The sequence below is a fragment of the Neovison vison genome, chromosome 4 (genome assembly GCF_020171115.1).
Source record: "Neovison vison isolate M4711 chromosome 4, ASM_NN_V1, whole genome shotgun sequence".
Classification (NCBI taxonomy): domain Eukaryota; kingdom Metazoa; phylum Chordata; class Mammalia; order Carnivora; family Mustelidae; genus Neogale; species Neogale vison.
Window position 1 is genome coordinate 224917776 of NC_058094.1, and position 70136 is coordinate 224987911.

Sequence of the window (70136 nt, forward strand, 5' to 3'; positions counted from 1 at the left end):
TTTGGAGAAACAGACAAGGGGGTGCAGTGACGGGCTGTTAGGGCCAGACCCAGTGTGCCGGCGCCCAGGGAATGTCTGTGCTACAGCCCCGCACTGCCCGGCCCTTTGGGAAATTAGATGAAGGATGAACAATGGTAGCTTAGTCGTCTTTCTCTCTCAGATGGGAGCAGTGTCTTCAACATGCAGTTTTCAAAGGCCCCCCCCCCTTTTTTTAAGGCCAGGAACCCTTTATTTGAATGACAGCTGGAAACCTATAGCCCAGGGCAGAGCAGGACCACTCTGGAGCAGGGGACAGGTTCTGCCGAGACACTTGTCCTTGCTTTCTAGACTCAGACATTTTATTTGGGGAGAAAGGGTTACTTTTGAAGCAAGTTCTCTGAGCGCGCGAACACAGTCGCATTGACCTGGGCTGAAAGGAGGTGGGTGCTGACCCGGGCGCTGAGTGACGGATGCAAGACAACCAAGGGCAGGCCTCGTGTCGGGGCCCTGGGCAGCAGGCTGGGGCAGTAAGCAGGAGGGCCGGTGGCAGCCCAGCTCTCGACTGTGAGTGCTCGAAAGGCAGGAGCCTGGGCAGCCTTTGCGGGGTGACTGTTGTCCCCAGGCTGGGCCCCTGCGGCCGGGGTGGCCGGACGGGGCCGTTGGTTGGCCGACCTGCCCGCGGCCCCAGCTCAGCTCTGCTGCAGAGCCGGGGTTTGCTCCCGAGTCGGGCTTAGGCGGGCCGTGGGAGGCAGGGGAGTGAGGTCCTCAGGGGACGTGGGGTCTGTCCTGTGGCCTGAGACATCCCTGGTTTGTTCACGGTTACTTTCTTGCCTTCCACTCTCTCTGTAAGCTTTTCCAGACTCCGCAGGAGAGAGCTCTGGTTCCTCCCTGCCCCCCAGGACAGGCGTGACTCTGGTGCTGTTTCTGCACCCTCCGCTGCAAACACAGAGGCCCCAGTGACTGCTTTATTTACTGGCTGCTTCCACGGGCAGGCCTCTCCTCCTGGGCTCCTGGGGAGAGTGTCGATGTGGTTTCTCCTTCAGTAGGCCTTGGTGGGGTCTGGGCTTCAATCTGGGTGTCCCCCAGTATTCCTCAGGGGAGCCTAGGCAGGTCCACGTTTGAGAAGCACGGTTGGTGATTTCTCTGAAGGTGTTTGCGTTTGGACTCTGCAAATGTATTCTTACAAGGGTACATTCCCACCATGAAATGTAAAAGGTGTAGATGAAGTGGAAGGGCTGTCTCTGCCGGCTGCCCTCCTGACCTTAGCCCCTCCCCAGGGCCTCTGCCTTGTCACTGTGGCATGTGACATTTCAGGCTCCTCTCGTGCATTTTTGCGCACACGGGAGCTGGGAAAATACAGGGTTTGCAAAGACAAAATGTTGTTGTGAACGTATCACCCGGCAGCTTGTTGTCTTCTCTTAACAGTATGCCTTAAGAACCCTCAGGAAGGGGCGCCTGGGTGGCTCAGTGGGTTAAGCCACTGCCTTCGGCTCAGGTCATGATCTCAGGGTCCTGGGATCGAGCCCCGCATCGGGCTCTCTGCTCGGCAGGGAGCCTGCTTCCCTCTTTCTCTCTCTCCGCCTGCCTCTCCGTCTGCTTATGATTTCTCTCTGTCAAATAAATAAATAAAATCTTAAAAAAAAATACTTTAAAAAAAAAAAAAGAACCCTCATCTACTTCCCTTTCTGGGAGCTGGACTGGCTGCAGGATAGGAACTTGGTGTCCAGGACCCGGATTCACTGTGGAGCCAGTCTGGTGTGTGGGAACCGGGCACAGGGGACTGGTTGGCCGTCTCCCCAGCATGACTGTGTTACGGGTGCCTCCAGGGACCGCAGAAAGGGACACACTGAGCCCTTGTCATCCTAGGGACAGAATCTGGCTCACTGCTGCGCAGTGTGGGTAGCCATTAGATATTGGTAGTCTGGAATGTTCTCTGTTTCTTTTTTTTTTAGACAGTGAGAGAGAGCATGAACGAGGAGTAGGTCAGAGAGCGAAGCAGGCTCCCCGTGGAGCTGGGAGCCCGATGCAGGACTCGATCCTGGGACTCCAGGATCATGACCTGAGCCGAAGGCCGTCGTCCAACCAACTGAGCCACCCAGGCGTCCCTGTTTGTTTCTTGATTTAACAAGAATTGTGCCTACCCTGATGGCTGAGGCGGGAAGGAGGAGCAGTGATCATTCCCCATTTTTAACAGGGCACTTAGAGGTGCCTTTGGGGAGGTCACTTAGCCCTTGAGGGACACTGACTCACACTCTCCGTGTCATGTCGGATATGGGATTGGCCACCAGAACTGGGATGAAGAAACAAAACGAACAATGAACCAGTAGCTCCAAGATAGTGGTGAGTGCTTGCTCTGCCCTGTCAGGTTCTCGGTGTCACAGACCCAGGCCCCTTCCAGCTTGTTGCTCTACCTGTCCCAGGATGGGGCCGTGTTGCCATGGTGCCGTGGTTCTCGATGGCTCACTACCATCCGTAGTCTGTCAGAGGGAGGCAGGGAGGGGCACGGTGCTCTTTCAAGGACAGCACCTGTCTTTACTTTTTATTTAACTAACACCTATTTAGTGCCTATCATGTACTTTATCAGTATTGGCCCACGGAAGCCTCATTACAACCTTTTGTTTACTCATGTTCTAGACAAGAGACCGAGGCACGGAGTGGCTGAATAAATGCTCCCCTTTCACGTAGTGTAGAAGGCGGAGCCTCTCACACCCTGTGGAGGAGAACAACTACTCCTGCTTGCAGGGGAGGCCTGGAAACATGGTCCTATTTAGGTGGCCACGTGCTCAGCAAAAAACACCCCAAATGTTCTATGACTTGAAGGTGATCCGTGGTGTTGGGGACAGCCTGACAGCCTCTGTCCTAGCTCACAGCCTGTTACCTGTGGGCCGAGCTCTCCCGGCTTTCCTGACAACCTGCCCAGGACTCTTTCCACCGAGACATCTGTCTCTGTCCTCAGAAATTCCTAGTACGGGCGCATCTGGGAGATAACCACGGGCCGGGTTCCAGACCACTGCAGTGAAGCGGATATTGCCATAAAGTGGGTCCAAGGAGTGTTTTGGATTCCAGGACACGGACGTTCCACGCACCTGCTGTTGCAGTCTGTGAGCTAAAACAACAACGTGCATGCCTTCACCGAAAAAGACTTTATTGCTAAAGCATGCAACCCGCCGTCTGAGCTCTCAGCGGGATGGTCCTTCTGCGGGTTGCAAGTCTCGGCGGCACTGCCGGCTGCTGACCTGTCGGGGTGCTGGTTGCTGGAGGCCCGCTCGGCCCTGCGGTTTGTCGCACCGATGGCTCTTCCGTCCCGAACCGTTGCTCGGCGGCAGGCGGTGCCGCCCGATGGCGTGTTACCCACAGAACTGCCTTCGGAGCTGGAGTCCGTCCCCTCGAGCCCTGCCGCTGCTCCGTCCGCGCGGCTCCGTCCGGTTCTGATCCGTCCGTCGTGGCTCCCAGCGGCCGCTCAGGAAGCCCCTCGCTCTGCTCCTCCCGAGGAAGCGCCGCCACGTGCGGTCCCGCCCGACCCTGAGCTTCCCGCAGCCGCGTCCCCTCCTCGGGCTCCGCTCCCGCTTCTGGTCTCTTGCTGTTTCTACCCCAAGTGCAGGGACTTCCTCTGTGAACGTCCTGAACTTTGAATTTGTATAAAACCAGAATCTGGGAAGCACAATAAAACAAAGTGCAATAAAATGAGATGTGCCTATACAGAAAATAAAAATTATGATGAATATAGGCTTTCCCAGAGTCTGGAGCTTCTAGCGGTCTTGGTGCCCACTGCCCTAGCCCTCTGGGACCCCGTGAGAACAGCCAAGGAAGCCAAGCACAGTGGCAGAGCATGGCGTCTGTGTCGGGCAGGACGGTGAGAGGAGGCAGGAAAGAGCTGAACAGTCGGGGGCAAGGCAAAGAGAAGGATGTGGTGGAGGGGAGGGTAGAGATTACCAGGAGGATGGGGAACTTCAGAGTTCAAACTTCTGGAGTGGGGCAGTTTCTAGTGACAACCAGGTCCCAGTCGTGTCCTCTGGCCAAAGAGGAGCCAAGGTCAAAGCACTGAGGGACCAGGGTTGGGAGAGGCTCATGGACATGGATGCAGAGATCACCAGGCACAACCAGAGCGTGGAGGAAGCATCCTGGAGGCTGCCGCTGCTGCAGCCCCGAGGCTAGGAGGCAGGTTCACAGGAGCAGAGCTCCCTGTTTAGAGAGGAGGAGCCGTGAACAGACAGCGGGATGGCAGGAAGGGAAACCCCAGGTGGGGCTCATGTCCTGTGCAGATTGACAAGGAGCTTGACAGGCCGCTTAGAGCACTCCCAAGAGGCTCCGGGAGATGGGGGGCGGGGGGCTGGGTCACAGAACCACCTCTGGATGGTGATGCATTCTTCAGTTTTGCCGATGGACGAGAGGATGAGTGGTCCAGGAGCAGCGAACATCCCTGCTAGATGTGAAAGCAAATGATGTCTGCTGGTGCTCCTGGGAGAGAGCCGGGGTGGGGGGGCGCCCATGGTGGGCTGGGGGGCTGCAGAGCTTTGGGAAGGGAGCGGCTGGTGGGACAGGGATGAAACACCATGTGTCAAGCCGGAATCGCCCAGCCCTCGGCCTCTAGTCCTTGAAAATCCTGCCAGAGCTCCAGGCAACCTCGGACTTGCTTTGTGTGTTCACAGACCAGGTTTCATTTTGTAGAATTTTCTAGAAGTGGAATCAGAGCATATGTACTCCGCCCTTCCTTTCTTTGCTTATTCGGTTTGGGTCTGGCTTCTTTGATTCTATCCCTGCGTTTCCATGTATTAACAGTCCCTTCGTTTTTATCCATGCCTTCTCACCTGTTGGTAAATGTTTGAGTTGTTCTCAGCTTTTGGCTTTTTTTTTTTTTTTAAAGATTAATTTGACAGAGAGAGATCATAAGTAGACAGAGAGGCAGGCAGAGAGAGAGGAGGAAGCAGGTTCCCTGCTGAGCAGAGAGCCTGATTCGGGGCTTGATCCCAGGACCCTGAGATCATGACCTGAGCCGAAGGCAGAGGCTTAACCCACTGAGCCACCCAGGTGCCCCTAGCTTTTGGCTTTTGAAATAAAGTTGCTGTGGACACTTGTGCACCCGTGCCTGGCTGTGTGCCTTCATTCCGCTCAGGGAAATCCTTGGGAGTATAGTATCTGGGTCCTATGCAAGGGGTACGCCTCACCCTTTAAGGACCTGCTGAACTGTTCACGCCGGCCTCGCAGCGAATGCATGTTCCAGCTGCCCCCCATCCTCGCCAACACTGGTCACGGGCAGTCTTGCAGATTTACATTCTAGCACAAGGTGATCTCTCATCGTGGTTTTAATGTTTATTTCCCTCATCACTACTGATGTTGAGGTTATTTTTATGGGCTTATTGACATCATATGTTTTCTTTTCTTATTAAAGATTTTATTTATTTATTTGACAGGCGGAGATCACAAGTAGATAGAGAGGCAGGCAGAGAGAGAGGAGGAAGCAGGCTCCCCGCTGAGCAGAGAGCCGGATGCGGGGCTTGATCCCAGGACCCTGAGACCATGACCTGAGCTGAAGGCAGCGGCTTAACCCACTGAGCCACCCAGGTGCCCCATATGTTTTCTTTCGTCAAGTATCTGCTTGGATCCTTCGTCCATTTTTTCCTTTGGCTTGTTTGTTTTTTTATGATTGAGGTGTTTTGTTTTTTTTTTAAGATTTTACTTATTTATTTGACAGAGAGCACAAGCAGGCAGAGAGGCAGGCAGAGGAGAGAGAGGAGGAAGCAGGCTCCCTGCTGAGCAGCCCCGATGCAGGGGCTCAATCCCAGGACCATGGGAACATGACCTGAGCTGAAGGCAGAGGCTTTAACCCACTGAGCCACCCAGGCGCCCCATGATTGAGTTTTGAAGGTTCTTTCTGTCTGTGGGTGCCAGTCCTGTATCAGATACGCGGCTTGCAAATACTTCCTCTCCATTGCAATACTTGCCTTTTCATTGTCTTAACCGTGTCTTTCAAAGAGCACGAGTTTTTTATTTAATTAAAATTAACTCAAAGAGCACAGGTTCTTAATTAAAGTCCAGTTTATCAAGTGAGCTTTTGGTGTCACATTTAAGAAATGTTTGCCTCCCTCAAGTCACGCCACCGGCTCTCCGTCTCAGAAAGGAACCGATTTTCTTTGATGGCTGGCAGTATGACGTGTCAGTAAAAACTTCATGAAATTTTCTATGTAAAAGCCCCAATATTTCTGGTTTTCAGTACGACAGTGTCGAAGTTGCCCGCTTTCCCCCACCACGACGCAGCAGGAGCGGCGCCTTTGAACGTGGCGTGTAACAAGCGGGTCAGAGAGCCTCGCATCCTGTCGTCTGTGCTGCTGCTGCTGTGACCCGTTCTGCCAGAATTCACTTCATCACGGTGACAACAGCACAGCCCTGTGCTGCCTACAGCCCATATTTCTTGCTTTCCTGAGAAATTTAACATTTTGGCTGTTTTCACTTATGGTTTCCTTCTTAGTGACCGCAGGTCGCGAGAACAGTATTGGAGAACTGTCCCTTCCCGGCACCGGGGCCCAGCAGCTCTGCCTGTCCCACACACTGTCCCCCTACAGTCTTGCCTCTGGGTCTCCCTTCTTGGCCATCTCCCAAGGGGCCAAGCCCAACGAGATGCTTCTCTCCCCTGCCGACCCCAGGGCACACACCCTTGGTGGCTTCAGCCCCTCGGGCCTGTTTGCTCAAACAAGTCTCACCAGAGCTGCCTGCCTCTGCTGTGGCGTCCTGGAAGCCACCGTTCTCCGTGTCCCGGGACCGCAGGCAAGCTGTCCCAGGGTCCCGCCCCTCCTCAATCGGACTTCTCCTTGAGCAGGAATCTGGAACTGGTCCACCTGATTCCCGCCCAGTATTTAGCAGTTTAAGTGGCCGAGCGTAGGGTGGGCAGGGACAAAGGGGGTCCTCTGTGCCTCGGGGTGTGGTGTCAGGACCCAGTTCTCGTCCCAGAGCTGCTCCTGCATCCGTGCGGAGCAGTGCAGGGAGCGAGGAGAGGACCGAGGGTCTGCCCGGATGGGCAAGCCCGTGACTGCCCAGCACAGCAAAGACGGGGGCTGGGGGGTGGGGCGGTGGGCAGAGGTAAGTGAGCCAGAGAGGGAGGAAGAGGAAATGGAAGGAGAAGGAAGGACGAGCCTGGCACGGAGAAGCTGGTCAGTAGGCGTTTGTACGTGGATGAATGCGTGAGTGATGGCAGGGAGAGCCGGGCTGTCGCGGGGCGGGCGCCTGCCTCCAGGAACTTTGTAGCAGCTCAGGAACAAGGCAACTGCACAGTTCAAGAGGTGCAATTAAGGTTCAAAGGCAGGCCTGGGGGTATAGCTCAGGGGTAGAGCATTTGACTGCAGATCAAGAGGTCCCTGGTTCAAATCCGGGTGCCCCCTTGCCAAAGTCCCTTTTGGCTGTGAAGTGGTCAAACGAGGCCTCCTTCTGAAGCCTCAGTGCGTGGATTCTCTTCTGTCCTCATCTCTGGGATTGGACAGCAGGAAGGGTGGTTGTGAGGGTTCCTTGAGGTCACAGCTATGCCGTGTCGTGTCACAGGCTTTCCCAGCAGCAATGTCTGGGAGCACCCTCATTGCATTAGCAGGAACCCAGACTTCTGAGATGCTTCCTGGCGTGACGGGCACTCCTTCCCTTTTGATCTTAGTCTCACGGATCTCGAGACACACTTTTTTTTTTTAAAAGATTTTATTTATTTATTTGACAGAGATAACAAGTAGGCAGAGAGGCAGGTAGAGAGAAAGGAAGGGAAGCAGGTTCCCCACTCAGCAGAGAGCCCGATGCGGGGCTCGATCCCAGGACCCTGAGATCATGACCTGAGCCGAAGGCAGAGGCTTTAACCCACTGAGCCAGCCAGGCGCCCCTTGAGACGCACTTTTTAAAAACTTTTTTTTTTTTTAAATTCCTTCCATGGTCTTAGTCCTCCTTGGCCTTCCCAGCTCCTTCAATTTAGCAGGGTCGTCCTTGTCCATCTCCTCCAGAAAGCACCGCCCCCCCCACCCCGACTTCCAAGCTGCTGAGCCTCTCACTCCCTGTTCTCACAGCTCTCTGCTTGGGCTTGCGGCACTCTGTGGAAATACTTCGGTTCGTGGGTTTGTCTCCTGCTTGGACTAAGACTCTCTGAGGAAAAGGGATAATGCTTTAGTAGTCTGTGTCTTCAACACGGATGATGGAGCCTGCACCAGTCGGGCTCCAAGAGTGTTTGCTGAGTGAATGAGTGAATGAAACCCCCTCCCGAGGCTTGGAGAATGGAGGAGGCTGTCCCTGCACTGAGCGTGAGGTTCCCTTAGGACCCAGAAAGCAATTTATTTTATTTTATTTTTTCCGATTTATATTTTTCCGATAACTATGTGCCAGCTTAGGGAGAAAGACTACTATAGGCTTGAATGATCTTCAGTGTAAGTGTAAAGGTTGATGTCATTGCTACAGGCTGAGGAAGAGAGCAGGAGAGAGGAGGACTAGTTAAGGCTGAGAGGGGAAGAGAGGAAAGTGGACAACAGTGGAGGAGGCTTGCCACCTCCTGGGACATGCAGAAAAAAACCAGCCAAATATGGACACAGAGATCCTGAGTGCACTGCATGGGTGAAAAGGTGATACTGAGATGCCATCAACAGGTGGGGATATAGCTCAGGGGTAGAGCATTTGACTGCAGATCAAGAGGTCCCTGGTTCAAATCCAGGTGCCCCCTTTCTTACTTTCTAAATGATTGAAGCAGGTGCTGGCATTTCTGCCTCTTGCCCCCAACGTATAACCATCAAATTAATGCTCTTTGTCTTGGGATAAAAATTTAGGCTCTGCCCCAGGACCAGCTCCAAGATGCTCCATCTTTCCTTGAGCATCATTCAGACAATAGCCTCTGGGATCACATTTCAGTGAAGGGGCTGATGAAGTTGGCTCAGTCCACTCCTACCTACCTGGAGACTCTGGCTTTTCATGGTGTGTGGGGAGACTTTCATTCTCTCGGTGTCTCATTTTCTCAACCTTGTTATAATCTCCAGGGAGAAATTTATCTCTTGTGAAGAGAAAGAGAGAGTGAAAGCCACTTGTGAAGTGTGGATATGTACCTTCCTACTTCCCAGAAGTGACTTTAAGAGTTAGAGAGCATATCTGGGGCGCCTGGGGGGCTCAGTGGGTTAAGCCTCTGCCTTCGGCTCAGGTCATGATCTCGGGGTCCTGGGAATGATCCCCAAATCGGGCTCTCTGCTTGGTGGGAGCCTGCTTCCTCCTCTCTCTCTGCCTGCCTCTCTGCCTACTTGTGATCTCTCTCAGTCAAATAAATAAATAAAACCTTAAAAAAAAACAAAGAGTAAGCATATCAAAACAGAGCCCCTGTCTTCTCCCTGGGAATCTGTCAGAGGGCAGACTTAGATCACTTGATTTTCCGTTCTCCTTCTTTTCTCTCTTACCACTCTTTCTTTCTTTCTTTTTTTAAAAGCCTGAGCCACCCAGGCGCAGGCTGCAGGTTTAAAAAAAAAAAAGAGTGGGGGGCACCTGGATGGCTCAGTGGATTAAGCCGCTGCCTTTGGCTCAGATCATGATCTCAGGGTCCTGGGATCAAGCCCCGCATCGGGCTCTCTGCTCAGCCTGTTTCCTCCTCTCTCTCTCTGCCTGACTCTCTGCCTACTTGTGATCTCTCTCTCTCTGTCAAATAAATAAATAAAATCTTTTAAAAAAAAAACCTGCATCCATATTTCCTTGGTGAGAATGCCAGCCCTAATTTATATAATAATTATTAAAAATGTAGTCAAAAGATTTAAAACACATATAATGGTATCAAGAATCCTGCAGAGGAATTTCCATGTTCCTTGATGAAGAGATAATTTGAACCAATCTTTCCTATGACAACAAATAAAAAAGCTGGGAAAGTATTACAAACAACTTAACAAAATCCTCAAAGAGCTAACTAGCTAAATATGAAGTACAAGATGGAGATTCAGAACAAATGGGAAACAGAAGGATAAAGCTCCGCAGGAGAGGCTGCTTTCACCCTGGTCCTGGTTTTCTGTCCAAGAGAGGCTAAGTGAATTTCTGGAAGTCTCTCAGGGCCAGGGGGATAGAAGTCAGAGTTCTGGGCCCACCGAGAGTAGGGACACGGGTAAACCATCTCTGGCTTTGGGCTGGGACCCTAAGGAGGAAAGGCAAACTGAACCAAAACAGTCCTTGCAAGAATTTGTCGCTGGTCTTTGTGACATCGGGATGACCCAGAAACTCAATCCTTGAAATTATATTAAGGTATCCTGACCACTAGAGCCCCACAGATCTCTGGAAGAAACAAATGAAGGATACCATCATCTCCACCTGCTTCAAATTAGTCCTACAAATACATTTTCGAATACAGTGTTCAGTATGTAGTCAAGAATAGCTACGTACACAAGGAGGCAAAAATCCTCAATGAAAATCAATAGAAAAAACAGACCACAGAACTAAACACAAGGAAGAGACTTTTTTTATATTAGAACAGCCAGAAACACACTGTAAAAAAAAGTGCTTGCTCCTTTCAAGAAGATAAGAGACAAACTTGAAAATTTCAGTAGGAACCTGGAAAACAAAAGAAGTAACTAAGAAGATATGAGAACAACATAAAAAATGTGTATCTAAAAATCAATAACTAAAATTAAAAGTTCAATGAGCTGCCCATGTTACAGTCAGTGAATGGTTTCAGCCAAAGAGAAAATTGGTGAATTAGAACATTGGGATGAAACACATCCATTATAAAGCATGCAAGGAAAAATATGGCAAACACAGAATAGAGAGTAACAAATTTAGAGGCTACAACGAGGAGGTCTAATGTACATTTAAATGGACTCCTGGAAGAGAAAATGAGAGAATGAAGTAAAGACAATATTTGAGGACACAAAGGCTAAGACTATTTTGCAACTTAGGAAAGACATCAATGCTGACATTCAAGAACCCCAGTGAATCTCAAACATAGGAAACAAAATTAAATCCATACCCAGAGTTACTGTAATAAAATTGCAGGAAATCACAGACAAGAAACTCAAAAGCATAGTAAAAAGAAAACACATTATTTTCAATGAGTTCCAATGAGATTGACAACTGAGTACTCTAGAGTGACAATGAAAACCAGAAGGCAGTGGAATTACATCTACTGAAATACTGTTAACATAAAATTCTGTACTCAGGTAAAAAATCCTTCAGGAGTGAAGGTAAAATAAAGACAATTTCGGACTAATAAAAACTGAAATAACTCATCCATCACATGCAGGCACGCAAAGAAATTCTAAAAGGTATATTCTAAGCAGCAGGGAAATGATTTGTATGGAAGGACAGATGTAGTAAGGAAGATAGAGGCAAAGAAATAGTAAATATATGAATAAATCTAAGTGAACATTGACTGTAAAAAAGTAACAATAATGAGGTTAACACAACTTATGGGGTAAGATAAAAATTGCATATAAGTTGGGAGGAAAGTAAGTTCAGTTAAAAGTATTCTAAGATGCTGGGGCGCCTGGGTGGCTCAGTCAGTTAAGCAGCTGCCTTCAGCTCAGGTCATGATCACAAGGTCCTGAGGTCCAGCCCCACGTCGGACTCCTTGCCCAGTGGGGAATCTGTGTCTCCCTCTACCTGCCCCACGCCCCCTGCTTGTGCTTGCTCTCCACCCCTCACCCCACCACTGTGTCAAATAAAATATTTTTAAAAAATAGTAAACAACAACAAAAAAATTTTTTTTAAGTTTTCTAAAATGCTTGTATTACCTGTGCAGAGGGTAAAGCCATTGGTTAGGCACAGACTCTGAGAAGTAACTATGCACATGAAATTTCTAGCATAATCACTAAAAAAAGAAGAAATAGCATTTATATTTTTCAAACCAGGAGGGGAAAATAATAGCGTTAGAAAAATCTCAAACAAAAAAAAAATGAAGAAAGAGAGAAAAACATAAAGTGTAAGTACTATAAGCAGCACAAGCACTGTAAATTGAAAGTATAAAATGAGGTGGACTTGAACGCAAATACATCAGCAGTTACATCAGAAGTACATAAAGCAAGTGTCCCAGGTAGAAAGACAGAGAGTATCATACTGGGGTTAAAACAACCCGCCAACTGTATTCTATTTACAAAAGACATCATCTAAAATCTGGGATTCAGAAAGATTGAAAAGTAAAAGGAAGAAAAATATCTGACTGATGGAACACTAACAAAAAGAAAGCAGGTATATCTTACTATCAGACAAAATAGCCTTTTTATTTATTTATTTATTTATTTATTTATTTATTTATTTATTTGACAGGGAGAGATACAGCAAAGGAGGGAACACCAGCAGAGGGAGTGAGAGAGGGAAAAGCAGGCTTCCCGTTGAGCAGGGAGCCTGATGTGGGAAACGATCCCAGGACCCTGGGATCATGCCCTGAGCTGAAGGCAGACGCTTTAACGACTGAGCCACCCAGGCACCCCCAGACAAAATATTCTTTAAATAATAAAATATTACTAGGGATAAAAGATAAATTATTAATAACCAAAGGCTGAATTTAACAGGAAGATGTAAGAATTCCCGATTTTTATGCTTCTAGTAATAAAGCTTCAAAATATGTAAGGCAAAAACTTGACAGAATAACCAAGAGAGGGTGCCTGGGTGGCTCAGTGGGTTAAGTCTCTGTCTTCCACTCAGGTCATGCTCTCAGGGTCCTGAGATCGAGCCCCACATCTGGCTTCTACTCAGCTGGGAGCCTGCTTCCCCTCCTCTCTCTGCCTACTTGTGATCTCTCTCTGTCAAATAAATAAATAAATAAAATCTTAAAAAAACAATGAGTGTGGGGTGCCTGGGTGGCTCAGTCATTGAGCATCTGCCTTCAGCTTGGGTCATGATCCCGCAGTCCTGGGATCGAGCCCCACATTGGGTCCCTGATTGACAGGAGGCCTGCCTTTAGCACCACTATTTGCTAAAATGCTCCCTCTTCCTCTCGCCTGGCGTGTGTTCCCTTTCTTGGGGTCTCTCTCTCTCTCTGTCAAATAAATAAAATTTTTTTTAAAAAAGCAATGAGTACAATTCACCATGTAAATAGACTAAAAGAGGGAAATCATATGATTATCCTTTTTAAATTTTTTTTATAAAGTAAATACTTTTTTTTAAAGATTTTATTTATTTATTTGACAGAGAGAGATCACAAGTAGGCAGAGAGGCAGGTAGAGAAGGTAGAGAGAGAGAGAAGGAAGCAGGCTCCCAGCTGAGCAGAGAGCCAGATGGAGGGCTCAATCCCAGGACCCTGCGATCATGACCTGAGCCGAAGGCAGGGGCTTAACCCACTGAGCCACCTAGGTGCCCCAATTATCCTTTTTTAAAAAAAGATTTTATTTATTTGACAGACAGAGATCACAAGTAGGCTGAGAAGCAGGCAGAAGGAGAGGGAGAAGCAGGCTCCCCACTGAGCAGAGAACCTGATGTGGGGCTGGATCCCAGGACCCCGGGATCATGACCTGAGTTGAAGGCAGGGGCTTAACCCACTGAGCCACCCAGGCACCCCTCATATGATTATCTTAACAGATGCAAAAGGGGGTTTTGATAAAATCTCTCATCAATCCATGACAATTATTTTTGCAAACTAGAAATTGAAGAAAAATTCTTTAATTTGATAAAGACTGCTTAGAAAAAGTATAGTTCATGAGATGTACTTAACGGCAAAATGTTGAGAGCTTTCATTTGAAATCAGAATGAGTCAAGATATCTACTGTCAATACCTTTATTCAACATTACACTGGAGGTTCTAGTCAGTGCAACAAGGTAAGGAAAAAGTCTTTAAGGACTGGAACATCGGAAACAAAACTTGCAAACTACTTAGCTGATATGAGCATATACATTGAAAATCAAAACGAATCAACAAAGAAATTATTTGAGTTAATGAATGTTTAGCAAGACTGTCAGCATATACCCTGCCTTCTTTTATCCCTTTTTGCCTGGCAAAATCACAACTTTTGAAATGATACACTAGAAATTTCTGCTTTCAAATCTTAAAATTCTAATGGTGATCAATATTTTTATCTTCCTCGCCAATTACATAAGGATTTTAGCTCTTATCACTCTGCTCCTTAGATGTTACTGCTAACCAGTATTTTTATTTTAGTTATATCTTTTAAAAAACTTTATAAATTAGACATTAATATTGTGTTACATGGTAAATGATTATTTAGATTTATTTATATATCTTATAATTTCTTTGTTCAACATTCCTTTTTGTGTCTCAAACCTCCCATTCTGGGATCACTTTTCTTTTCTCTAAAGTATATATTTAGGGTTAAGCCTCTGCCTTCGGCTCAGGTCATGATCTCAGGGTCCTGGGATCGAGCCCTGCATTGGACTCTCTGCTCAGCGGAGAGCCTGCTCCCCCTGCCCCAGCTCGCCTTTCTGCCTACTTGTGATCTCTGTCTGTCAAATAAATAAATAAAATTTTTAAAAATAAATAAATAAATAAAGTATATATTTAAAATTTGCTTTAGTGAGAGTCTGTTGGCAGTAAACTCATTCAGCTTTTGTCTGTTCTTGAAGAATAGTTTGGCTGGGAATAGAATTCAGAGCCGCCTGTGATTTCCTCGCAGCATATGGAATGTGTTATAGCATTCCTTTCTGGCTTCCTTTGCAACGGCTGATAAGTCATACAGCAGTTGCAATACTGTCCTTTTTTTTTTTTTTTTTTTTTTTGGTAAAGAATTTATTTATTTATTTATTTGAGAGAGAGAGCATGAAAAGGGGAGGGTCAGAGTGAAAAGCAGACTCCCCGCTGAGCAGAGAGCCTGATGCAGGACTCAATCCCAGGACTCCGGGATCATGAACCGAGCCGAAGGCAGTCACCAACCAACTGAGCCACACAGGCACCCGAAACACAGTCCTTTTATAGATGATTTCGGATTTCCTTCTGGCTACCTTCAAGGACAGAGTCCTCACCCTCAGCCAGGGGACCAAGTACACACTGGCATGTGCAGGACCAAGTGAGGGGAGGTCAGTGAGGGGACAAACACGTCATCAGAGCAGAGCTGCCTGCTTGGGTGTGATCTCTGCTTCTTCACTCTTTGCAGGAAAGCTCAGAAACCAGATTCAGCAAGATGAGAGGAAACTGCAACTTCTTTAGCACCACTCTTTGCTAAAATACTAGGGGGCACCCAGATTTGAACTGGGGACCTCTTGATCTGCAGTCAAATGCTCTACCCCTGAGCTATACCCCCTGCTCTACCAGGAGATCCAGTTAATACCCTTTCCCTGTGCAGCCACGCCCAGAACTCCAGCCCTAGATGCCCCTGCAGCTCGGTCGGCTGAGTTGCAGGACCTGCTTTACTGCCAACTCCTGTTTCTGCTTAGAAGCAGCAGCAGCAGCAGGTTGCTTTCTCCCCCAGCTCTGCAGCTTCTCCATCTGCAGATCCTCGGCGAGCAGCAACTTGGGAAGTCTTCCCCGACGGCTGGAAGGATCTACCGTAACATCTGTATTGTGGTTCCTGTGCTGCGCATCTGAAAACAGAGACTCAGAATGCCCAGTGGTTGGCTAAGCCTGCACCACTGAAAAGGTAGAAGACACACGGGCTGGCGCTGGGTCAGAGCTCCCCGCACGATGCTTCTCCCTCGGATGCAGGCAGAGCCCTGTCTCATGGCCTCAGATCTCCATGTGGTCAGCCCTTACGCTGCTGGCTGAGACGAGCCACCTGAGGAAATGACTGTCCCTAGGCTCCAAGTCCCCCTTTCTGTGCTCGGCCCTGCCGTGCTGGGACTCTGTAAACCACCCTTATCCTTTGCCGGGTGGCTTCCTGGTTGGTCCCCAGCAGGGCTCTCGGAGGGACGCAGGAGGGTCGGAGCCGGCCGGAGCCCTGTTGTGCCTGCTGTGGCTCCTGCCGGCGTCACCTAGCAGCGGCAGTTCGTCCCAGGAGCAACCATGACTGCCGCCTGCAGTCTGATGCTCACAGGACCCACCTCGCCAAAACTCTTCGGGGACACCAGTGCCTCCTTAGGGATCTGACGCCAGGATCCACAGAGAAACTCCCCAAGCCCGTGAGATTTCCCAAGTTCTCCTCCTCTGTTTGTTTCCTGGGCCCCAGAGCGGGAGACGTTCCTTCCAGGCACTAACTCCGTGACACTCAGTCTCTCCTTGTCATCCTTCAGTTCTCTAGAGCCGGTTGGTAGGGGTTGGACCTCCAAAAAGATCTCCTGATACCTTTCCCTCGGTACCACAGGATGCGACCTTACTTGGATGGGGTCTTGGGAGAGACAGTTGGCTCTGATGAGGTCACGGTGGAGAGGGGCGGGGCACAGTAGGACCGGGTCCTTGTAGGAAGAGGAGAGACGTAGAGGGTGACAGCAACCATGGGCAGACGGAATGGCCCCCGGACACGAGAAGCTAGAAAGATGCAGGGAGGACCCTCTGCCCACACCTTGATTTCCCACCCTGGGCCCCCGAGCAGTGGGCCGGTAAATTTCTGTTGTTTTAAGCAGCCAGTTTTGTTATAGCGGCTTTAGGAAACTGATACACTCGTTAACAATTATTTATATTAAATTCTCCGTCAAAATGACAGAGGTAACTTTTGCCTCCAGACTAGACCCTGGATGATACTGAAATTGGGACCACGGCGGCTCTGGGGAAGCAGACTCTTGACGAGGACATTCAGGATGGATTTGGTCTTGACCTTAGTCTTCAGTGTGGTGCTGAGTCTCTGGAATGACCTTAGGGGTGCTGGGCCACAGACTCAACCCAGCCTCATCCTGTTTGGGGAACTAGGAGACGGTGTCTATACCACTCAATTTTGTCATTTTAGGTGAAGGAGGAAAAACTCAGGCTCTCAAAGGGGGCACCTGGACTTGAACCAGGGACCTCTTGATCTGCAGTCAAATGCTCTACCACTGAGCTATACCCCCTTCTGTCAGAAGTTGTGTGTAATTAATAAACTCAGACTTCCACACACAAGCTGCTCATTCAGGCTCCGTACAGAACTGCTGGGTCTGGGCAACTCCACCCACACCGTGTTATGCCATAACTACCCCCCTTTTCCAAAAAGGCACCATCCCTTCTTGGCTTCAGCGTGGAAGATCCCTGAACTTTCCATCTGAGACCACGAAGTGTGTACCTGGCTTGCTTTCCAAAGGCAGAAAGTGAATCCCAGGGGTAAGGCGCCGCTCACTGAACAATGTCTAGAATGTTCATCGCCAGCTTTTCAATGTTATCCTATTTCTTCTATCACATTTACATTTTGATAGAAGAGAATTGATTGGGGGCTGCGGCAGCCTGTGTCAGGATGGTGCCTTGAGTGTTGGAGGTAGAGGTGGAACATGTGCTGGTTTCGGGTGGAAACAGACTGGCCCCGGGTGATGGGGGTGGGGTGGGGGTGGGGGTGTCTCCTCAGCACGCAGGGTCTGCAGCTTGGCTCTGGCCGTTGTTCTAGAAGGCCAGTCTGGAGACGCCTTTCCCCCTCCTCTTCCCTGGTGAGACAGATATTTGCAATACACATCTGAGGCTCCATCTGGCTTCCGTTGCTGGACCGAAGGGCCCTGACGGCCACAGCGGGCTACACCCAGACGGGCCTTATGCTCCACGCTGCTGACAGACGCATCTCCGAGCGGGCATGAAGTCGAGCAAAGCTTTTCCAACTTTCTGCAGTGAAGGACCCGCTTTATCTTTATTTTCCTGAAACCTCTCATGGCTCCATAGCGGCGCATCAGACCAGCGGACTTTGAGACCCCCGCCCCCCAGCACCCGAGCTGGCCGGCGTCAGATTGTTGTAGAATTTCTAAGCATTGCCAGAAAGCTCCTGGACGACACTTCGAATGGCCCCAGGCTCCTGCTCGCTTCGGCGAAGTGGGTGCTGAAGGGCCCCGGGCTCGAGGACATGCTGACCATGAACTCCACTGGAGTGGGGGGTTGACTTTACTACTCTGTTAAGATAGTCACGCAAGCCCTCTGTAGAACCCCCTTTTCCAGCCAGCAGGTGGATCATGCCCTACCGGGGTTCTACCCATAAAGACCTGTCGTATGGGTGCCTGCTCTGTTTCGGAGCTCACGGACTATTTCACTCTGTTGATAAATGGGCATGTTTCTACTCCTGTTTGGTTACCAGGAAGCTCAGAGATGGGATTTATATTCAGGAAAAGTAGCTTCTCCTCACCTGGGCTCTCGGGCATAATTATTCACCTCCTCTCCTAAACGTTCAGTCCTTGCCTTTTCTCCCCCCTGCAATTTTAAAAATTGTTGTAAAAGACACATGACATAAAATGCGCTGCCTTCACCATGTTTAGCGTACCGTTCAGGGGCATTAAGTACACTCACATGGTCGTGCAAACCATCCCCACCGTCCGCCTCCTGACCTTTTCATCTTCCCGAACTGAAGCCCTGTCCCCGTCCATCAGTAACTGCCCAGCCCCCAGCCCCTGACATCCCCCCTTCTGCTTCCTGTCGCCAGGATTTGGACAACCTCGTATAAGTCAGTCCGGTGTATACTTGTTTGATCGGTTGGACTTTTATGTATCTTTTATTGCAAGCTGCCTCAGATTCCATTTTTTTTTTGAAGCAAGCTTGGTATAAACAAATAAAATCAGGATGGTAATAATTAGGCACAAGGGAAACACTGAGAAAGCCTAGGGCAGATTTTCTCTATCCCTTCAGGAAATGAGTGTGGCTGAGGAGATAAACATGACACACTTGAGTCTTTACTACTTGTCGGAATGCTTCCACTGGAGTGAAAGGCCCACCACCTAGAAATAGCCAGATTTTCTTTTTTTTTTTTTTTAAGATTATTTATTTATTTGACACAGAGAGATTACAATTAGGCAGAGGCAGGTAGAGAGAGAAGGAGGAGGAAGCAGGCTCCCCGCTGAGCAGAGAGCCCGATGCAGGACTCGATCCCAGGATCCCGAGATCATGACCTGAGCTAAAGGCAGTGGCTTATCCCACTGAGCCACCCAGGCGCCCTAGAAATAGCCAGATTTGAACCGGGGACCTACTGGTCTGCAGTTAAATGCTCTACTCCTGGGCTACACCTCCAGCTCCCTCTGTCCTTCTACTAAGAAACGTCCCTAATTCCAGTCTTTCCCAGCTGTGCTCCCACGGTGGGTCTCCCGGGGAGCTGCAGGAGGGCCTTCTCTGGGCACCCGCCCCCCACCTGTCAGAGCTGCTCTCTCTCCCGTCTGCGCACCTGTGTCCGCGTGAACGCCCCTCTTCCCAGGTGATGACGACGCCGGTAGTGATGACCGGGTGCCAACAGGATCCTACCGATCCCTCTACCTCTAAGATGCTTTATTTCTTTTTCTGCATGTGCCGCTGTTTTGCTTTCCTTTCCCAGGGACTAAGACTGGGACTAATCAGAGGTTCTCAGGGCTGGGTGTACCCCAGGGGAGGCACCGGGGTGGCTGGGGAGAAAGCTGCAGCCCCAGATTTTGCGGGAGGAGAGTGAGCGAAGACCAGCCCAGGTGCCCGCTGGCGGGAGGACCTGGCGGCTGGGCACAGGGTACTGGATCTCAAAGAGCCCCTGCTTGGCGGTGATCCATTTCCAATATTGAGCCTATGTTGCGTGTCTGTCTGCCTCTTTCTTGGTTCTGCTGTCCTGCACTACTGGACAGACTTTTCTGCTCTTGTACTGAGAGGACCCTGAAGTGAGGCCTTCCCCCGCAGAGGAGCTTGGTTCCTTGCTCGAGGGTCTCCTGGCAGCTGCTCCCTGTGCTAGAACCTTCCAACAAACTCTCGGGTCCGGCTGTGGGGCGATGGAGGCTCGTCAAGGCTAGTCATACTTCCCTACTCTGGACACACGCAGATGAGGTGCTGTACGCGGCAGTCTGCCTTTCTTAAAAAAAAAAAAAAAAAAAAAAAGGGTCGAGAGTGTTGCAAAGTGGATGATTTTTTCCAGGACTATGAGCAGCACTTTGTTGAACATAAGCGCACGTGTGGCCCGTTTCTCATGATTTCCCAGGATCGAGTCCTCCCCAGTGGCTGCTCCCACCCTCACGTCCCTCCCCTGCGCCCCCCTCCCCCCCACCCCCTGCCAGATCTGCACACTGACCCTGGCCCTCAGCATGGTGCAGCAATTGGCTTTGGAGCAGCGTCTGCTAATCCTGAATCAGTACAACCTCGGTGTGGTCGTCCGGGTATGAAGTTGGGCTCCCAGACCCCCCCAGCAGACCCCCAAATTCGCAGGCACCACCTGATTGGACCTGGCTCTCAACACCTCCCTAGTCGGCCTCACGGTACAGAGCCATAGGAAGCCAGGATGCCCTGCAGGTTCCCCGAGAAGCCAAGTTAGCTGTCAGAAGGCTGCTCAGAGAGGCTACCATCAGAACAAATGGAATGGAATGTTCCTGAAGGTTTTCTTCTCAGGCCACAGAACATTTTAGTGAATTATTCCCGTTCCAAAGTACTGTCCCTTCTCTAGAGGCCGGAATACTCACACCCACCAAAGTGGGCATCTCAGTGTGTCCTCGGCCGCCGCTACGAGGTGGCCGGGTCCCGTCACCCCATCTCTTGTGCGCACATACCCCTTCCCAGTCTCGTGTCTCCACTCTCTGACCTGCTAAGTGTGTATTAATCTTGGTCCGCAGAGGGAGGGCTAGAGGATATGTCACCTCATTTCTCTACAAAACAGCCTGATTCCTCCTTTGTGTCCCAACCTGCTGAAGGACAGAAATCGAACGACTTGACTCTGGGGTCCCGCACAACTTCCCCTGGGCTGTGCCTAAGTTCTGAAGGGGCTTTCAAAGTACCCCCACCTTTGGGGCAGGTGGGCGTCTGGTCTGACACCTGGTCTTGACCCCATTGTGAGCACCGGGACTTTCTGATCCCACGCTGGTCTTGTCTGCGTCTTCTGCTTGGTCCCCTGGTACTGGCCACCTTGCCCACGCGGCCCTTCCACGCTGGGACGGAGTTGGCTGCAGGCGTCCGTCTGTTGGCTCTGAACCCCCAGCGCCCGGATGGCAGGAATGGGAAAGCTGAGCACGAGCAGTTTGCATCTCCAGGCCTATCCCTTCCCTCTGGTATGAAGGACGCAAGCTCTCCCTGCCTAGCTGGGGTGTGGTGCACGGGGTTGGGGGTGGAGTAGGAGCCAAAGGGGCGGGAGATGTAGGATACCATCTCCATCGTGACCCGCCGCACCTGAGCTGTAGGGAGATTCAGCCGCTGTCTCCCCTCATTGAGCCCGGGACCCTCCCGGGACACAGCTCCTGCAGGGGCCTTCCTGCGACTCAGCGTTGAATGCTTTCTGTGAATTGTCACTTTGTGTCTTCACATCCACCCTGAGCTGGGCACAATTATTACCCCCAAGTTGCAGATGAAGAAACTAAGGCTTAGAGAAATTCAGGAGTCCAACCAGTCTAACTCTGGGACTAAAGCTTGGGGACCACATTGCAGGATGTTTTTCTAATGCATGAGTGATTCAGGTCCCTGTCTGCAGAGACGAAACCTCGGCCAGTTCCTTACTGGGTGATTTTTTTTTCTGAAATATTAGGGAGATAACGGTGTATCACCTGTTATTGTAGGCTGTTTAGGCTATGATGCAGTTAATGAGGTCAGAGCTGTCACTTCTGCTGATGGCCAGTCGCATCCGTTGCGTGCTGATTCTGGTTTCACTCCACGTTTTAGGGGTATCGCCAGCTCGCGTATAAACCAAAGTGGGTAGGTCCTAGGAGCTGGAGAGAAGCACTCCGTACCCCTCCACCCCCGCCCCCCCAATCTCTGGGCAAGGTGAGTCATTTCACCGATGCCTGAGGCAGGAGCCCGGTTGGCTGGAGGAGCACCGAGCAGCCAGCACTGAGCACCTCGTCCATCCAGTCGTGACCTTGCCCTGCGTTGCTAATGATACCCCTGATGCCGCTAATGAGCCCGAAACCATAGTGACTGGTTCTGTGAGCGTGCTTCCTTGTTTCTCCTTGCTTTTCAGAGACATTCCCTTTGAGAAGTCAACCTATCTCCATGGTGCTAAGGGGAATAAAGAAAGTGGTCCTCCTCACACACCGATGCGCGGCGGCTGATTCATGTAAGATACAAACCCTCATCAGAACCCAAGAACGAAAAATCACATTTTTTTTTAAACCGGGGAGCGTAATTTCCTTCTGTTATATTTAAAGGGATGGGAAAGGGATTTTTAATTTTTTATTATGGAAAATCTCAAATATACACAAGAGTAGTGGTGTCCATCACTTGGTGTACGGATCAGGGTTCTCCACAGACCCAGAGACACGGAAGCAGTGGGGGAGGGGGAGTGGAGGGAGAGAGAGGGAGGGGTTTATGGTAAGGAATGGGTTCCCGTGACTGTGGAGGCTGAGATGTCCCATGTTCGCACATCTGCCTACAGACCCAGGAAGGCTGGTGATGTGTTTCTAGCCCGAGCCTGCTGGTCTGAGAACCCGAGAGTTGCTGATCTAAGTTGTAGCCCGGGGCAGGAGAAGCCACTGTCCCAGCTCAAATAGGGAGACAACTACCTGCCCAGTCTCTGCCCTTTCCTTCCATTCAGGCCCTCAGCAGCTCGGACGATGCCTAGTAGCACCGGGGAGGGCAACTGCCTTCACTTAGGTTTTACTGATCCAAATGCTAATCTCATCTGGAAATGCCCCACAGGCAAACCCCAAAATAATGCTTATCTAAATATCTGTGTACCCCGTGACTCAGTCAGGTTGACATGTAAAAGTAACCATCATACTCAGCTTTAACAATTTTCAACATGGTCAAGCTGGTTACAGAAGGAGCCTTGATCAGAGTTCAGCCTTCTGGTGAGATGATGTCGCTGGAAGAGCGGTGTCAGGACGCTCATGGCTGCGGCTCTTTCTGTTGGCGGAACTGGGATTAAATGGTGTGTGGAGGTGTCATTAACCTGGTCATTTCCCCAACAAACCTTTATCTCATGGCTTCAGTGGCCTTGGTGATACTTGCTTACATCTCTATGTCGTTAAGAGCTGCAAATGATTTTATTCCAGTCCTCTCCCTCGTTAGCTCAAATTCTTTTATAAGGAAAGATATCCTTTACCAGCTACTTGGTTCTGCTGGTATAGAACAAATGCTTGATTCTTTCCTTCTGTTTGTGAACTTCCAGAATAATGAATCGATGCCTTAGCAACCTCCAGATTTGACCAGGGAGAGCTTTAATATATATATATATTTATATATATAAATATATATATTTAATTTAATATATATATTTAATATATATATATACACACACACTAATGAATTAATGGATTTTTAAATGCATATTTTATGTGTTTCTTTTTATTTAAGATCTTATTTATTTATTTGACAGACAGATCACAAGCAGGCAGAGAGGCAGGCAGAGAGAGAGAGGGAGAAGCAGGTTTCCTGCTGAGCAGAGACTCGATCCCAGGACCCTGAGATCATGACCTGAGCCGAAGGCAGAGGTTTAACCCACTGAGCCACCCAGGCACCCCTGTTTTATGTGTTTCAATCACTCACACTAATTTTTCTTTTTGATTCTCACATAATCCCACCTTTGGCCACTGGGCACTTGTTTAATTTGGCTCCTATGTCCATTTAACATGCTTCTTCCTACTAGTCTTTGAGAATTTCTGTGTGGGTGAGTGTGAGGGTGTGTGTTTTCACAAGCGAAAAGAGACTGCCAGGCTGGGTGGGCTGCCTGGAACGGGCCATGAGCCCCATCACTCAGACGGGCTTGTGGTCCGCAAGGTGGAGGGAGGTGGGCCTCACTGAGGGTGTCGGCTGCAGCCCCTGGGGCAAGGTGGGAAGGACATCCGGTTACGGTTACGGAGGAGACTGACTCCCAAGAGAACACAGAGTCTTGGGAGAACTCCAGCAGAACCGGGGAGCGCCGGGGCTCAGGCCTTGTCGGTGGGGGGGCACCCCCACAGAAGCTGCTTGCCCGAAAGGAAGAGGCCAGAGCAGACCTGGCTGAGGAGTGGGCCCCGGTGCAGATCGTCCACACTGTGGTTTTTTTTTTTTTTTTACTTATTTATCTGATGAGAGATCAAAAGTAGGCAGAGAGGCAGAGAGAGGGGGGCGCGGGGAAGCAGGTTCCCTGCCGATCAGAGAGCCCATGCAGAGCTCGATCCCAGAACCCTGAGATCATGACCTGAGCCCTAGGCAGACGCTTTAACCCACTGAGCCACCCAGATGCCCCCTACACACTGGGCATTCTTGCAAAACTCAGTGGAAAGGGTGAGGACGTTCAAACAGACCCGGGCTGGATTCCCCCACCAGTCTTGGTGGGTGAGACCTTAAATAATTTATTTTAAAATCGTATATTTTATTCTAAAAAGATAAATACTAGACTCATAGAATGCATATGATATAATGCTCAAAAGGCTCCAAATGCTATTGGAAGCAACTGTCAGGAGGTGAAGAGAGAAATAAACTGCGGCCGGTCCGGACAAGGGCACAGTGTTCCGCTCGGAAGGAAAGGAGCTCACGAGCGGGTGGCCGTGGAGGGAGCTTCAGGGCCCGGTACTGAGGGTCGCAGCCAACCTGAAAAGGCTGTGCCCTGTGTGGCTTCCTGAGAAAGGCAAAACTGTGGAGACGGTCAAAAGTCCAGTGGTCGCCAGGGGTTTTGGGGTGAGGAGACATCAGCAGGCTGAGCACGGAGGGTTTGGGGAGGGGGGTGGGGTGGAACGCAGGGGCTTGTGGGAAATTCCTAGACCTTCCTCTCAATTTTGAAGTGAACCTAAAGGTTAAAAAAAATATATATATATATATATATTATATATAATATATAAATATATATAATTATATATATATATAATATATAAATATATATAATTATATATTTTTATATATTATATATATATTTTTTTTTTAACAGATTTTATTTATTTGTTAGAGAGAGAGTGAGCACGATTGGAGTGAGGAGCAGAGGGGGAAGCAGGCCCTCTGTGGAGCCAGGAGCTGGATGCTTGGCTGGATCCCAGGACCCTGCGATGATGACCCGAGCTGAAGGCAGACGCTTAACCAAGTGAGCCACCCAGGTGCCCCTAAAAAAATAAAATGTTAAGAATAAATACATAAATACATAAATACATAAATAATAATAATAAATACATAAATAAATACATAGATTTATAGAATAAAATGTGAAAAAGGTTATGCAGTCAAAATTCTCCCAAGCCTCCCTCTTCTTTTTTTTTAATAGTCAAAAGAATTTTTTTTTCTTTCCCAGTGCGTGTAAAAGTTATGTTATGCTGTAATGCAGCCTACTAAATGTGCAATAGTATTGTCTAAAAATATATATATATTTAATTTAAAAACACCGATTGCTAACCATCACCCGAGTTTTCAGCGAGTTGCAATCTTTCTGCTGGTGGAGGTTCTTGCCTCAGTGTCGGTGGCCGCGGACCAAACGGAATGGCCGCTGCTCAAAGGGCCAGTGTGGCAATTTCTTAAAAGAAGACAACAGTGAAGTTTGCTGAATCAACCGAGTCTTCATTTCACAAACAATTTTGCTGTAGCAGGGGATGCTGTTTGATAGCATTTTACACACCGGAGAACTTCCTTCGCAATTCCAATCAGTCCTCTCAACCGAAGCCCTGAGTCATCAGCTCTGTTTACGCGCTCTTCTACATCTTCGGTTGTCATCTCAACAGCCTTCACAGTATCTTCACCAGGAGTAGATCCCATCTCAAGAAACCTTTCTTTGCTCATCCATGAGAAATAACGCCTCGTCCGCTGGAAGTTTTATCATGAGTTTGTAGCAACTCAAATCCTTTTTTTAAATTTTTTATTTTTTCAGCATTCCAAGATTCATTGTTTATGCACCACACCCAGTGCTCCGTGCAATCCGTACCCTCCACAATACCCACCGCCAGCCTCACCTTACCCCCCTCCCAACCCCCTCCTCTCCAAAACCCTCAGTTTGTTTCTCAGAGTCCACAGTCTCTCATGGTTTGTCTCCCCCTCCGATTTCCCCCAACTTCCTTCTCCTCTCCATGTCCGCATGTCCTCCGTGTTATTCCTTATGTTCCACAAGTAAGTGAAACCATACGATAATTGACTCTCTCTGCTTGACTTATTTCACTCAGCACAATCTCCTCCAGTCCCGTCCATGCTGATACAAAAGTTGGGCATTTGTCCTTTCTGATGGAGGCATCATACTCCATAGTGTATATGAACCACATCTTCTTTACCTATTTGTCTGTTGAAGGGCTTCTTGGCTCTTTCCACAGTATAAGCCTCCCTCTTCTTGTTCTTGGAGGAAAGCCAGATTAACAGCTTCTTTTACGACCTTCCACAGTCTGTGCATGGGAGGAATTACCACTAGGCTCTCTCGGACTTTATTAATAAACACAAATGTTAGCAGAGAGTACACACTGTACTGCACTTGCTTTTTCACATAATTTAATATAAATAATGACATTACTTGCCTTCAAACCTTTCTCTCAATAAGAGGAGAACTCAGCCCTAGTTCTTTGAGAAAGGCAACCCCAGCATCAGAGGCTCAGAGTCCTTGCACACCAGGTTGTGAGCAAGACAGCAGCAGACTGGGAGAGCTTTGCAGTAATCACAGGGGACTTCTGGACTTGAACCAGGGACTTTACAATCTGCAGATCAGTGTTCTGCCCCTGAGCTATGCTCCCTGCTTGAGCAGACAGACCTGCTTGGGACTTCTCACTTCGGTAGCTACACCCAAAACACCTGGGAGAACTAGACTTCATGTTTACTGAACACTTCTAATGAGCTAGAGAAACTGATCTTAGAGAGGCATCTATATATATGTGTGTGTGTATTTCTATATGACTTAAAACGCATTTCGGTGGTACCACCACTATCACCATCTTTACTGAGCACGACAGCGATATCCGGGATTAAAGCAGCTCGTCCCAGTTTATAGCGTAAGGGACAGAATGAGACTTAGCCACCACTTCCCTCATACGTCATACTCATCTGAAGAGCTTTGTCTTACAGGACTTTTTGGGAAAATATTTATTTGTCTTATAAATATTGCATGGAAGAAATGTCCTTTGAGTGAAAGCAAAAAGACAATGCTTATGAAAATCTTGTGGCCAAAATACTTATTATATATTGCAGTATCAAAAAAGTCAGCATTAAGAGTTCTCTTTAAGTAGCAAATTTGGCTCCGAGCTAGCAGTCCCCCCAGCACCTGTGTCAGAGCATTTTCATGAAATAGCCTATGTTCTGCAGAGCAAATCGAACGTGGCTCTCTAGGGACCTGGAAATCCATGGGTTTCCTACACCTTCCTAAGGGCCACCTTCCTCCCACGGTTTCTTTTCTGTAACTGGGGGAGCAGCCCAACACACTGCGGGGAGCAAGGGGAGCCCCCCCCCACGACCAGCACAGCCACACCCACCTATCCCCTGCAAACTGCCAGAAACCTACGAGGCTCCCCCCACTCAGGAGTGCGCACCATCTACAGGTGGCTGGTCCAGAGGCACAGGGGCTTTAGGAGGAACGCGCATACCGGATTTCAAAGAGTCCAAATATCCCACAAAACATAAGCTATCTCATTTATAAATGTTAATATTGATTACATGTTGAAATGATAATGTCTCAGATCTATTTCATCAAAATACAGAAATCCGTTTCACCCATTTCTTTTTACTTTATATTTTTAAGAGTGTCCCACCTTTGGGGCACCAGGGTGACTCTGCCGGATGAGCGGCTGCCTTCAGCTCAGGTCATGATCCCATTGACTCAGGTCAAGTCCCATTTCGGGCTCCTTGGTCAGCGGGGAGCCCGCTTCTGCCTCTCCCTCTGCCCCTGCTCATGTGCGTGTGCTGTCTCTCTCCCCCCTGTCAAATAAATAAATAAAATCTAAAAAAAAAAAAATCGTCCCACCTTTGCTGATATATAATTGACACTTAACATTGTATTAGTTTAACGTAATGATCTAATACCTCAGTATCTGTGTATACTGTGAAATGAGCACCACAAGAAGTCTAGTGAACATCCATCACCTCATAGAGTTAGACATTTGTCCCCTGGTGATGAGAACTTTTAAGAGGCTCTGGGAGAGGCCGCCGGGGCGCTGACCTGGTGGCGCACTGGGCCGTATCTTGGGTGGTGAGAGCTCCAGGGCCGAGTCCGCTGGGGATTCCTCTCTCCCTCTACCTCTTCCCCTGCTTTCTCTCTAAATAAATAAAATCTTTATAAAAACTCTACTTTCTTAGCAACTTCCAAACACACAACCCAGTATTGTTAGTGGTCGCCAGCATGCTGTACCTTACCTCCCGGGACTTAACTGTAATTAACTGAAAATTTGTACCTTTTGACACTCTTCACCCACCCTCCCCCCCCCTTTTTTTTTAAACTTTATTTAAAGCGCCTACTGGCAAATATAAACTTAGGTAAGTAGCTTGCGTACTATGTCTGGGCTGGCAAGGCTGACCTCACCTGTGACTCCTGAGCTGCCAGAAAGGGGGATAAAACAGTACACACAGGGGGCACCCGGATTTGAACCGGGGACCTCTTGATCTGCAGTCAAATGCTCTACCCCTGAGCTATACCCCCAGATGCACATGTCCTACCTCATACACACTCTTCTACCCCACCCAGCTGCAACCGGTCCTGCCAGCGTCCATGACTTCTGTGGCCTCCCCGGCCTCCAGTTTCCTTCCGAACTGGCCTTTCTGCTCTGAACGCCAGCTCGCTCTCTTCCCCAGGTTGGGTGGATGAATGGGTCAGGCACCCACGGCCGGAGGCAGCAGAAAATCGGGGACCTTCTCCTTATCTAGACTCAGAGTCCCAGGCCTCCAGAGATCCTCTCCACGCGCAGCACAGGGGCTGAGAGCAGGGGCCACCTGGTTTTTTCCTGTCTAACATCTTCTCTCGTCTGCCCCCCACAGTCCTTTCTCTCCTTTGCCCTCCTTCTGTGTCTCTTCCCCCTGTTCCCTGGTGTCACTCAGGGCCCTTTGCTCCGCTCTGCTCCCCTCTCCAAGCCGCCGAGACCTCATGGGCCCATTCCTAAATCAAGTATCGTCTTCCCCAAACTAACTCCGGGCCTGCGCTGTGAATGGGAGACCAGGCCCAGTAAATAAAACAGAATAGATGAGCCAAGTTGCCAGAACTGAAAAGAACACGAGCAAAACTGGAGGGCTTGTCTTGGCAAATAAGAGGCCGTCTCCTACAGCAGGCGACTGGAAACAGCCTAAGGCCAGACGGCACACCTGAGTCCCAGACCTGGGAATGGCCATGGCAGAGTCACAGCGTAATAAAATAATCACAAAGGTTGATCTCGCCATCATTAAGTTCGCAACAATCCCGGACCACAGGGGCTGTGATTATTACCTCCATTTTACAGATGAGGAAACTGAGGTTCCCGGATCTTACATAAGTAATCCGACGTGCAGTAATTAGCAAGTGGGGTTGCAAATCCAAGCCGTCTCGATCATCTGCACGCCTCACCCCTGGGCTGTAGACGGAGAGCCACCATGGTCCGAAATGCACACAGAAAGGAAAGGCTGTTTATGTAAATGACGTTGGGAGAATTCAGTCGGTCATTTGGGAAAAATTATTAAAGTAGCCACTAGGGGTGCCTGGGTGGCTCAGTTGTTAAGCGTCTGCCTTCAGCTCAGGTCACCATCCCAGGATCTTGGGATCGAGCCCCGCATCTGGCTCCCTGCTCAGTGGGGAGCCTGCTTCTCTCTTTCCCCCTGCTTGTGTTCTCTCTCTGGCTATGTCTCTCTCTGTCAAATAAATAAATAAAATCTTAAAAAAAAAAAATAAAGTAGCACCTAAGCTTCTCTTTGTGTACCCAAATGAAGTCCAAGTGAATTAAAGCATGATGTATAAATAAAAGTAAAAATGAGTATCTGACTGATTTAGGAACAGCAAAGAAAGCATTCCAGTAGAAGAAATCCCAATAGAAAATAGCAATAGATTTGGCTAATAAGCATTACAAGTTCAGTTAGGTAGACAAAATCAAAAGGTTAATAGCAACTTGGAAAATATCCTCATCATTTATGATAGGCAAAATATTACAGACTAATATCTTTCATAACTAAAGAGCCCACATATAATGACAAAGGCCATGGAGGATGTGTTCAATCTCAGTAAATCAGAATAAATCTTAGTAAAACCAATGAAATCCAAATTATGAGACTGATGCGCTACCTACTGTACTGAGGCACCTAAGAAATCCAAATTAAAACATTATAATATTTTATGTTTATCAAATCAGAAAAAAATTTTCTACAATAAAATGTATTATTTTCAGAATCAGAAAAACCAATAAATATTACAAATTTAGGAATATTCCCTTCTAGGGGCGCCCGGTCACTCAGTAGGTTAAGTATCCAACTCCTGGTTTTGGCTCAGGTCATGATCTCAGGGTCCTGGGATGGAGCCCCATGTCGGGCTCTGTGCTGGGCGAGGAGTTGGCTTAGGATTCTCTCTCTCCCTCAGGGCCCCAACCCTGCCCCCGCCTCCACTCACACGTGCTCTCTCTCTCAAAACAAAACACTATTCCCTTCTACTAATTGCAAGAAATACCATTTCCTATTGACATAATTAATAAGCAATTGCTTTAAGATCAAAAGAATCAATGGAATACTAATTTGGGAAATATACATTATAATTTACATATAACTCATTTAAGCTTTTGTAGGAATAGTTTCTTCCACCCTGAAGATGAGGACACAGGCTCCAAAAGTCTCCAAGAGACTCAATTTCAAGACCTCCCAGGTCCAGGTGTGTGGCTGTTTCCACGATACCACCCTCCATCTGTTGGCCGTGGGGGCGGGTACCGGGAGGAGCAGGAGGGTGGAATCCCCGGGGTAAGTCCTACCACCCCAGCACTAACGAGGCACCTAAGAAATCCAAATTAAAACATTATAATATTTTACGTTTATCAAATTAGAAAAAATGTTTCTAATTTCTAATCTTGGTCCCCTCCAGGGGAGGATGGGTGACAACCTAAGACATTGATGGTGGTTCGGGTAAGTTGAGTGTTCAGCATGTTGGAGGCCCTACTCGGGCCTCTTCCCATTTAATCCTCCCAAGGACCCTTGGAGGCCGTACAATGCTTATCTCCTGGGAAGTAGCTAAGAGGACGCCCATTTTGTAGATGAAGAAACAGAAACCAGAGGGTTTAAAATAATTTTCAGTCATGTGACAAAACCCACTCTGTCCCAGGTTCCGGCCTAGCACTGAGCAAGGGCCCAGCAGTGAACACTGCCCTCGAGGAACTTGTGTTCTGAGGGGTGTGGGGCGACACACAGGAACACAAAGGAAGCAGATCATTGCAGAGAAGGAAAGCACGATAGGAACACGGAGCAGGGTGATGGGACGGAGGGTGACGGGGGCGAAATGGGGTACTCAGGGAAGTGACAATTCGGGCGCAAGTCTTGATGATGAGCCAGTGGGTCAGATGCGGACGCAGAGCCTTCCCGGCTGTGGGCACCGCTCTGCTGGGGCTCGGACAGGGACAAGCCTGGCAGGATGGAGGAGTGTGACCTGCACCAGTGTGGCCACAGCAAAGGGACGGAGCAGGACAGGGGTCCACGTGGAGGGCAGCGAGGTGGGACAGGGTCAGCCAGTGGGTTTTATCTCCTGTGCCATGGAGGGAAGGGCGGAGCCCAGGCTGCATGGAGATTGTCTCGCCTGTGTCCCCGGGTCACCGCTTCTGAGACCCTCCTCATGGGCTCTCTGCAGTGGACTCAACCCAGGGCCTGCCGTGTCGGTCTGTAAATCCCTTTGGCCATGAATTTAGGTTTGTTATTGTTCATTCGGTCGACCTGGCTCCCGTCCACATGGAGGGAAATTTCTAGTGGAGGAGGCACGCCTGTCTCTCGGGAGACACACTGTCACTCAGGTCCTCCTTCAGTGGTGACTGTGATAATTGCCATGACCCCGGACATGGGGCGGGGTGACCCTAGACTGTGGGGCTCCGGAGGGCTTCTCTGAGGCAGTGTCATCTCCATCACACCTTGCAGGATAAAGGGAAGTTAGGTGGAGACGCATGGTCCAGGTGGAAGCCTGAGCTGAAGAGCAGAGAGAAGGGCAGGATGCCCCAGTCGGGGAGACAGCCCCTTGGGGGTTGAATGGGGTCCCCCCCCAATTCATGTGCTTCCAGGAACCTTAGAACGTGGCATTATTTGGAAATGGGGTCATTGAAGATATAATTAGTTAAATTAAGATGGGGTCATACTGGATTAGGGTGGGTCCTTAATCTAATCCGACTGTTGTCCTTATAAAAGGAGAGACACCCAGATAGGGACACACACATGCCAGAAAGATGCCATGGGATCACAGAGGTAGGCGCTGGACTTCAGCCTTCATAAGGCAAGGGACACCAGGATTGCTGGCAACCGCCAGGAGCTAGAAGCGAGGGACAAATTTCCCCTCAACTTCTGTGGCGACAAGCCACCCAGTCTGTGGTCCTTTGTTATGGCAACTCTGGGAAACTGATCCACAGCCCACGATAGGGCTGCAGAGCTAGGTAGGGCGTGGTGGGCCCCGTTGGGATTCTGGATTTTGCCCTCAGAGCAATGGGGAGCCCCGCTGAGGGTGACCAGCTAAAGAAGATCACGGTCAAATCCGCATTTTCACAGGATCCGTCCAGGTGCTCCGTGTCTCCAAGCATTCAGATCCACGGAGAGCCGAGGGTCGGGCCCCACAAGGACCCAGTCCCGGCTCCAAAGCCTCGCCGGGCCACACGGAACCCCACACGCTGTTCCTCAAACGCCCGGCGACTGTGCACCCCGGTGCCCTCCCCCGCAGAAGCCGCCTTGCCCGGCTCCCAGCCGCGGGGACGCGACCTGCGGCCGCAGACAAGCAGCAGCTGGCGGGCGCTCTGGGGAAAGGCCTGGCGGTGTGCATCAGAAGCCTGGGGGAGGGGGGAGTCCATACCCTTTGACAGGGCAATGCCACCTCTCGGCGACAGCGGGACCAGTACACTTAGGTGCAGGCGCACGCAGGCCCAGCCCGTCGTCAGGGCGCTCGTCCCGGTCCACCTCCGCGGGGGGCCGAGACGTCCGCCTCCTGCTCGGGCCAGCCGAGCCCGCGGGCAGCGGCCGAAGGAAGTGCGGCCCGCAGCGCCCCGCGACCCCCTTCCCGCTCTCCCCTCCGGCGGCTGCGGGAGTCCGGGGCGGTCTCTGCGCCCCCCCCCCCCACCGGCGCGCGGCCAACCCCGAGGCCTCGCCTTTGTGTTCGCGCCCGGATCCGCACAAAGAACGGGCCCCGCGAAGCTCGGGGGACGCGGCCGGGCCGGCGGGGCGCGCGAGGAGCCGAGGACGCCGGAAACGGTGGCCCCAGGCGGCGCAGGCGGCGCGGGCACGGCCCCGGGGCGCTCCGGAGGGAGAGACCCCCCGGCTTCTCGGGACGGCCCCCTGGTGGGCGCGAGGCAGCCGCCCGCGCCACCACCGAGAGGCCCGCGTTCCTAGAGCGGCCGCGGGCGGCCAGGTGCGCGCGGCGGCCTCCGGGCTCCGGGCTCCGGCCGGCAGGGGGCAGCACGGCCGCGGCCGCCCCACGTGGCGGGGGCACGGGCAGCGAGGCCGAGGGCCCGGGGGCGCCTCCTGCGGCGGGGCGGGAGGCCGCTAGGACCGAGGAATTCAAAAAATTCAAGCCGTTAAAGAGTAAATGTGCAAAACGCATATATACGTGTATTTAAAATAAATCTATAGAAATAACGTTCTGAAATTAAAAACTGTGGCTTTCCTGCCCCCCTCACCCCCGGCCCCCCTCCGTGAGCTCGCAGCACGGCTGGCCGCGCGGGTCCGCGTTACCCGGGAGCGCGCTCGGGGCCCGGCGGGCGGGGCGTGGAGGGCTCGGGCGGGAAGGGCCGGCGCGGCGGCCTGGGCGCGGGGACTGGGAGCGCGCGGCGCCGCGGGGCCCGGGGTGGGGGTGGGGGCCGCGCGGCGGGAGGTCGCGGCCCGGGTCGCCCGGGCCCTGCGGGGGCTGAGCGTGCGACGGCCGGGAGCGGGACGGCCTCGGCGGCGCCGCGGGCCGGTGCGAACCGACGGACGAGGGCGACGGCTCGCAGCTCGGGGAGGCCGCGGAGGGGAGGGAGGGCTCCCCGGCGGCCAGGGAGATGCCACCGGCTCCTTCTGCCCGCGGCCCGGCTCTGCTGCCTGCGGGCCCTTGCGTCACCGTCCTCCCGAGGCGGGGCAGCCCGGAGGCGTTCTGTCGTCGCCCTGGGCAGCCCGCGACTGCCGTAGGAGGATCCGGCAGTGACCCGGGGGCTCTACCTAATACTGGGGCTGAAATATCGGAGGGAATGATGAAACACGTATCTCGGAAAGGCTTTGGCTTGCCTCGAATGATGAAAATGGTCCGCATCCCCACGGGGCGGAGACGAGGCCGTTACCTGTATTCCGTCCCGCGCACTCACCTGTGGCTCCTTCACCCCATCGCTCAACGTGCACGGAGCCCCTCGCTTGGGTCAGCCTGGGGCGCTCGGGGGAGCCCAGGGGAGCCCGCAGGAGCCGGGTGACCCTCCAGGCTGCCCTCAGGCATGCTGTGTGGCCAAGGGTCCCGCAGGCGCCGCTTGGACCTGAATCTCCTCTCGCCTTCCCCGTGTAGGCGACTGCTGTAAAAATAACGTTGGGGATCCTTGCAGCTTCTGACAGGGCTTTTCTGGCCATCTGTGCTATTTCCCCCGCCTTCCAGGGATTCTTGGAGAGTGTCACCTCGCTGGATTTCACGGCGACTCGCCGCTGTCTGATGAGAACATCTGCCCAGTGATGGAGAGGTTGCCGAGAGTAGAAATGCACATACCCCCCCCCCAAAGAAGAAAGAAACTTAAGAACCCCCCCAGTCCTATCAGGGAACTAACTAAGCCCGCGATGTGGCGCTGGGTGCAAGCAACACACAGGATTGTGCGGATTGAACTGGGGGAAGCTGGAGTAAGGGACGAGGGTGGTCAGAGACCCCCCTGGGCAGCCCCGGGGGTCGGAGAGGGCGGAGCAGGTGGGCGTAGTCCCTCCCCCGAGGTGGCGGTGCTCCAACGTGGCACCGACCCCGTCACTTCACTTGTTCACGTTGCGAAGACGGGGGTGTTTAAACGGGATTCTAGGGCTAAAAACAAAAGCCTGAAAACACGGCCAGATGAAGCGCAGAGCCTTTGGCTGATCACTGTAAATTTAATGAAAATGTCGTGTCCTTAAGCTGAGATTCTAAAATATTGTAGATTTCGTTCCTACCGATTTCATTTCTTCCAAGGAATCGGCTTCATTTCACAGGTGTGGAGGTGGTTAAACGTCCTCATACTGGTGGTAAATAAAATTATTTCTTCTGTTACATTTTCGGAGGAGAATTGATACCTTCTCTTGAAGAAATAAAGGGTTCATTCAATAAAAAGATAAACTTTTATTGTTTGGGACTCAGAAATTCCTCTCACAGAAAGCAAATAACAATGCTATTTTCTTTTGGGAGAGAAGGGTTTTTAAATTAAATTCTGAAATTCTGTTATGCGATTATTACATACTAATGTGAGTTCGTCTTTTTGGTAAATGAACACCCTAGCACGTTTACACGCAGTTTCTGCTCATTCCAAGACTTGAAGGAGCTGGCACAGATTCCGGCAAGAAAAATGTGTCTTTCTTCTCAGTATGTCTACTGTTTAAATTAAATATACTGGAGATTGGTGTAATTTGGTCTGGATATTGACTTGGTTTTTTGGCATGTTCTGAAATGTTTGAAGTTTCATTTTTTTCCCCAAACCTATTTCAAAATGTATTACAAACCTTCGGCTAGTAAATCATCAGTGAAGTCAAGAGAAGTGAAGGGATCCACCGCATTAAATGGGAAGGGATAATCGTTATTTTGGTTGGATATATGTTATTAAATTGTTCAAAGCGGTAACTATACAAACCAATGTACTGCTTTTACTTTTGGACAAAATTAATGTGACTTTTAGGGATGACCATTAATCTAAGCAGGATAATACACTCAAAATCATTTCCTCCTAGATTTTAGAATTTGTATAAGTAATTTGCCTGCAGAAAATCTGACCATGGAACCATGTGGCTCTTGGGTCATATCTTCAGTGGGAGAATGATAAAAGTCATGTTTCATAACCTGCTTAATTTTCTGCTGAATTTACCTTAAATCCAATCAATTTCAATTTTTTGAGGGCACAGCCTTGGTATTTGTGTACCCTGTAAACAAAGAACTGATGGAATATAGTTCTTTTTTTAATCACATTTCAAAAAAAGATTTTTATTTATTCATTTGTCAGAGAGAGAAAACAGGCACAAGTAGGGAGAGCGGCAGGCAGAGGGAGCAGGCTCCCCACTAAGCAAGGAGCCTGATGTAGGACTTGATCCCAGGATCCTGGGGTCATGACCTGAGCCGAAGGCAGACACTTAACCTACTGAGCCACCCAGGCACCCCTGATTAAATATAGTTCTTAAAAAGGTTGTATACTTAGACGATACTGAATCTCAAAGGAGATGGCTATCCTGATATTCATTATTTAAATAAAAATTACTAATGAGCATAGACATTTTCATTGGTATATTTTGCCCTTAAAATTCAACTTTCCATGACTCTAGCTGATAGACAGTAGTGGTGCTCCTGTCTTATACTCGAGTTATTTTGAGAACCTGGGTATTATTTTACAAAGAGAAAGGGAGTTTCGTTCGAAGGGGACGGTGAGAACCAAGAGGTGGTTTAGGCCTGGAAGGCGAGAGTGTGATTTTATTAGCAGGTGCGTTTTCTTTGTAATAATCGTCACCCAGCTCCTTCTCTGTTAAGCAAATGGTTTGTTAGGTCCCCACTTCTGAAACAAACAGAAGGGGAGCCCTGACCCTAACACGTAGCTCTCTTCCCAAATGACTGAAGCAGGAGGGAGGCTCGTGTTTAAAAACAGGGGCGCCTGGGTGGCTCGGTGGGTTAAGCCGCTGCCTTCGGCTCAGGTCATGATCTCGGGGTCCTGGGATCGAGTCCCGCATCGGGCTCTCTGCTCAGCGGGGAGCCTGCTTCCCTCTCTCTCTCTCTCTATCTCTCTCTACCAGCCTCTCCATCTACTTGTGATTTCTCTCTGTCAAATAAATAAATAAAATCTTTAAAAAATAAATAAATAAAAAATAAAAACAGGGGCCGGGGCATCAGGGTGGCTCAATCAGTTATGCAGCAAACTCCTGATTTTGGCTCAGGTCACATCTCAGGGTCACAGGATCAGGCCCCGCATCCGTCTCTGTGCTCGGTATGGCGTCGACTTGAGGATCTCTCTCTCTCCCCCTTTCCCTCTGCCCCTTCCCTGGCTCTCCTTCTCTCAAGTTAATAAACAAATCTGTAAAAAATAAAAAAAAAACAGGGACTAGCTGGGCGGCCCCCCATGGGAGCCCCCAGTAACCTCTCTGCATGACCCCGACCAGCCCACAGGTGAGCCGGGCCTGCCCAGGATGGCTGCCTGCAGAACTTCCCAAGTGTCCATGGGACAGTCGGAGCTGCGAATCAGAGAGAAATAGTACTCTTTGCCATTTTCATTGAGGATCCACGTGGACGAAATTGGGGGACAGTATATAACAGCCCCTAATAACATCACCCACTTTGGTCCCACACACTGAGGTTTCAATTCTGGCCATGTGATCTTGGGCTCGTGGCTGAACCTCTCTGAACGTCATCTGGAAAAGTGGGACCGAATACCGATTTCACAGGTCGTCACAGGATGAGATGAAATGAAAGCATTGACTTGGCATAGTGCCTGGAACATGGCAAGACCCCGTGAATCCTGGTTATTGTTACTGTCCCTAATGAACTCCAGGCTGGGGCTCATCGCTGACCGGCAGTTCTCATGTAAGGCCACCGTTAGTGCTAGATTTAATGTTTCTCTTTCTTTCCTTTTCCTTTTCCTTCCTTTCTTCTCTCCCTTTCTTAAAAAAAGAAAAACAAAAACAAAAAAGAAAAAAACAAAAAACAAAAAAACAAAAAAGAAAATCCTCTTTGCCTGGAGTGACCTCTTGCAGGAAGTAAAATTAAAAGCATCAGATTCTATTATATTTGAACTAACAGTACTCACGTCAAGGAACCCAGCTAGAAGTGGTAAAGGCAGAATGGATTTTTTTAAAAATTGAAACCTAGACGTTCCCACCATGCCTGGGAAGCAGCAAGAGGCTTCAGTAGCCACACGGAGAGGCCTTGGCCTGACTCACCGTTGCCCTGGCAACAGTAGGGCCCGGAGGCCTCCGTCCCTGATCCCTTAATCCGAGGAGCCTCCATGACTGTGCCTCGGGGAAGGTCTCCCACAGACACCTGGCTGGTGTCTAAAGCTACCCTGACAGACAGGAGAGATGGAGGTGGGGTTCTTGCTGGAAAGACTGCTGCCTCAATGTGCCTGTGATGGTCCCAGCTTTCCAGACCCCCACAGGCTTGGTGGAGAGGACTAGGCCACAGTCTCCAGCGCTGTCAAGGTGGTAGATGGCTTCCTCTTCCCTCCCTGTTTGGCCTTGGAGCCCAGGACTCCCGCTTTGCACTTACTGGTGTTTCCTCAGCACTGGGAGCTGTAGGACAACGAGCATTCCCCAGGGCCCTGGACGCAGCCCGTGCTCCCTCCGCTGCCCCTCTGGCCCCTCCACCCAACACACACCCGAGAGAGGAGGCAGCACAGACAGTTAATTTCTCCAGCTGCAATGCCACAGACTTGACCCCGAGGCCTTTTTTGCCTCTAAAATTCTTTTTTAGTCTCTTGCTCTGGTTGTGATGTTGGCAAATATATGGCTCAGAGCCTGTCCGGCTCAGTAGATCTACCATTTCCTCAAAGTTATTGTCCTGAGGATAGAATGAAACAATCTGAAAGAAGGGCTGGCTTTCCTTTTCCAACGACTGTTCAGATCCCAGGGAAAGAACGTGGCGGTCAGGGTCATGGGTTTTGGGGGTGGAAAGGCTGGAGTTCGAATCCCGACTGTACCGTTTGGTTGCGTGCGACTTTGGGTCTATTTAACCTCTTGGAGCCTCAAGCTCTTCACCTATAAAATGCGTGTGAGGTCAAGTCTTCAAAAGAAGCGCTTGTTTCATGTTTCACCTCTTTCTGGTGCACAACTCCGTGGGGCCAATGGCTACTGACAAGACAGGAGTTTGAAAGTCTGACTTTCTAGTTCAATGAAGGGCCCCCTAAGAAAACCCTGGGAAAGGGCGCCCGATCCCCAGAAAGGTGGGGTGATGCCCACTGCAGGCTCTGGCTTGTGGCTGAGAGAGGAGTTTAAATCCCTGTCTGCTCTGGCTTCGAGACCAAGATGGAGTTGTCCGTGTGCTTTGAACGTCCTCGCGCGGAAATACCTTTCTGCTTCTGCCTGTGGAGGGTATTTCCTTTTCAGAGACTCATTCTTTCAGGTTCCAGCACTAGCCCACTACCTACCTGAACTTCCGTGTTTACTAAACCAAGCTGTCTTTAACCAAGAGCTAATAATGAGATTAGCAAACTTTAATCGAGAACTTACTATGCACCAAGGTCTTTGTTATCTATCTATTCTGCACGTTACTGATGCCTCAGAACAATGGAAGGCTTATTATCCCCACTGAAATGTCGAGGTGGACGTTCTGTTAATTAACTGGTTCAAGGCCATACAACGGTCAAGTGTAAACACACATCTGTCGGAGTCCGGAGTCCCTCCACGCTCTAGTGACCGTCCTCTGATAGCTGTTGGCGTCTGGCGCCGCAGAGATTATGGTGGATGGGAAGTGAGAATCACGATTGGGCCAGGGAGTTGGGACAGAGGAGGACACCTTGGAGTTCAGGGCCCCTCGGGGGCAGAGGCATGAAGAGGGGGTTAGAGCCAAGGGAGAGAAGGTAGAATCACAGAGAACCCCATGCAGCACAGTTCTGCACAAGAAGTACCAGTCTCTGACTGTATTTAACCCTCTACAACCAGATTTCCTAGGAAAAGAAAGGCTCACCATTCCTATGTGAGCCACGATGGCCCGAGGATGTCCTGGTAAACATGTATAACAACGAAGTCACTGTGACCTCCCCGGACCGCTGTGGTCTCCTTCTCGTCTAAACATCTCCTATCCTCTGGTCCTCAAATTCCTGGACTAGTAGAGGTTTGGGTGGCAGTGGCCATCCACCAAGTATCTCCAAATACCTCTGCTGACATCTCTTCCGGCCTTTCGATGTGCCGGTGTGGCCAAGGACCATTTCCTCTGTCATCCCTGCAACCTCCAGCCACCGGTTCCACGGTCTGTGGCCTGGCCATTGCACCGGCTCACCCAGACGGCAGACCACAGCCGGTTTCCGCTCGTCGGCCTCAGTCTCCTGGCCCCAACTGCCTCACGCCTCTTCCCTACTCCACAGTGGTTTCCCGCACACGCTCAAACCAAAGTCTATAGTCGTGGGAGATCCCAGATCCAAGACCCTCTGTGCACGCCAAGTCGGCCTCAAGCCAACCTCCTTGACCTTGGTTTTCTACATAAACCCTTTCTCCAGTTCTGCGGGTGTCATTAGTTACTGCTTCTTCACACAGGAGCCCATGGAGCCCACTTTCCACACGCCCCCCTTTAAGAATCCCTGCACGGACAAGGCCTGGCCCATCTTCCCCATCTTTGGAATCCTCCCCAGCCCGCAGGATCCACTCCCCCGAGAAGGGGTCCTGCCGTCTCCAGGCTCTTCCTCCGGTGGTGGGCAGAGCACCCATCCCGCTCTTGGCACCTCTGGTTTGCTGCGCACGGTGCCACCCTGGCCCTGGGCCAGGTTCTGCAGCCCGGGACCCAGACCAGCCTTGCCAGCCCTTGGTCCCGGCCCCGGCCCGCCCCTCCTCCCGCTGCTTGCTCTGCCTACCAGCCTTGCAGACAATTTTCGGGGGAACAGCGAAGTCCCATCCTGTCAAATGTGACACCTCGAGCATCACGTCACCTCTCTCTGCGTCTCTATAAAGGAGGTGGTTGGTGACCTCTTGGTCTCTTCCGAGTCAAAAATATGGCACCTTCGCTGGTGAATTCTTTTCTGAACTCCGTCCTTACACTGCCCGCTCCTCTCCGCCCTCTGACTCATGACTTACTGTTCCTCCCGCCAGTAGTCCTTGTCTCTCCGGCTCTTCTCTCTGTTTTCCGCCCAAGTCTGGCCTTCCCAGGCCGAGGAGGCTGACCCGGCCCCCCGTGGGCCTCCAGGAATTGTCCCTTCCGATGGCCCGAATTCTCTCTAGGTCACAGCGGAGCCCAGAAGCAGGGTGAGGGTGAGTCACTCTGCGGCCAGTGTCATGCGCCCTCGGTTTCTCTTTCCAGGCCTCACTGGAGGGCCACTGGACACGAACCGGTCCCTAGAGCCAGGGTGCATCTGCGCATTTGACAACTCCAAAGAGGGTAGCTTTGGTACAACATACACATAAAGAAAGGTCTCACTGGAGCCTTTTGTGGTTTCCCCGACGACTGGCACCAGGGGCCTCAGCACCCCTTCCCCACCCCGCTCCCACCCCTCCCTGTGCCCCCCTGCACTCCAGGCCATGCCACTGCGCCCTGAGCTGCATTCCGAGCTGTCAGGGAAGTCGGCCTGGCCCTGGGGGAGGCACGTAGCTTTTGCAGTTGAACCGTGTAACTGTCTCCCCAGCGCATTCCAAACCTCCCCGACCATGGACCATCATCAACTGCGCACCCTGCTCCCCCTTAAAACCACGTCCCCCCCACCAGTCCTCGCGGGGAGCCAGCAAGGGCTGCCCTTCCGTACACCCATTCTCTACCTCAAGCTCTGCAGCCCCGTCTTCTCCTTGACCTTATAATCTGTGGGATCTGCGCCCCCACCGCTGCCCAACACGGGGAAGAGCACAGAAGAGGGGCTCAAGGGAACCTGGCAAGTGACACTAGGCACAGGTCCCTCGGCCACCTTCTCAAGCCCTCCCCTTCAAAACCAAACAAAAACGGCAAACAGGAAACGCTCGTCTTTTAAAAATTACTCTATTATTATCAAATAGAACCACAGTATCCAAAAGGTAATTATAAAGTTCTAGTCCCCAACTAAGTGGCCCTGCACCGCCCCTCCGAGTGGCCGGCGGCCAAATCACTCCCCCCGTGCTGATTGGTTTCATCCATTTTATTGTCAAGGAAATTAACAGCCCGAAGGGGTTCCCCAGGTCCGCGCACTCCCCCCACCCGGGTAAACACGGCAGCAAGCGACCTGGTCTCACTACCCCGGTGTCCTTGGGAGGAGGGACGAAAGGAGGGGAGGGGGGCTCACAGCAAAGGGGCTGGGGGCGCCCCGGCCCCGCCCGCCCGGCTGGGGCCTCGCTGTCCGGGGCGGGCCGGGCGGCGGCGGCGGGGGCGGCGGGCGCGCTCACTCGCCCGTGTGGGTCCGCAGGTGGTACTTGAGCGACTGCTTGTAGCGGAAGCACTTGGCGCAGTGCGTGCAGGGGTAGGGCCGCTCGCCCGTGTGCGCGCGCTGGTGCTCCAGCAGGTGGTGCTTCTGCGTGAAGCGCTTGCCGCACTCGGCGCAGTGGTAGGGCCGCTCGCCCGTGTGGATGCGCCGGTGCTCGAGCAGGTGGTGCTTGCGGATGAAGCTCTTGCCGCACTCGGGGCAGGCGTGCGGGCGCTCGCGCGAGTGCACGCGGCAGTGGTTGGTGAGCTTGGACTTCTCGCTGAAGCTCTTCTCGCACTCGGGGCACTTGAAGGGCCGCTCGCCCGTGTGAGTCCGCTGGTGGCGCAGCAGGTGCGACGGGCGGCTGAAGCTCTTGCCGCACAGGCTGCAGATGAAGGAGACCTCGTGCTTGCCCGCGTGCACGCGCTGGTGGATCACCAGGCTGATGTGCAGGCGGAAGCTCTTCTTGCACTCGGGGCACGTGTAGGGCCGCTCCCCCGTGTGCGTGATCTGGTGCTTGGTCAGGCTCGACTTGTGGCTGAAGCTGCTGTCGCACTCGGGGCACTTGTAGGGCTTGGGGCCGCCGCCGCCGCTGCCCGAGCTGGGCGACTTGGGGCGCGGCTTGAGCGCGTGCTTGGGGGAGAAGCCGGGCGCGCGCTCGGGGGACGCGTAGCCGCCGCGGACGCGGTGGATGCGCTGGTGCAGCGTGAGCTGCTGCTTGTGGCGGAAGCTGATCTCGCACTCGGCGCACTCGTACGGCCCCTCCTTGATGTGGTTGCGCTGGTGGATGATGAGGTTGATCTTGAGGCGGAAGCTCTTGCCGCACTCCATGCACGTGAAGGGCCGCTCGCCGCGCCGGTTCCGCTGCTGCTGGCTCGACGGGCCGCGGCTGTCGCCCAGGTGCCGCTCCCCGTGCGCCGGCGGCGCCAGCCTCTTCCCCGCCGGCTTGCCCAGCTGCAGCGGCGGGGGGCTCTCCTCGCCCTCGGGGGACAGCTCCCCGGGCAGGGGCGTCTGGTACATGGCGGCCTCGTAGCGCCCGGACAGCGGCCCCAGGGCCTGCAGGTGCTGCGGCAGCTCGTCCTCCTCCTCCTCTTCTTCCTCCTCCTCCTGCTCCTCGGTTTTGATCACGATCCCCTCTGCTCCGGGGACAGGGAGAGAGAAGGACACACGTCAGCAGTGGCCCGGGGGCCTGCACCCAGGACGGAGGCAGGTGCCATGGCCTCGCCTTGGCGCCCCCGCACATTCCCGGCCCCTTGTGGGAAAATCCTCCCCTCCGCTCCCCGCTGCCTGCGGTCCCCACTTCCCCGGTGCTGGAGGTGTTACCCGCGCGGGCCTCGGGCTCGGTTCAGGAAGGAACCCTCTTGGGGAACCCTATGCAGCTCAGAAGGGGCAGGCGGCCCTGCCTGTCCTCATGTTCCAGATAGGGTGGCAGGTGAGCAGCTGCCCACAGGGGCCTCCGGGGGGGGGGGGCACTCGGGCCCAGGGTGCCTACCAGTTACCACCTGACACGGACCCTCCCTTTTCCACTGGAGCGACCGGAGGGCTGACTCCTCAGGCTCTAAGGCCTCCTCTACCCCAAATCCGGCAGCCTCACGGGTCTGTGGCTTTCCAGAAGGCACCTGCGGGTTTCTCCCCAGGTGTCTGTCCTCCCCCTCCTCCAGCGATCTCCCCCTCCTCTCCCTGCCTCCACATCACACAGGCCACATACCACCCAGCTCCAGTTCCGGCTCTGCCCTTAAATCTTCCGTGCCCGTCCCAAAGTGCAGCCCTCAACCACTCCCGGGCCATCAGCACTCACTGGGGTGCCTGCCCAGGGCTTAGGGCATTGGCCTCACCTGCAGCACGACACCCACACAGGTGCTCACCTGCTGTGACCCTACCAAGTCTGAGGCTAGGGCCAAGGTTTCTCCTGCCTTTCCCCCAGCCTCGGGTGTGTGGTCCCTCCCACCCAGGAAGGGTTCCCTGAACACAGCTGCAGGATGTCCTCCTCCTCCCCGGCTCTCTGTCCTCTGGGCTGGCCCTCAGGGCCCAAGATGTTAGCTGTTCTACATGGTGTTCTAGAGTGTTCCCCGAGAATGTTAGTCCTAGAGAAAAGAAGTGCCCTCTGACTTCTGTTTGCATTTTCTTAAATGCCTTGTACTTATGCACTCCCTAAACAGGGCTACTTCAAGAGCTCTGTTTTTAGCTACTGTGTGACACGAGAAAGGCACTCCCTTCTCTGAGCCCCTGTCAGATGGAAGCTGCTGTTACAGTCTGCTTTTGCAGAATTCTTAACAGCAAACGAACGAGAACTTTTCCAGGTCTTGCCTGAGAGCTTGTTGTTTTATTCACAATCTCTTATGGGATAAGCCAAGCAAGGATTAGCCCCATTTCACAGACACGGGGCCTCCAAGCCCAGAGATACCTAGTGATCATTCCAAATGAAGTAAGTAAAGCCAAACCTCTGCGAGCTTCTAACTTAGGGACCATCTAGTCTGTCCCCTCATTGCCAGGGAAACAAACTGGTGGTGTGCGTGAGCTGGCCCAGGTCTTACAAAGTAGCCGGTAGTGACCACTGGGCCTTGGGACTTCCTCTTGCTCCTCGGAACCCAAGAAACAGTAGGGTCACAATTAGGACACAGATGTGCCAGTCCCAGCTCAGATCTCTCGTCACGGCCAGCATTGCCTAGGCCCTGTTAGGATTCTCAGCAAGAGACGCAATCCAGGATGCAAAATCCCACCAAGTACCATGCGAACTTTCCTGAGGTCCCACTAGAATGAAGGCCCAGAGGGCAGGCTGACATTTCTACTTGAGGCCCCGCCGCAGCTCAGCCTCACGATGTGCCCTGCACCTTCCCCTGTTTTATAGAGACAGCCTGTGGATTAAAATGCTTTTGGGGGTATCATGAGGTTATTCAGAAGCAAGGGGTTAGATCCACATCTTTGACCAAGCAAGACATCTGCGATATCTTATGAAGTGCAGAAAGGCCACCTGCAAAGGGATTCTCTACAGGCAAAATGAAAAAATGTAAAAAGTCATCAGCACAGGGGCACCTGGGTAGCTCAGTCGCTTAAGCATCTGCCTTTGGCTCAGGTCATGATCCCAGGATCCTGGGATCGAGCCCCGCATCAGGCTCCCTGCTCAGCAGGAAGCCTGCTTCTCCCTCTCCCATTTCCCCCTGTTTGTGTTCCTCTGTGTTAAATAAAGTCTCAAAAAGAAACAAACAAAAAAACCCCAACAACCAATAATCAGCACCATACTTTTAAAAACTTAGTAAATAAAATGGGTGTGGATACATTTCTATGATCAATAGTATAGTATCAAAACTGCTATGATAATTAATGGCTCTTTGGCACGTAAAGAAGACATCTAAAAAAACCCCCTAAAACCTAAGTGAAGTATGTTCCTTAAAAATTTGGTAGAATTCACTTAATTCCTATCTTACACATTATTTTCAGAATATAGAAAAAAAGAGAAAAAGCTTCCCAGTTCACCTTCATATAAGTTGAGTATAATCTTATTTCCAAAACTAGATGGGGGTGAGTCAAGAAAGTGTCAGGCTGATTTCATGTATGACTATAGCCGAAAGCCCCTGAATGAACGGCAGCTCACTGAATTTCATTCTGTATATGAAAAATACGCTGTGATGGCCAGATTGGGCTTTTCTCAGGACGGAAAGGACTGTTCAGCGTCAATCAGCCACAAAAGATGTCCTGAGGTTAGGCCGCTGAGAGCTACTTCCTCACTGTTCTTGAACACAGACAGGGCCGAAAGTGTGCAGGAGGGTGACCCAGAGATTTTATAATTAAACATGAGTGATAGCCAGATCGTACCAGGAAGAGACCATACAGTGTGTTATTTTAAAACACATTCCTGACTAGGGCTGAGCTCTCTGGGTTACTGGGACTTCTAATGTGACCTAAGAACTATCAAGAATATAGCAGAGGGGCGCCTGGGTGGCTCAGTGGGTTAAGCCTCTGCCTTTGGCTTAGGTCATGATCTCAGGGTCCTAGGATCAAGCCCCGAATCAGGCTCTCTGCTCAGCAGGGAGCCTGCTTCCCCCTGCCCCACCCCCGCACCTGCCTCTCTGCCTACTTGTGATCTCTCTCTCTCAAATAAATAAATAAAAATCTTAAAAAAAAAAAAAAAGAACATAGCAAAAATGGAAGTTCTAGCCTCGGCATGACGGTATGACCTTGGGCAATTTGTCTGATCTTCTCTGCCTACAGAAGGGGGGAGCTGGAGAGGTGATCTCGGAGACCCCTTTGGGTCTGCATCTGACTTCGTCTTTGGCTGTAATACCTTCTTCCAAGCCCGGAGACAGACTCTTATAAATCTGGAGGCAGGAAACCCGCCCCCAAGGCCGTGCCCGGGGCTGTCATACCTGTGTACCCGTCAAGGTCAAACGACCCTGTCTGAAGGGAAGCCCAGCTTTCCCACAAGGCAGGGCCTGTCTGCAGGCCTCATGGTAGCAGCTCCCCCCACAGCCTGCACCCCGCCAACTGACCTGCGCAGTTTCTCTGCTGCACCAGCATCTGTTTGAGCTCGCTGAACTCACTGGAGCCTTCCGTGGACTCCTCCAGCGCGTTCTCCTGTTCCTGCATGTCCAGGTCCGGCTGCTCTCCGCACGGGTCGCCCAGCTCCGAGTCCTGGAAGCCGTGCTCTTCCACCTGCCCCATCAGGGGCTCCGGCGTCTCCAGACTCTCGGAGCCCTCATCATTGGTCTGCACCTCGATCTTGATCACGATCCCGTCGTGTGCTGCAGAGGCAGGGGGCGTGGGGAGGGGGAGAGGACAGAAAAACCCAGAACACGTTCATTGCACGAGGTTTCTGCAGCCTAGGATTTACATCTCAAAAATTCTCACTTTAGAGACCAGGAGGAACTGTAATGCGGGGTCGAGTGAGCAGACACAGGTTTCTTGAACATCAGTACAAACTGGAGTAAAGTGAAAATAGATGTGGAGTTTGTATTCCATGACCCCTACAACTTTAACAACAGTATTATCAGGGTTTTTTTGAACAAACGGATCTTAATTCCGTTTCCTGGGTCAGGCCAGTCAAAGTCAGCAGTTTTCCTCCCTCACGGTCAAGGTGAATAATGAAAAGGCTAGTCACCTCCTCACTCTGCACACCTTCCTAGCCCAGGCCCCTGGGGTCCGATTCAGACAGGCCGGACACCCCCGAACCCCTTCCCGGCTCACAGTTACAAGCACGCACACGCACACGTGCACACACACGCACACGCACACACACACACACACACGCACTTGGAGCTCTCAGCTTTGTTTTAGAACAGCCTCTGATTACACACATTGCCCTGACTTTCCATTTCAGAGCTGTGACCTGTCCAGGTCAGCCCTGTCAGCAACCTAGCATTTTCCTCTACACTTTTCTAGGGATTTATGGCAAACATTTATGTCTATCTGTTTTTCTTTTCTGGCCATTATTAGTTTTTAAAAAATGGGCATCTACACAGTTCTCTCCCTCCGCTTCCTCACTTAGCTGTCCTGTAGAAATCGCTGCAAAGCAATTCTGGAGCCCACCGCCTTCCTCCCCAGCGCTGTCCGCAGCCCGCGCTGAGGCCGGACGCGTGTCCCGCCGTCCCCTCCGGAGGAACCGGCGCTGTTTTGTTCCCGCCCTTCGCATGCTGAACGATCCCGCGGTCACAGGTGGATTTACATGTCTCACTATGAAACGGGTTTGATTTCCATGCGAGTCCCGGGTGTGGGGCCGTAGAGTCAAAGGTGTGGTTATTTTTAATCTGACAGATGTCACCAACCGCTCTTGAACAAGGCTGCGACAATACATGTTTCCACCAGCCCCGCGGGAGCCCGCCTCCTCCCCGCCTCCCTGCTGGAGACAGACGCCACTGCCCTTTCATATTTTCCTCAGTCAGACGGGCGTACGTTGGTAATTTTCCGATACTTTAATCCCACTTTCCTGACGAGGGTCATCGAATATTGTTTCTTTTCCTTGTTGGCCTTTTCAAGTCGATTCCGTATCAACTGTGTTCTGTTCTCATCAACTGGTGAGAGTTCTCTGGTTCCTGGGCTAAAGATAACCCGTTTTCTCTTATCAGCATTTCAAACAGTCCCCAAATCTAGCATCTGTCTGTTGCCTCTGAGCCATCTCTTATCAGACTGCTTTCTTCAAGTCTTCCCGTGGTCACACTTGTCTGTCTGTCTTTTATGGCTTCTGGGTTTTCTTCGTTAAGAGGGTCTCCCCTGCTCCTGGAAGGTTCACAGGGTCTCCTGGAGTGTGTCTCAAGCTTTTTATTGCTTTATTATATACATTAAGGTTTTTGCTCCATCCGAAATTTATTTTTATTTTGTGTGGAGTGTGAGGTAGGGGTTAAGCTTTACTTTCTTCCCCCTGGAGAGAGCTGTGCCAGCAGAAACTCCCTCACAGCTTGAAAATCACTTTTTTTTTTTTTTAAGATTTTATTTATTTATTTGATAGACAGAGATCACAAGTAGGCAGAGGCAGGCAGAGAGAGAGAAGGAAGCAGGCTCGCCACTGAGCAGAGAGCCCAATGCGGGGCTTGATCCCAGGACCCTGAGATCATGACCTGAGACAAAGGCAGAGGCTCAACCCACTGAGCCACCCAGGTGCCCTGAAAAATCACTTTGTTAACGAAGGAAATTATAAACGTGTAACGCATCAGCAGACGCATTTATTGCTTCACTGAATTCACTGAAACACCCGTTACTTACTGAGCACCAACTATGTGCCACGGGGTATTCTAATGACGTGGAGGACACCGGTGAACATAAGAGAGCTCCCCACCCTCACACACCTTACCCAAGGCAATAAACAGAATTAAGACATTGTATGGGGGTGTCCGAAGGTGGTAAGTGCAATGGAAAGAGGAAAGACACCAGGAACCTCGGAAACTAACCCAACCGTCCGTGCCCATGGAAAGCCTGCCCGCTCTCAACCACGCCCACTCGTGATCCCCAAGCTAAAAGCCGGGAAACCAGACCCACCCAGCAGGCGGGCAGCTGATGCCACAGGACCCGGACTGGGCTGTCCTTGGTGCCCAGCAATCCTTTCATTCTCCTCGGACCTGCCACCCAATCTCCTGCCGGCCACGGGAGCAGCAGAATATAAAGCAGCTGGACGGTCCCACAGCCTTAAACCCGGACCCTGCCTGCCTTCCCCTACAACCAAGTTTCCAAAACCTCTTCCTCCTATTCTCGGTCTCACAAAAAAGATGAGGTCACCCTCCCTCACATCCTTGCTCACTCCTGCTCCAGCTCCGAGTCACCCCGCTGACTCCCCTTCTCTCTCCCACCTGGGGAGGCACCATGGTGACGGTGACAGGGACGCCTCTGCTCACTGCCTTAGCCCGCCCCGTTCCTGGGGCCATCGCGCTCCCCCGGCAGTGCCCGCTTCTCGCTCTGCAATCCCTACAGCCCTACAGCCACCGGCACAACCGGGACCCCAGCATCATAAAAATGCCTTCCCTCGCTTCACAAACTCCTGAAGATATTTTGCTTGCCTCCCCCCTCTAAAGCGGTTTTCAGAACGAAGCACCCCTTGCACTTTTTTGAATAAACATATAAAACGCTTCAGTAACTGCAAAAGATGTCATTTCTGGCATACTGTAAATATTGAAGGTTTGAAATAAACTCTTCCATCACTCTTGAATGTCACCAGTGGGATCTGAGAACAGCGGCAATTTTCGACCCACTATTATTCACTTAAAACCTACACGAACAAGTTCTTCTTTGATAGTTGAAATTTTTATATCATTCCTTTTCACCTTGAACTTCTATTTCCATTCCCACTTTGCCCACAGAATTTTATCCCAATAGAACATCTTTTTATGCTGAGAAGCCTTTTACTGATCTCCTGGTCTACCACTCTGCTGCAAAAATGTGTATGTAAATTGAAAGATTAATTTTGCTTTCATTTCTAATAACCATGGGGCTCTGAGTGTTGACTGTTTTCCTGTCTTAAGTTATCCTTCGTTATTAGTAGTACATAATGATACACAGATACTCAAGATAGAAAACTAAAAACTTGTTGGAAACAGCTCTTATGAGGATGGAGAGGAATTTTTTGTCCCCTAATTAGTTTGCTTATCTGAGAATGGATATTCTTATCACATGATTGAGACAAGAGTTCAGAATCAAATCTGTTCCTATTTTTCATTTTCATGAACACAAGCATTGGCAAAGCTCATTTACATAGACATATAGATGGGCTGGCAGGGGCTCTGCTGTGGAATCGTCACTTGATTCTCTGAATTTGCTCTGAATTATAATGCTATGAAAGCACATGGTTAACACAGCATCAAAAATTGTTTCTAATGACCTATTAGCTGACAACTTAATTAGGTTCTCTTTCAATTTTGTTGAAAGCGAAGTATTGCAAGGGATCTAACTTGCAAAAGAATTCGCCATCCAGGGGCGCCTGGGTGGCTCAGTGGGTTAAACCTCTGCCTTCGGCATAGGTCATGATTTCAGGGTCCTGGGATCGAGCCCCACATCGGGCTCTCTGCTCAGCAGGTAGCCTGCTTCCCACCGTCCCCTCGCTGCCTACTTGTGATCTCTCTCTGTCAAATAAATAAAATCTTGGAAAAAAAAAAAAAGAACTTGCCATCCAGGCCCCAGGGCGCTACGTTTGTGGTCACGTGCCCCTACGGTCTGGACTGTCTCCATAACCCAGAGGGCTTTTTATACATCGGAGAACTACTCCCTCGTAAGATGGGGACCGGGGAGGGGTGCGGCTGATAAGGACGGGCTGCATGTGTTGTGTGCCCTCACTGATGAGTTTTATGAATGAGAACAGATCAACTAAGGACTTACTGAACCCTCAAAGCCATCTATGTCATGTCCCTCTTGGGAAGTCTCCGTGCGCCTGTAGGGGCACTGGTACTCCAGCTGGAGACCACTGCCTTCAGGACCCGCCCCGACTTCAAGACCTTATCCGGCCAAACCTCTTACGATGCTCTCAGGTGCATGGAACTGTGCCCCTCTCCATGGTGTTTACTTTTCCTTCCCCTTGCAAGGTGCTGCATTTACTCATCTGCAAGCCTCTCCTCCATTTGTTAGACAGCAGGGAAGCCGGTGGTCTCCCACCAAAAAGGTTTCCCCACCCCACACAACTTTTGAAAGAGTACTGACCCCCTGACTGCATTTCTAAGCAGCGATTTGTTCTCCCATTAAGAAAAAAATTAAAGACACATATTGCAGGACTATAGTTTATGATCAAAGGTAGAGCTTCAAGCCCCTGGGGAAAAGTTTTCAATAAATGGGGTGGGAATGAATGGACGGAGGGGCGACAACTGGCGTCACATCAAAGTAAATTACTGATGAAACAAAAATTTAGACGCAAATAATAAACTCATCCTAGTGTCAGGAAAAAACCAGTTTCTCTCCTTCTCTTTCTTTACGACCACAAACTGAGGAACGGGCTATTCCCAGCCCCCGGAACTCCAGATCCTCCTTCTGGAAGCTGTCTGGTTGGTCACAGCAGACGTCACATGTGCCCAACACATACCAACTCTCATTTTCAGGTGTACATTTTTTTGGGAAGAATTTCTGTAGCTTTGCCTTGACGTTGTTTGGTGATAAGGAACTGATCTAATTTGTGCTTGGTTTGTGATCTCTGTAACTACATTTATTCCTGAGAACTCTGGCAAGATGGGAAATAAAGAAAAAAATCAACCCTACGAATTGCTTCCAAATGTATCATGTGTGTGTGAGCACTACATTTAATAGTTAATGAAGCTGATATAATGTTATATTTCCAGACACTTAGTGAAAATACTTGACTATTTGCCTTTTGGAATTTTCTTTTTGTTTTCTGGAGCAAGAAATATTTTATTTCAGATTTCAAATATTTTTAGACTTTTTAAAAAGCTCATAGGCCCAAGACCTGTAATCATGTTTACTGAATAAAAAGGGCTAAGTTAAGTATTTCTATACTTAATATGAAACCCAGACGCCATAAAGTTAGTTATGGGTAAATTTGAATACATAGAAACTTAAAACTGATAAAATCTGAACATACAAAAATTCAAAATATCCATTCCACACACACACACACACAAATACTAAATACAAAGGTAAACCATATATTCAAAAACACAGGGGTACCTGAGTGGCTCAGTCGGTTAAGCGTCTGCCTTTTGCTCGGGTCGTGATCCCAGGGTCCGAGGATCGAGCCGGCATCAGAGCAGGGAGCCTGCTTCCCCCTCTCCACCCTGTTCACACGGTCTCTTTCTCAAATAAACTAATAAATAACTATATCTGCATGCATAGGATAACTTAACTTAAAAAAATTTTTTAAGACATTTTATTTCTGCACGAGAGTGAGCAAGTGCACACCCATTCATGTCCCAGGACCTGAGAGGAAGCCAGACGCTTAAGCAACTGAGCCACGCAGGTGCCCAATATGCTTAACTTTTAAAAAGCCTTTACAGATCGATGATAAAATGATGAATAATCCAAAAGGACCGTGATCAGAAGATAATTCCTAAGATAAGACATCCTTTTTATCAATAAAGGTATGAAAATAGGCTCAACATCATTACAGAAGTTGAGTGAAAGCATCAAAATACTATCTTTTCTACCCATCACCGTGGCAAATAATAACAAGATAAATAAAACCCACTATCAGCACGGGTATGGGGAGAGAGGCAGTCTCACGTTTGTGTACAAACCGGAGGTGTAGTAATTGGCACAACTGCTTTGAGGGACATTTAAAAAAAAAAAACCCCTTTTTTTTTAAGATTTTATTTATTTATTTGTCAGAGAGAGAGAGAGAGAGAGTGCACAAGCAGGCGAAGTGGTAGGGAGAGGCAGAGAGAGAAGCAGGCTCCCCAATGAGTAAGGAGCCCAATGTGGGACTCGATCCCAGGACACTGGGATCATGACCTGAGCATGAAGGCAGCGGCTTAACTCACTGAGCCACCCAGGCGCCCATGTTTTGAGGGACATTTTAAAATACATATCAAATTTTTGGGACTCCTGGGTGGCTCAGTTGGTTAAGCAGCTGCCTTCGGCTCAGGTCATGATCCCAGCGTCCTGGGATCGAGTCCCGTATCGGGCTCCTTGCTCGGCAGGGAGCCTGCTTCTGCCTCTGTCTGCCTGTGCTCACTCGCTCTCTCTCCCTCTCTGACAAATAAATAAATAAAATCTTTTAAAAAAATAAATAAAAAATAAAATACGTATCAAAATTTTAAATGGGTCTATCCTTGGACCCAGAAAGTTTATTTTTTTTTTTGTTTTTTTTTTTAAGATCTGATTTATTATTTGAGAGATGGAGAGAGCAGGGGAGTGAGCAGGGAGCCTGACTAGGGGCTCAAGTCCCAGGACTCTGGGATCATGACCTGAGCCAAAAGCAGATGCTTAACCAACAAGCCATGCAGGCGTCCCCACATATCTTTTTAAAAAACATTTTAAAAATCGGGGCACCGGGCTGGCTTAGTCCAAAGAGCGTGTGACTCTTGATCTCTGGGTCCTGAGTTCGAGCCCCAAGTTGGGTGCAGAGATTACTTAAATAAACGAACTTTAAAAAATAAAGAATAAAAAATTTTAAAAATGCATTAAGAAAGACTTTAAGGATATGCCAAAAACTTAAAAAATCTAACAAAGTGCAGCCATAAAGATGCTGGAAAGCCAATGTTGACCATCATTTCTCTGTTTTGAGCTGGTGAAGAAGGTTAATGTGGCAACACGGTTTTTACTTTCCAGTAAGTCTCTGAAGTTTCATCAGCATAATTCGGAAGGAATCAATGCAGAGAGGGAAAGCACCGCATTATTCTCTTCACTGAGTTCCTTCCAATTATGGGCTTGAGACTTTTGCTCTGTCCCTCCCCCCGCTCGTGATCTCTCTCTCTCTCTGAAATAAACAAATAAAATCTTTAAAAAGTTATACATGCACACAGGCTGAGGGTTAGTTTCTCAAAACTTGTTTTGATTTTTATTTTTAAAAAATTTTTAAAATAAACATTTATTTTGAAATATTTTCAGATTTTTTTTTTTGAAATATTTTCAGATTTACAGAAGAACTGTGACATTAGTACAGAGGAACTGTTTTTGTGACATCACTTTAAGCCTGCTGTGGTCTCCTTGGATTTATTTTATCATTTTCAGGTTTAGGTCACAAAGCTAATCCTCCTCTTAGGGATAAATCTGAAAGCGAACCATGACACAGAAACTTTACTCTGTCGTTAACATCCACGATACTGTTTTTACATGAAGTTTTAAAAAATTCTTTAAGATTTTATTTATTTGAGAGAGACAGAGGGAGCTCACAGAAGGAGAAGCAGACTCCCCACAGAGCAGGGAGCCCAACAGGGGGCTTGATCCCAGGACCTGCGATCACGACCTGAGCTGAAGCAGACGCTTAACCAACTGAGCCACCCAGACTCCCCACATGAAGTTTTTTTAACGTTACCAAAGCTTTAACAATTTTCAACACTTGTTTTTAAAAAGTTCTCCTCCGCGCCCAGCCGCACTTCCCCAGAGCAACACTTCCAATTCCTCCGGCTGACTCTTCTGTTCTCCCCTTCGTAACTCTAAGGAACACTCCTCTTGCTACTCCTTGAATTATCTTTCTTTTCTTTTTCAAAGATTTTACTTGTCAGAGTACGCGCGAGAGCAGACATGTGCGCGTGCACAGGCGGAGGGGCAGAGGGAGAAGCAGGCTCTCCGCTGAGCAGGGAGCCTGAAGTGGGGACTCGATCCCAGGACCCAGAATCATGACCTGAGCCCAAGGCAGATGCTTAACCCACTGAGCCACCCAGGCGCCCCCGGAAGCATCATACTTTTGTGTCGTGGATGTATTCGAGAAGTCCCTCGAATTTTCAGCGTAAACATCACCCGTCGGCTTCCAAGAGCTGGACAGGAGGCCCTCTCTCCCCGTCTAGGCGAATCTCTTCCAAATCCCTGAGCCTTCCATTTTAGTTTGCAAGTCCACTTGGAGGAATTTCGGGCATTTACATTATTAGATCACATAAATGTTACATAACATTGGACCATGGAGTATACCATAGCTATTTTCTACGTGTCTGTTGCTTTCCCTGGAGCTCACAATTCTTTCCTTGGCTCAGCTTACGAATTTCATTAAGTCAGCTTCAAACTCCCCGATCTCTTCTGCCTCTCCTCAAAGCATTCGGACATAATGGGTATTTCTCAGTTTCATCGACTTGGGAGAACAATTTTCTACAACCTCCTGATGTGCCCCAGCGTGGACCGGTTGCCTCCAGGTGCACAGCTGTCTTCTTAGGATCCCCCTTGGGACCACCCCCCTCCCCTCACTTCTGCTAAAACTCCCCACACCTCTTTCTTTGTGTAAGCAACTTGCCTCCCCCAGTTGGAGGAAGGGCGCACAGGAGACGACCTTGAAAATGTCTTGATTTCACCTCTCACATTTAATTCGAATCATCTGGCCGATATAAAACTCTAGAATGGTTGGAAAATATTTTCCAATTTTGAAATTTTAGAGAATTTTAAAGGTATTGCTCTACTGTCCTTTTCCGATATCACTGAAAAGTCCAAAGCCATTTTAATTCTTGTTCCTGTGTATGAGCTTTTTTTTTTTTTTTTCCTCTCTGAAGACTTGTAGGATCATTTTGACCTCAGCTGCCCAGAAATTTCTTTTTTTTTTTTTTTTTTTTTTTAAGATTTTATTTATTTATTTGACAGAGAGAAATCACAAGTAGATGGAGAGGCAGGCAGAGAGAGAGAAGCAGGCTTCCTGCTGAGCAGAGAGCCCGATGCGGGCCTCGATCCCAGGACCCTGAGATCATGACCTGAGCCGAAGGCAGCGGCTTAACCCACTGAGCCACCCAGGCGCCCTGCCCAGAAATTTCTTGCTGAGGTATCGAAGGCATGAGTCTGTTTTCATCCACTGTTCTGGATATTTGCTGGGCTCTTTCAGTCTAGAAAACCATGTCTTTCAGTGCTGAGAACTTTCCTTGAATTACTGCATTGCTAATTCCTTCTTCCCTATTTTTGCTTTTTTTCCCCTTTCCTTTCCTGTTCTTTTCTTTTCTCTTCTCCCTTCTTCCTTTGGTGGTTGTTGATATTCTTATTATCTGGATGTTGGACTTCCTTCCTTTACTTTTAAAAATCCTGTCACTACTTTCTTTTTTTGTCTTGTGCTCTATTTTCTGGGACATGTGCTCAACTTTATCTTATCAGCAGGGAACTGATGCAGGACTCAATCCCAGGACCCTGGGATCATGACCTGAGCCAAAAGCAGATGCTTAACCCACTGAGCCACCCAGGTGCCCCAATAAGCATTATACTGTCGTGTCATGGATGTATTCACTTCTTTTATCTCCTGAATGTGAAATACATATGTTATATATATTACATAAACAAATATATATATATGTGTTTAAACCCAGTTTTAAAAATCTCTCTGCATAGTCTCTGTTTCCTTGAAATTTATTTTTTCTGCTTTCTTTTCCTTTGCTCTTTCTATATTAGAGGCTTTCCCCAAATGTCTGCGGTAATGGTTACCTACTTATATTTACTTTACTTCTATTTAAAAGTAGAACACCCAAAAGAGATTGAAAAGTTTGGTGCCTTTAAGTAGGGCTTACTGGTGATGGACTTCCCACCGGGATGGCTTGTCTGAGTCATTTCCTGGGAAGATGCCAAGGGCTGGTCCCCGAAGTCTCCAGGCAAAACGCATCCAGTATGCTGCCTGGGGGTTTCATCCTGGATGTCTGCTTCGACTTGGGAGCCAGGTTGGGAGGAAGGCTGGAGATCTCAGTACCTGCATGTCCCGCTTCACTGCCAACCTTGCAGCCAGTGTGGTGTCCTGTCCTCCACGGGGCCCGGTGCCGCCTTCAGACATGGTCTTGTTCACCTTCTCCAGAGAAGTAGGCCCGGGTGTCCACCAGGGTTGGGAGAGGCAGATGCTGGCTGAGGGACCAAGGGAGGCCGTAGAGGGGAGGTGAAAGACGTCTGACCCATCTTCTGTTTTTAAGCCCACCTTTGCCCCATTTCCAGAGGTACCTACGGTCTCCGGTACTGCTCCTTTCCGAGTCTGGAGTAGGGGATGGGGGTGCGTTGCACGTGGAGTTTCTCTTCTGCATTCCCCAATCCCAATTTTGGATGTAGCTTTCTAAATCAGTGATCACCCAGCCATCTGCTCGCAGGGCTTCCAGAATGTGCTTGCTGTTGTCTCCCTGCTCACTCCTTCTAAAAGCCCTTCGCTCTTGCTTTAGAAGGATTCTGGGAGGTAGGAGTAAACACATGTTCAACCTGCCATCTTTAACTCGAAGTCTTTCTTCATGTGGTTTGTTTTTTTTTTTTAAATTATTTTTACTGAATAAGTAATACATACTTACTCGAGAACATTCTACAAAGCATAAAGAAATACGATTTTGTTACATTTCCATTCAATTTTTTCCCCCTATTTTTTGTTTACATCCCGGACTTCAAGTTACATTTCCATTTCTACTTCAGTCACTTCCCCTATCGACGGCTACTTCAGTCACTTCCCCTATCGACGGGATCCCGGCCATCAGCGTCAGGTGAGCAAAGCCCACCTGAAGCAAACAAGGTCGGCCCCCAGCTAAGGCCCCATATGTGCACTCCCCGCTCACGGCTACCCTTGAAACAGCGAGGATGCGTGCTGGCTCCTCCCTCCCCCGCCCGCTCAGCCCGCTCCGCTCCTACGGCCTTCCGCCCCATCACACCACCAGGTCACTGTCGCTGCCCACCTGCACGTCCCGCGGACGTGTCAGTCTTGCCTTACTAAGCCACACCGCGGAATTCAGCACGGCTGACCACACGCCCTCCTTCTGGAAACCCTCTCTTGAAAGACCCCACGACGCACTACCCTAACTTCCCGCGCTCTACCGCCTGAGCCAGCCAGGGCCCCAACTATCCTCCTGTCTTGCTACCTTTCTGACCAGTCCTTCCATTTCCTCCGGTTCCTCTGCCTCCTCCTTCCTTCTCCAACTCCTTCAACAGCGGTTCTCGGCGTTGGTTGTGTGTGAGAATTATCCTGGAACTGTTTTAAAGAACATTAATGCCTGGGCCCCTACCCAGACCAGTATATTCCAAATCTGCTCTAAAAGTCAGGGCTCCCAAGGGGATGGCCTGTGCTCTCTCCCGTCTCCCTTTGCAGACCGGCTCTATGCTACCAACGCCCAGATGTCTGTCTCTAGCTCAGATCTCGGCTTTTCACGCTTCCAGACTTTCTTCCATCCAGTGAATTCTCCTCCAGGCAACTGGAACTCCTACTCGCCCTTTAGGTTCCCACTAGAAAGTCGTCCATGCTGTGTGTCTCACGGGCCTGGATGCTTGCCTTCACAGCACCACTGCCTCCTTAATGTGTGGTTGGCGGGGGATGGGGTTAGTTATTGCTGTTGGTCTCCTGACATACTGCTTGGTCCAGAAAAACCCCTGAAGGGGCGCCTGGGTGGCTCCATTGATAAGCATCTGCCTTCAGCTTAGGTCATGATCTCTGGGTCCTGGGATCGAGCCCCCCGAGTCGGGGCTCCTAGCTCAGCGGGGAGTCTGCTTCTTCCTCTGCCACTCCCCCTGCTTGTGCTTGCTAATAAATGAAATCTTAAAAGCAAAAACAAGAACTAAAGAATAAACATGCAAATGAAACGTGCTATAAAAACTTCATTGATGATTTCAGTGGCCATATGAGAGTCTGCATAATGTAATATAGTATCTGTCCATCTTAATCCACAGTTTGGATTCTTTTTTTTTTTTTTAAGATTTTGTTTATTTATTTGATAGAGAGAGACACAGCAAGAAAGGGAACTCAAGCAGGGGGTGTGGGAGAAGGAGAATCAGGCTTCCCGCTGAGCAGGGAGCCCGATGAGGGGCTCAATCCCAGGATCCTGGGATCATGACCTGAGCCAAAGGCAGCCGCTTAACAACTGAGCCACCCAGGCGCCCCCACGGTTTGGATTATTTTCCGTGCTAGAGACTCTCAGAAAGCAAAGGAAATTCTTAGGTCAAGTATATGAACATTTTAAATATTTAAAACATATTTTAAGACTAAAAAAATATCAAATTGCTTTTCACAAAGACTGAGACCTTGGATTTCAGCCATGCCTTCTGGTTTGATTTTACTCTCCACTAATTTGTTAGGTAAAAATGGAACCTGGCTTCCCCAGACCTTCGTTACCCCCCTTCGAGGGCCATGTATGGGAGCCCCTGCTTGAGTGTTTTGAGAGCAGGGTCGATATCAGAAGCATTTTTGCCCTCAGGGATCCAAACCATAAAAAAATGGTTTATTGAATACATTCACTTTGCCAGTTCATAAAATTGTCATGTTCAGTGTACTTGGAACTCTGGAAAAATCTCAGGTTTCTAGGCTTTTCCCCACCAGTATCGCACCAGAGCCAGTTCTGCAGCCCCCCCCTTCTAAGGGGTGAGATGTGGGAGCTCTGGTAACAGGCTCTGCTAAGGGCAGGATCACAGAACAATCCTGCTCTCCAGCAGCCAGGGCCCTGGTCACACACGGGGGTGCGAGCCCCCAGCTGGCCCTGTGTGGCGGGGGTTCCCACGCCCTCCCCTGTGCTCCCTCCTGTCTGGGCTCCAAGCATCTGGGGATGGTCCATGGAACAAATGGCACATTCCAGCCACAGAAGGCAGCGTCTGTGATGCTCGGGCCGCGGACGCACGTGTACCACAACAAACCCGGCCTGGGGCCCAGTGGGCTGAGGTTTTTTGCTTTCGATTCTGGCCCTGCTCTGTGGGAGGCCCGTCTGTGACGAGGGTGTGAACAAGCAGACAGGGGCAGGGGACAGAGGCTGTCGTCCCAGCGCGTGTGAGAGAATGCGCGCGGAGCAGTGCCTAGACCACAGAACCCCACCGGGACATCAGATTTTAGGGATCTACCCTGACCCACTCGCCCAGATTCTCATTCTCTGCCTCCCAGGCCTGGTTCTTAATTCTTCTGCTTTGAATTTCTCTCTTCTTCCCATGTGATCCTTGCTTTTGTCTGTGGCCACTCAAATTTGTGGACACAGACTTATTTTTTTCTAAACCAAAGGACCTTCTGGCACACGCCATGCTTTGTTCCCAAGTCCCCAGTCTCACTTGCTTATATTGTATTTTTTATTTTTATAAAGATTATTTATTTATTTATTTGACAGAGAGATCACAAGTAGGCATAGAGGCAGGCAGAGAGAGAGGAAGGGAAGCAGGTTCCCCACCAAGCAGAGAGCCTGATGCGGGGCTTGATCCCAGGACCCTGGGATCACGACCTGAGCCAAAGGCAGAGGCTTAACCCAATGAGCCACCCAGGCGCCCCTCACCTGCTTCTAAATCATGATTTTTGTCTGCCAGAATGAACCGAGACTGGCCTCTACTCTCAACTTAAATCTCTCGCAAATCTCCAGGAAGGAAGGGTACTGGACTGCTCTGAGGGATGCCGGCACTTATTCTTCCAGAGGCTTCTGTCTCTTCTGTCACTTACAGCTCTCAGTCACCGGAGCTGACTTCACCCTAGATGTTGCTGGACCTCCTGCGAGGATCCAGCTGACAGGTCCCAGAACCAACGACATTATTTCGTAACTAGACCTGGCCTCTGGCTCTAGTGAGTTCTCTGGCTGGATTATCCTTTTTCCAAAGGCAGGATCACCCATGATGTCTGGCTGTGAAGGACAAGGATCGGCTTCCACTGCAGACCTTCAAGGTAGATGATTCAAGTCCAAAGGCAATTCCAAAGCAGGAGCTCCACAAACAGACCACGCTCCGCAAGAGCTCCAGCAGGGCAGGCACGTGGGCCACGGACACGGGGGCTGGCGAGGGACGAAGCCTACGCAGAATGACGGCGCCTGGGGTTTACTGGGCTGCCAGTACAGCCCAGGCACCCCATCAGGCCCTAGAGACTAGGACCCGTCCTATTCTACGGATGGGGAAAATAAGCTTCCCCAAAAGGCCAAGTTATCTTAATCAGACCGCCGGTGAGCACAGAAGCCGGGATTCAAAAACGCAGGTATCTGACGCCGGGGTCCACACTTGAGACACACGCCTTTCCGCCGCCTCTGTCACACCAGCCCATCCATACACCGTTCTGCACATCGCACAACGTCTCCCGTCCAGTCTGTCTGTCCCTATCCCTCCACTGACCGGCTGCAGGACCGGGGTGTGCAACCCTCTCTGGAATGCTCCACGAGGCACCAACTCTAGCACCCTGACAAGTGACCGCTTTTCTTTCAGTTCTGGTTTTGTTTCCCGCCAAGAGGGGGAGTGACACCTGGTCATGTCAGAAACTCCCCAAGATGATGAACCCAACGGTGTCCTAATTTCCCAGCCACTTGGGCCACTGGTGGGGAGCAGGGGGGTCAAGGAGGCGTCAGGCAGGTCTCGCACCTGCAGGCCTCCTTCCCGCACACAGCCGCTAACACAGCCCTCTGGGGTCTGCTGCGGGTGGCGACACCCCACGCCGGGCCCCCTGAGGGCTGGAAGACCTGGAACGCAGAGCTCTGGGCCACCCAAGAGCCACTCACCAGCACTGGGATCTGCAGGCGTCTCGCCTTCCTCGGAGTCCTCCTGCTCCTGCACGGTCGGCCTCTCCCCACGCTCCATCTGCGACATGAGGTCTGGTTTGGAAATTGCATAGTCTGGGCAGAAGGAAGGAAAGAAGACATGCTGTGTGGTGAGGTTGTAAAGGTGTCACCTGTGTGAGTGGGACACGAGGAGGAGCCCCGTGGTCAGTGGCAGTGCTGGAAAAGAGATGCGCCCGGTTCCCAGCCCTCCTCCTGAAGGCCCCCGCGGTGAGTAGGCCTGTGCGTGCATGTGGGAGGGGCCTGCACGCGTGCGGGGTGGGGGGCAGCAGCCATGTGCACACCAGCAGGAAGTGACCCTGTCGCTGGTGGCTGGGGCGGCGACATGTCATGCCTTTTCATGACAAAGGCACACGAGAGTTGAAATTTTATAGGGTAAAAAAACGAATCCTGACAAAAATCCAGAAGCTAAAACTTTAAGCACGGATAGTGTCCCTCACATTTAAAAAAGTTTAAAGCTCTCTGGAAATGAAGTTACCAGATGAAGACACGTGGAGGAGACGCATACGCGTGTGCGCCCACACATGGCTTCTTTGTAAATGGTTAACATCCGTTATTCTATCTAAAGAGCCACCATGATTCGTACAAGATAAAAAAGCAACTGTAAAGAGGTAATTCATAGAAGAAATGCAAATGGCCAGTAAAGACAGGAAAAGATGCACTAGCTCACTACTCATCAAAAAAAAAAAAAAAAAAAAAACCCCATATGAAAATAATGAGGTGTCATTCTTCACTCATCAGAAAGGACAACTATTTAAAACAAGGCCATCAGTTTGAGCCCTGGCGTGCAGAGACAGCACTGCCACGCTCAGGGGCGTGAAGGTCACAGCCTTCAGGAGAAGTGGCCACAATACTGTGAGCGGGCCTCCTCTTCGCCCAGGAGACGCCCTCCTCAGAAGCTGTCCTCCTGCGGTACCCAGACAGGAGCACAGGGACACATGGGGACGCGGAGTCCGGACTCGGCAGCAGGCAGGAGATGCGATCAGCCTGCTCCCTGCCCACAGCGAGAAGGTCAGACGCCCAGCGGCTCCCTGGAGGGCCACACATCCTTCTGAACAGGACTACCTGTGCAACTGTGAAAAGCAGCCTAGGGCCCATCCTTCAATAGAGTTAAGTCACCGGTCCCCATCCGTGCGGGCCACAGGGGGCCTGTGCACAAGCTTGTGTTTGCACGTGCACAACTGAGGATGGGAAGCAACGCAGGCTGAAGGGATTGTGCTGGTTACCTCTGGGGGGGCACAGGGGCTGCTCTTTATTCTTTAAATCTAAATTGTTAAATTTTCAACAATTTCAATAAACCGAAATTTCAATTATGCATATACTTTAAAAAGAAAAGAAAAAATGAGTCAAATAGAAGAAAGTTCTCTTAATGGGGAGGTATGTGGATATTCAATGAACGACTCTAGCAAGAATCCAAGTTTCTAAGCATAGACTTGCACATGTAAATGTTTTCCTTTTTTTGCGTGCCCAAAGAGTTCCCCACACCGACAGAAGGATATGTATAAAAATGAAGTATATTCTCCCAGGTTTTCCTCCTGAAATACTCTTATTAATGGAAACAATAAGAATGCACAGACTTCTGGGGAAGAGAGTCCTTGGTGAGACTGTGACTTGCTGGTGGAACCCAGCATGAGCGTCGACCCCCCAGGTCACAGCCTCCTCTCTGCACAGAGGAGATAAGAACCCGGGGGACGCAGGCTGTCCATCAGTGACAGTGTTCAGTCACACTGAATGGGCAAAGGGGAGCGAGGGCTCATGCCTGTCCCAGTGCCCTCTCAGGAGAAGTGGGGATTAAGTAACTTGATTCTCATAAAGCCCTTCACACTCTGCTTTGTAACAATTTCCTGGACAGACTCATGAAACATATACGTACAGAGCCAGGAGGAAATAATGTAGAGGTTGGACCCTGACATCTGTCTCCTTCCCACCTGTCCCCGTGGCTTCTCAGTGGAGTGGTGCTCTGTCTACCCGCTGTCCTCATCTCTGCTACCCTGGTGCCTGGGGGCGTTTGTGCTAACTGGTCGTGAACCAGTTAGAAAAACTGAAATTCGGGTTTTCTTGTTTCTGAGTATTGGGAGGACTGGCACTCAGAACTCCCCACGTCTCCAAATGAACCTCAGGCTCGTGTCAAGGAAGCCCCCCAGCGTGGGTGAACCTTCTCCTTACCCATAGAAACCAGAGACTCGTAGTTGCCCCGCATCACGTTCTTGTAGAGCTCCTTCTGCCACTCAGACAGGTTCCCCCACTCCTGCTCGGAGAAGTGGACGGCGACATCATCGAAGGTGACAGGAACCTGGAACCACACAAACTCAGCTTGGACCACCTGGACAGCAGTCACGGGCCCTCAGCCGCCAAATCCCAAGGTAACGAATGGCTCTCAGCCCCAGGCCCTGGCTCAACGTCCTTCTCCCGGGACTGCAGTGGGAAAGGCCCAACGGCCCAGCGGTGGCCTCTCTAGAAATCTGGCCTGACTTCAGCCACTGTCCTGGCCCCACAGAGTAAGGGTCTTGTTTTGTCTGGTCTGTTTTTCTGTCTAATGGGATAATCCTTGCGGCTACAAAGCATGGTCTGCAGACCAGCAGCACTGACACCGGGGAATTTGCTAGAAATGCAGACCCTCAGGCCCCAATCTAGACCCACTAAATCAGATTCTGCATTTAGTAAGATCGCCACACTAACATTTGAGAAGGGCTGGCATAGAGAATGCAGTCCAAGTCCCGTCCCTACATAAGGCTGTGTACAGGGACAACACACAAAGAACAGAAAGAAAACCAGTCCACATTCAAGTTCAGGATCTTCTGGGAAAATAATATTAAAACCTAACTATTCTCTAGTTTTTTAGGATATCTCTTGAAATCACATTTTTACTGGCATTAACATAATTTCTAAGTCAACTGATAAAAACATGGAGCAGGACAGAGCCCTAGAACCTTCCACCAAGGTCTCCGTCCACCTCTGACAGTGAACTCCCAACGTTCACACCAAGTCCCACTCACTGTGACCTGAATGCCCTTCGGAACCGACCATCCCTGATCACTAGGAGGTCCTCTGACCTGTTCACCCAGAGCTTAACCAACAGGACAAACACGATGTTGGCGTGTCTTGTGCTTGGTGAAGTCATGCTAGCAACTAGGTATCATTATATCTGTCTCCTTAACCACCTCTTTTTCCTTCTTTTATATGAAATTCCTAAAACACATGCAATTCGGATCCCTCCTTGGGAGGCCCCAGTTGGGATGGCTTTACCTTGGGGACCTCTCCATTGCTGCCCGGGGGCAGGCGCAGGATCCAGAAATTTCGGTTTTTCAGCAGGTTCTCCATGTTCTCCAGCCGCCTCTGCAGCAGCCCGTACTCCTGCAGCAGGGTCCCCAGCACAACCCACTTGCTCTCCAGGTGGTTTGCAAACTCCACGGCCGTCTTCTCGCAGTCCGCCAGCTTCTTCTCGGCCGTCCCCGTCCGCCCCTCCAGGGTCAGGAGCCGCATGGCCTGGGCCTCCAGTTTCCTCTCCACCGCTTGGACGGCAGCCCACACGGCCAAGCGGGTGATCTCCGCCGTAGGGAGTGGTGTGTCCTTCTGGGCTGCAGAAGAGATCTGGAAGGGAGTATCTTTTTGGGAAACGGGGCTCTGAAGCAGGGGGTCCATGTCAGTCTCCGGAACTGTGGGGGAAAGGGACAGGGGGTCTTTCTCGGGAACTTCAGGCGAGTGGAGTGGGGCTTCTTGGTGGGGGGTGGAGTGGGAGAGAAGTGATATTTCTTGTTCAGCAGCAGCTGGGGGTGGATACTGGGTCTCTTCTTGGGAAGTCAGGGGACCCTGGAGATGAGTCTCTTGCTCAGAAGCGGCCGGATACAGGAGTGAGGGTCCCTTCTGGAGAACATGCGGCATTCGGCCAGAGGTCTCTAGCTTGGGAGTCTGGGGCAGGGAGCCTTGTCGGGGAATGGGGGGAGACGAAGAAGGAATCTCTTTGGGGGGAAGAACACGGGACTGAAACAGAGTCTCTCGGGGGATCCCGGCAGGGGCCTGACGTGGGGTTTCTTCTTGCAGAACACTGGGGAATGACAGAGGTGACGAGCGTTGGGTCTCCATGTCCAGCTGCTGGACCTGTGTTCAAGGAGAGAAAGGACAGGATTGAAGGCCACAGAATCCAGATGGCAAAGTAAATGCCAAAGATCGGCACCCACCGAAAAGGGTCATGGGTTTCCTGGTAATAAGATACACTGCGCGGACACGAGTCTCTTCTTGAGAGCCTAGAGCTGATTTAGGTATCAATTATGAAACTATTATTAACAACAAAGAAAAGGTGGCCACCTTCTGTGTTGGTAGAGCTGTCTCTTTCTTCACAACACACATCTCATGGGGACCGCCCAGGACTAGAAGTGGATGAGAGGACAAGATAGAGGCCTCTGCTCTCGGTCCTGCTCACGCCGACTGTTGCCGGCTCACTCGGCCTCTCTGTTCTCGGTGTCCTTGCCCGTAACGCAAAGACAGTATCTGACACACCTGCCACCTCATGGAGTTTGAGCACGGAGCATCAAAGAAAATAAGACTTTGTAAACCAAAAGAGCAGAACTGTCAGTGCCGGGCACCGTTATGACCCCCAGACTCCCAGCAAGGTGGGAGGAGACCCCAGTGGGGCCAGGGCTATTAAAGGACTTCCCTCGACGAGGAACTTGACATGTGGCCCCACTGCTCCTGCTTGTGTCAGGAGGCAGTCCCTGTGCCCTCTGTCTTAAGGGAAAACTTAAGGGAAACCTTAAGTTTCCCCGACTCTGATCAAAGCTGAACTGTGGACTTATCAATACAATTTCACCAAGCATGTCTATGGAGAGAGGCCGAATGGGCTTCTGGGTATCCCAGGCAGACAGAGAGAAGAGACACCCTGCCCGAGCCAGGCCAGGGGACAGCAGTTCAGCCCCTTGTACGCGGGAGCCAAAGCGCCCGGGGCTGATGGGCCCCTACTGCAGGAGGCGTGCTCTGGTGGTCTGAGTTCCTCCCTGTGGTCTGCGAGGTGGGGAAGGAGAAGCAAAGGCCTGGAGAGGCTGGAAATGGAGCGGAAGTCAGCCAATCTGGGACTCTCGTCAAGACTGGCGGGCGACTAGAACTGACATAAAGACTGACTCCTTTGGGGATTTTCATTATTCACTCTCTCCCTGTTCCCCACCTAAGCCACATTCGTGTTGGGAGAATTCTTGTGTCACCAGGGAGGTGAAGCCAAGATCTTCTGAGTGGCCAGCTCTGGGTTTACTGAGCCCATCAAGAGCGCTATCGGAACCGAACCGAAGTTCTTCTATAACATGTTTGTCCATTTGCTCGTATCTTCCTTCAACCAATCTGCTGAAGGACCCACTGCTGTGCCACGTACAAGTGATCTTTAATGTAACTGGAATCCCCATTCTCTTCGTTTGAAAGGGAGCATATCCAGTCTGACACAGAGGATGTGCTCAATGAATGTCTGCTGAATGAATGAACAATATAAATGATTGGGTCACGTGAAAAAACAATGTTAGGGGACAGAATGACATTGCTTCGGCCATCTATCAGAGCCGTCTCAACTAATTTGTGTCTCCTACCACTTTCCTTCCTTTATTTGCTCATTCATTCACTTACGAGGCCTTCACCGAGACTGCACCACACGTTAAGCCAAGAACTGGAAACCGAAGGCCTGTGCAGGCGGAATGTTCTCAAGGTAGTATGATCCAATAGTTCTGCAGCTAACCAGATGTGAGAGCTTCTTAGTCAGATAACAGCTAGCAGTTAGTCAGCACTTACTGTGCGCCCTGAACTGTGTTGAGCATTTCAAAGGGCTCTCTCTCACGTCATCCTCAGGAAGCCCTACGAAACTGGGACTCTGAGAACTGTTACCCACACTTAGCACAGGGAGGCGTGGAAGTTTGGAGAGGCCAACCCGCTCGCCCAAGGTCACACCGCAGGCTGGCCGCAGACACCGCAGGTTGCCTCTGGGCCTCAGCTGTCAACCCAGGTAGCAGGTCAGGTTAAGTGTTCTGAATCCTTCCTGCCTCTAAAATTCAGAGAAGCCTGGAGAGTAAACACAGACTCGTGGGAGGGTCTATGGTTGGCAAGGCCTTACCCATAAAGACATTTCATAGACCCTTTAAAAAACTAATGAAAGTTGTGGATTCTCTCCCTCAAAAAACTAACAAAACAAAACAAAACAAAACCACAGGCGGGCACACACACACAATTCTGCAAACACTTTCAACGGGTTCACAGACCCCAAAACCTGGGGATTCATCAAGCTATGTCTCAACTTGTCACAGGTAAGGGCAGACAGGACAGCCCTCTGGGACAGGAGCCTCAGATGCCAGGGGAAAATGACCAGCATAACAGAACACAATAGGCATATTATGGCCCTGTCCTTCGAGGGGGGATTAGGGTATTTGCCTACAACTAATGGGAAGGAAAAATCCCCGGAGGCCAAGTTAGTCTCCCTGAGTAATACACGGGTTTAACTAAAACAATGAAAAAACTAATTATAATAATAAAAAGCTCCAGTACAGTACCTAAAGCCTAAAGCCAGCAGAGTAAGATACGGTTACCAACTAGTCTAATCAGAGCTCAAAGGAAAATACCGTTTCTTTGCTGTTACTAGACTGGCTCTCTCCACTTTCAGATTTGGAGGACTGTAGAAGGATGAGGGGGCACAGGAACATACCTGTCCTCTACCCCCAAATTAAAGCCCCTTGCTATAATGTCCTCCGTGTCAGTAAACCTGTGGCTCAATTTTACCCTAAGCATAAAGAGAGGGATGGAGCTATAAATGTAGTATCTAAGATTAATAAGCTTGCATTCTCAAACTGTTGTGGGCAGGGGGAGAATTCTAGACTATAGATCATAGGATTTAACCCACCCTCCCTACCTCGTGCATCCCAAGTGGATGGGGTCCCCCAGGACTCATGCATATTAGCAGAAAAAAATATATCACCATTCATACCGATTTATAAAAAAGCCATGCCATTTTCTTGAATGACCCAGTGTGGTTAACTCAGAATTATATACCATTCAAGGGCCCTGGAGACCGAAGCCCAGAGGTAGGCATTTTTAAATCTCCATTTTGCTGTATTTTTCCAATAGATGATTACTATTTTTATTGAACCAGGAGGCTCTTTAGAAAGCACGTATCCCGACCCCCTCCACACAACAGTAAACTGAGGCTCACAGGCGCTGACTCCCAGCAGCCATCCTGCTCTCCAGCACGGCCACTGCATCTCAAAGAGCAGGTCTGCGGGGAGATTTCAGGGCTGGTTTTTAAGAATGGCCCACTAAGCAGGACCACCGGCCACGAAAACCCTTAGGAGCTCGATCCCCAGACCCCATCCGTCTGGACACCCAAAATCTGGTGGGGGGGGGCTCCAGACGCAGAAGCTGGAGGCCCAGGCGCCCGAGCCCGAGGGTCACCTGCTCCCCACGACGCAACGGCTCGGCTGGGCGCTGCCGAGCCTCTCACCCCGCCGTCACCTCCCCCCCGACGGGCCGCGTCCACCGCGCGCCGGGCCAGGCCCCTAACCCAGGGGAGGCCGCCACCAGAGCCGCCCCCTCCCCGTCCAGGCCCGCGGCCCGAGAAGGCTGGCATTTCTGGGGACGCGGGCACCGGGCCACGGAGGATTCGCTACGTGACCTTGGGGCAGGCCGGGCAGGTCGCCGCCAGGAGTCTGTGCCTCAGTGTCTCCGCTCTGCGAAATGGGGAGAGCCGCGTCAGCGCCGCGCTCCGGCCGCGGGAGGCTCGGCGGGGGCGAGCTCTGCGGAAAACGTGCGGCGGCAACCCCGACGGACGCAGCGCCGGCTCCGCAGGGAGCGAGGCGCGCCGCCCCGGGCGCCCACCTCCGGGCCCGCGAGCGAGCCAGGCCCCGGCGTCCCCGCAGCCTCGCCCGGACGGCGGCCGGATCCTCGGCCCCGCTCCCATCCCGCAGCCCGCCCCCCCCTGCCGCCCCCGTTAAGGGGCGCGCGAGCCCGCCGGGCCCCCCCCCCAACCCCCCACGTCGCGGCGTTTCTGTCCCTTACCGAGACCCCAGGCCGGGCCGCCGAGCCCGGGACGCGCAGGCCGTCCCCCGGGCCCCGAGTCCGCGCGTCCGTGCGCGCGCGGGCCGCCCTCACCGGAGCCGGGGCCGCCTCGGCCATGGCCGTGCGCTGTCCGGCCCGGCCCGGAGTCGCCGCCGCCGCCGCGCGGCCCCGCGCAGGCCGGCCCCCCGGCCTCTCCGCAGGCGGCGCCTGCCCGGCCCTGCCTTCCCCCGCCCGGGCTCGCGCGGCCGTCGGGCCCGGCCTGCTCAGGGCGGGCGGGGACGGAGCGGCCGAGCCGGGCGGCGGCGTCGGAGCGGGGCGCGCGGCGGTGCGGGCGGCCGGGCGGGCTGCGCCCCGGCCGCGAGCTGGGCCCCGGCCCTCAGCACCGGCCCCCGGCCCGCGCGCGGCCCCTCTGCGGCCGCGGCTGCGACCCCGGCTCCGGCCCCGGCCCCGGCTGCGAGCTGCGCTGCCGTCCCGGCGCCTCTTCAGCAGGGGAGCTGCACAGCAGCTGCCATGTTGATACAAACTGCATCCTGGGAGGCATGTCCCTCTCAGGCCGTT

General features: G+C 50.9%; 1 protein-coding gene and 5 non-coding genes across 7 annotated transcripts in view; 2 read left to right on the forward strand and 4 right to left on the reverse strand.

Annotated features, from left to right (window-relative positions):
- The first annotated feature begins 7280 nt into the window (after positions 1-7280).
- TRNAC-GCA lies at positions 7281-7352 on the forward strand. The gene has a single exon. It is a non-coding gene; the product is annotated as a tRNA-Cys (tRNA).
- Positions 7353-8584: 1232 nt separating this feature from the next.
- Positions 8585-8656, forward strand: TRNAC-GCA. Its single transcript has one exon. It is a non-coding gene; the product is annotated as a tRNA-Cys (tRNA).
- Positions 8657-15068: 6412 nt separating this feature from the next.
- TRNAC-GCA lies at positions 15069-15140 on the reverse strand. Its single transcript has one exon. It is a non-coding gene; the product is annotated as a tRNA-Cys (tRNA).
- Positions 15141-16743: 1603 nt separating this feature from the next.
- TRNAC-GCA lies at positions 16744-16815 on the reverse strand. Its single transcript has one exon. It is a non-coding gene; the product is annotated as a tRNA-Cys (tRNA).
- Positions 16816-28289: 11474 nt separating this feature from the next.
- TRNAC-GCA lies at positions 28290-28361 on the reverse strand. Its single transcript has one exon. It is a non-coding gene; the product is annotated as a tRNA-Cys (tRNA).
- Positions 28362-42038: 13677 nt separating this feature from the next.
- Positions 42039-70136, reverse strand: part of ZNF777 (zinc finger protein 777) — a 28381-nt gene continuing 283 nt past the window's right edge. Inside the window, exons 1-6 of one of the 2 annotated variants that reach the window (XM_044246817.1) lie at positions 69579-69709; positions 64809-65660; positions 63729-63855; positions 61506-61619; positions 46560-46811; positions 42039-43208 (exon numbers count right to left, since the gene is read on the reverse strand). In XM_044246817.1, the coding sequence (XP_044102752.1) occupies positions 42052-43208; positions 46560-46811; positions 61506-61619; positions 63729-63855; positions 64809-65660; positions 69579-69695 (2619 nt within the window). In that variant the 5' untranslated portion in view covers positions 69696-69709 and the 3' untranslated portion in view covers positions 42039-42051. Of the gene's footprint in view, positions 43209-46559; positions 46812-61505; positions 61620-63728; positions 63856-64808; positions 65661-69578; positions 69710-70136 lie in introns of those variants that run through there. The other variant, XM_044246818.1, reaches the window with a different exon arrangement.